General features: G+C 39.5%; 1 protein-coding gene and 1 long non-coding RNA gene across 2 annotated transcripts; one reads left to right on the top strand and one right to left on the bottom strand.

The window, feature by feature from the left end:
* Positions 1-26,167: 26,167 nt before the first annotated feature.
* ADRA2C (adrenoceptor alpha 2C) lies at positions 26,168-28,463 on the bottom strand. The gene has a single exon (XM_057426694.1). The coding sequence runs from the start codon at positions 28,089-28,091 to the stop codon at positions 26,754-26,756; it is 1,338 nt and encodes a 445-aa protein (XP_057282677.1). The 5' UTR covers positions 28,092-28,463; the 3' UTR covers positions 26,168-26,753.
* Positions 28,464-29,914: 1,451 nt separating this feature from the next.
* LOC130608634 (uncharacterized) lies at positions 29,915-44,522 on the top strand. Its single transcript, XR_008974589.1, has 3 exons — positions 29,915-30,102; positions 36,294-36,371; positions 44,440-44,522. It is a non-coding gene; the product is annotated as an uncharacterized LOC130608634 (long non-coding RNA).
* The last annotated feature ends 27,567 nt before the right edge of the window (positions 44,523-72,089 follow it).

Raw genomic sequence — 72,089 nt, 5'->3', positions numbered from 1 at the left:
CTGCTCATGCCCAGGAGCAGCCTCCTTGTAATGCTTGCTGAAATCTTTTCTTGCTTCTTTTTTGAGGCAGAGAAAAGGTGCTTTGCATGCACTGCCCCTTTCTCTCTTTTCACAACGGTGCTACACAATTTTAGAGTGATCCTATTCATACATGATTGCATTCCTCCACCCTTAATAGAAAACATTTAGTGCCATATTGTCACACAGAAGCCACTGTTTATTTATCCGATATACACATCTTTTTTCCTTTGAGCTGTCATCTTGGTGAACAACTGTGAAGGCTTAAGAGAAAGTAAATCTTAGCATCCTTCTGCAGTTGTACATTTGACATAAAAGGTCACAAGAAAGACCTGATAGAAAGCATTTATATTTTTGTTTCCAAAAGCAGTTGACTTTTAACCTTTTTTCTAAGCAATTGACACAAATAATGTTTTACATACACAATTCAGTATGGTCATGTCTTCCTACTCAGAAAGACCAACCATTTCTCTTTGGAAAACTGTAAAAATACTGGGCAAAATTATCCGAAAGCCATAGATATTTCTTAGCTGCCTTTTTATCTATCTATCTATCTATCTATCTATCTATCTATCTATCTATCTATCTATCTATCTATCTATCATCTATCTATCATCTATCTATCTATTTTTATTTCAGTGTATCTACAAGATGTGCTACAGAAAATGAACTCTAGGAATTTTCCTACCAAATAGACAGGACAGAGAAATTCAAATCTGAATTTCATGGACACCCATGGGGTCAACCATTACCAATCTCCACAAAAGACCAAAAGAGAAATTGTTCATGGTATTTTTTCTTTGCCTCCATCTTCTTTATATGCATGTGCCCTTACCTGAGTTTCATTAGTCTCATCATATTTTATATGGATTCAGTGTAATTAGTAATGGAAGCATAATTTCATTTATCAGATATTAGTGAGTTAGAAATAGAATCATAGAATAGAATCATAGAATATCTAGGGTTGGAAAAGACCTTAAGATCACCCATTTCCAACCCCCATGCCATGGGCAGGGACACCTCACACTAAACCATGAGTCCCAAGGCTCTGTCCAACCTGGCCTTGAACACCACCAGGGATGGAGCATTCACAACCTCCCTGGGCAACCCATTCCAGTGCCTCACCACCCTCACAGGAAAGAATTTCCTCCTTATATCCAATCTAAACTTCCCTTGTTTAAGTTTTAACTCATTACCCCTTGTCCTGTCACTACAGTCCCTAATGAAGAGTCCCTCCCCAGCATCCCTATAGGCCCCCTTCAGATACTGGAAGGCTGCTATGAGGTCTCCACGCAGCCTTCTCTTCTCCAGGCTGAACAGCCCCAACTTTCTCAGCCTGTCTTCATATGGGAGGTGCTCCAGTCCCCTGATCATCCTCGTAGCCTCCTCTGGACTTGTTCCAAAAATTCCATGTCCTTTTTATAAATAAAATAAATATATATATAAATATAAATTTTATAAATCAAATAAAAAAGTCTGCTGCAAAAGCCATCTATTTAAAAAAAAAGCAAAACAACTTCTTACATGTTTTGAACATTGCAGTAAGCTGGAATCTGCCTCAGTAAAGCACTTAGTTCAAGTTTTTAGTCAGAGGTTGTTCATAATGATTTTTCCCTTAGGTTGAGGAGTGTAATAGTTCTTAAAGATGCCTTCTTTACCTTACATGACTTAAAAAATTGATCCTCAGATGAATTATAGAGAGTTGCAGCTGAACTGGGATCGAGGAACATTCTGAAGCTTCCCTGAGGACAGCCTCTTTAATATCTGTGCACTCAGCACTGCTGTCTAACCACTGTAACCAGTTTTGACTTTTATATTTTTAACTTCTCTTATTAAATGTTCCAAGACATTTATGAAAGGGAAGTTTTTTGATTGCTTTGTTTCTTCTTAAACCTATAATGTGAAGAACACAATTTCTACTGCTCCCTTGGGAGGTAAGGGAGAAGCAGGGAAAAGTCTCTGCTGCAAAGGCTCTAAAGCAGGAGTTTTTTGCTTATGCCACCCACATCTGCACTTAGCCATGATGAAATCTTATAAGTATAGATTACTATGGACAGTAAAGGCTATTATGATAATCTAGTCTGACTCCACTGCACAACACAGACCAAAGACCTTCACCAATCATTCCTGCATCAAGGCTGTAACATTAAGCTATAATCTGTCTTTTAAAAAAGCACTCTAACTTGATTAGAAGAGCTATCACATCCTATAATAGGTTGTTCCGACAGCTAGTTATCGTCACTTAACATTTGTGTATTCAAGTACATCAAGCTCCAGCCTCTGAAATTTGGATCTGTTTATTCTGCATTGAGGAGTCATAATTCTTTTACACTACTTGATTGTGATCTTAGCCTTTAACCTTCCTTTGAATAGGCTAAATAGAGTGTTATTCATTAGGTTTAACTCACATTAAAGCTCATTTTTCAGTACTCAGATCATTCTGTAACACTTTCCTAGCTCTTTTCTCTTTGTCTTTTCTTTGGACTCCTGACTGTAGACAAGAGGATCATTTTCAAACAATGGTCTCATTTAAAGTCACTATTCCAACAAAACATCAATCACTAACATTCAACTGAGCTAGTAAAAGCACTAATATGTTTCATTACTAAACCATAATGGCATGAATAAACATTTATATTAAATATTTAAAAAAACAATTACCAGAACTCAGGGTAGCTTTTCTTCATTATCACACCCCTATAATAATGTCCAACAACCTATAAATAAGCTTACATTAACCAAAGTAGGTATAGTTTAAGGTTACAAATAACTAATGTGATTAAACCTGTGCATTGCTTCTGGTGACTTTATCCTTCAGACATCAAGTACTCCTGGTACCAAGGAAAAGGAATGATGAGTATGGTGCTCTGTAGTTGTGTATAAGTCATTCTAGAACATGTACTGTATAAATATATCATAGTTTGAACTTTAAACTAGATTTCATACAGTAGAGCCTGGATTGTTACAGTACCATCAACTGACAAAGTATATTATTTAGCTAACCAATGAAGGACCTTTATTTTGAGCTGTGATGCTGTAGTCTCCTGTACTTACAGACAAATATGTAATGCTAATGGTGACCAGGATTCCTTTAGATACCTCATCTGCGATCCATATCCTTGTGTAGGTTGTGATGAAATTAATCACAGAGATCGCATCTGAAGCAAAGTGCTGTATCATATATTTTTCGGCCTTTGGTAGTTTAACTTTAGGTTTTTTACCTGTCTACAAAACTGCATTATATAAAGTTTCTCATTCATTTGATGATTTAAGACATTTTCTTTGATAACAGCCCCAGTTTTTTCTTGTTTCTTCCTTAATTACATCACCCTGAAGATTATATAGAATATAAGAGGTTACATTGCCAGTGTACTATTCCTTTTAATAATGTCAGTTTGAAAGGCATAAGATATATCACATTGTGCTGTGAAGCCCTCATATTCAGATCTGATAGCTGTGTGCCTTGCTTAACAACACGGTGAGAGACAGAAATATATCTGTATCTGATCCTATGTTACAGGGGAAGAAGAGAGATAAGACCATACTAGTGATAACTGCTACTTCATGTCACTTGCACAGATGAACTCCAATGTGCCTCCTTTGCACTTCCTTTCATATTACTCCCTTCTGCTATTCAGATTCTCCAGGTCTTGATCAATTTTCCAGATTACACTTTTATGACAACAACAAAAGTTATCAATTTATGGCACAGCCTCAGTGGAATAAACATTCCGCAAACACACACATGGCCTTGCAGCCCTAATACATATATAATTGGCAGGTCAGATAAAAGATGGGAAAAGGAAATAGCTGTTTTAAAACAAATGCAGGGAATGGAGATATGGTTATCATTAAAAAAGATAATGGTTCCGATGAAGTGCCAAGAAATGAGCACAGACCGCCATTTCCATTAAATCATAAGAAAATATTACTTCCCCTAGAAGTTAGATATGAGATTGGGAAATGAGTATGTCAACAAGGAAGAGTGGATTCAGAAAGGCTGGTGATAGTGCCAAAGCAGGACCACCTGATCTTTTTCAGGACTTGCTTCTGAATGATTTTTATGATGGACAAAATAATATTTTTCCATGACTTCATTTTCAGAAATGACTAAAATACATCAGTTTATATTTTATAAAAATATTTCAGTATACAGGCACTATAGAAATCATTTATTCCAAAAGCTGAAGTTTACAATATCATAAGCAACTGAAACCAGGCAATTTTAATGCAAAACTTTGGGAAAGCTCAAATAAGTGATGTTACCAAGGCCACCTGTAATATGATCAAAGGGAAAATGTCTATTAGATATTAGAAGAGGGGTGTCTACTTTTCAAAGGTAACATGTCTTGAAATTCAGAAGCTGGTTGTAGAAGAGATGGTAAGTGAAAAAAACCTAAACTGCAATAGCATGCACAAATGCTGGTGAACTAATCTTGACAATCAGAAAGGCTCCCTTCTGAACTACCGTGACTCCTGCAGTTCCTTTCAGCTTCAAAAAAAAAACTTACAGATAATCAGGGTGCAAAGACTCTGTGATGGGTTTGAGCCATCAAACCTCCTGGAGCATCTTAAACATGATGCATATGTTCCCTCCTGGCATAAGCATGCTCTATCTGGCTGTGTTCCATCACCTATAGAGCTGGATGCAGAAGCAGCCATCCACACACTGCATGGCATCTGTAGTCTTGGAAGAAAGAGCAGATTTAAGATAGTGGAGTGATTTGCATGAAAACCCAGAGATTCCTCTGTACATCAGATCCTATATGCTTTGATGTATGAGGTTGAATACAGGGAGGGATCTGATAATTTCAGAACCTAGCTACTAAAAAAGCAATACTTAATTGTTTGAAAGGGAAGGTTACATTATGATAATTGCCAAGCAATGCAGGATGCTCTTGTGATTGTTGGAATTTTGTAATCAAATTCTATTTCATTGTGGAATATCCCCGTTTGGCTTTGGGGTTTTGTTTGCTTTGGTGCTTTTTCTTCTAACTTTGAAATCTTACAAAACAGACTAGATTGTAACTCTTGCAGTGTCTCAAAATCAGCCAGCAACAGGCCAGCTTCCATTGAGAAGATAAACAATGAACCAAAGAGATTTCTTGGGTGAGAGTGTGTGTTTATGTGAAATGTTTACCAATACTAGTTGTCTGAACAGCAAGAGACTAGAGATCAATGGGTTTATATGGTTGCTGGGAGGAACAAAGAGAAATCGGTTTAATTTGGAAGACAGATGATTCTGCCTGGATGTAAGGAAAATCTTTGTAACTTATAGGGAGGCAAAAGCTCAGCTCAGGACAATGTGTCATTGAGGGCATTCCAGAAGAGGTTGGGCAAACATCCGTGAGGGATGATGCAGGAGCAGCTACTCTGCAGCAGTCCAGAGTTGTGTCCTAAATCCCTTGCAGTTTTTGTCTTTGGTTTTGTCGTTAGCAAACGATAAATAGCTAAAGTTTAATCTTAATGTACACAGAAAGGCTGGTTTTCCTGGTGTAATTCAACTAAATATTTCAAAGAAAAAGAAATAAATCAAAAAACAACAAAATTAACCCTCCAAAGCAAACCTTGTTCAATGAAAAGACATCACTGACTTCTGGGCACTCATATGTCCTTGATTAGCTATGTGACTTTTGGGCTGAGAAAGGTTATTCTTTACATGGATCTAAAGCAGGAAATGCTCTCCAGTCTGTCAGAGTTAAGGGGCTGCCTGATAGACAGAAGAACTTGTGATGATACCTGGTGCTCTGATACCAAGTTGCAGGTGAAGCTGTGAGTTTCTCTTCTTCCTTTCTCCTCAACAATCTCCCCACTTTTTTAGTCCTTCTTGCCTATCTGTGCCTATCTGTGTGTAGTGATAGGACAAGGGGTAACGGGTTAAAACTTAAACAGGGGAAGTTTAGATTGGATATAAGGAGGAAGTTCTTTACTGTGAGGGTGGTGAGGCACTGGAATGGGTTGCCCAGGGAGGTTGTGAATGTTCCATCCCTGGTGGTGTTCAAGGCCAGGTTGGACAGAGCCTTGGGTCTCATGGTTTATTGTGAGGTTGCATCCCGACTAGAAGGAAGTGCAGCAGGAGGGCCAGGAGACCTCCTTGGATGGATAAGGAGCTGCTGAGGAAAATTCAATTGAAAAAAGAGGCTTATAATAAGTGGAAGCAAGGACAGGCAGCCTGGGAAGAGTACAGGGATGTTGTCCGGGAAGCTAGGGACCAGGTTAGGAAAGCTAAGGCCCAGTCAGAATTAAACTTAGCTAGAGGTATTAAAGATAACAGGAAGGGATTCTACAGGTACATAGCAAATAAAAAACAGACTAGGGAGAATGTAGGCCCCCTCAGGAAGCTCTCGGGAGAACTGGCTACACAGGATTTGGAGAAGGCTGAGGTTCTGAATGACTTCTTTGCCTCGGTCTTCACTGGCAAAGGCTCTGACCAAACCACCCAAGTCTTGGAAGGCAGATGCAGGGACTGTGAGAATGAAGACCTTGCGCCCGCTGTAGGAGAGGATCTGGTTCGAGACCATCTTAAAAATCTGAACGTGCACAAGTCCATGGGTGCTGATGAGATCCATCCGTGGGTCCTGAAGGAGCTGGAGAATGGAGTTGTGAAGCCGCTGGCCATCATATTTGAGAAATCATGGCAGTCAGGTGAAGTTCCCTATGACCGGAAAAAGGGAAATATAACCCCCATTTTCAAGAAGGGGAAAATGGATGACCCAGGGAATTACAGAGCAGTCAGTGTCACCTCTGTGCCTTGGGTGATATGATTTAGTGTAAGGTGTCCCTGCCCACGGCAGGGGGGTTGGAACTAGATGATCTAGTTGATCATCAACTAGATGAACCCTAATGATTCTATGATTCTGTGATTCTGTGATTCTTCTTTATAAGGTGCAAAGGTGAATAAAACCTCGTTTTTGTAACACCTAAGTTCAAATGTTTAACTCTGCTGGTTCTCAAACACAGGCAATAAACCAGACCCTCACTCTGAGAAGCCTAATTTTTCTGGCAGAATTCAGATGATGTATCAGAGGAAGTTGAGTATAAGCATCATGTGTGACTGGATTAGTTTTTTATGTTACTGTATTTTACTTCATGAATTTCAGTTTAGAATAGCAAAGATTAAACCATTTTCCAATATTTGCTTTAGTACGTATGCAGGAGATTTGACTTTCTCCTGAATGCTTACACAGATATGCACACAAGGTAAGGTTTTATTTCTCAAGTATAAATGGTTACAAGAGGAAGAGGAGAGCATAGGGCTCAGAACAATAAGAGTGATAATGAGCAATCTGGATGCTGACCATACTCACTGCTAACTGATTTTATGAGCATTATCAAATCAAAGCAAAAATGTGCTAAGGGGAATAAGGGTGAATCAATGCATGGAGGACTGAGGGCAGCATAACACATACTTTGATCCTATGGCAACTGAATTATTTAGATTAAAGACTGGAAAATGATCTCTCTCCATAATTTCACTAGCAATCTCAAAACAAAGAACATTTCATTTCATTACTTCATTACCTCAGTGAACAGATGGAAACAGTAACAGTAGGACTATAAAGAATGATATTTTTATTATTATTATTTAATAAGGTTTCTTTGAATGTACACTATAATCCTGTTCTGGAGGTGGAGAGAAAAATATAGAGACAGAACTGCTATTAGAGGTTAATATTCCCTGGGATACAGAGGGAACATTTATTAAAGCAGTAGTAAAACAAATCTTTTACACATGGCCTCCTGGATGTGCCATCAGACCCTTTAGTGAATTCTGTGTGTGCATAGTCTGCTTGGACAAACAAGCTTTGCATGTGAAGACTCTGCCATAAGCATTTGCAGATGTCGGGTTTAATCTCCTAAACCTAAAAGACCTGAAAGCAGTGTGAGGCCAAGGCCGCCCAGCAGACATGCCCTTGTGTGATCTCACCCAACAAACAGATGCAGGAATTAATGTATTGTGAGATTTTTCACTTAGCCTGCTTGCAAGATTTTAACATGAAAGTTCTGAGCACTGGTGTTTCAATTTGTGCTCTTCCACAACCTGGGCTGAGCAGCAGGGGCAGTTTGCCGGGACTCGCAGAGTGGCCATTCCTTATTGTCCATTTATGACAAATTGAATCCAGCCAGAACTCAGGCCACAGTCATTGCTCACACAAAACCAGATAGGAATACAGAATCATAGAATGGTTTGCATTGAAAAGACGTTAAGATCATCCAGTTCCAACCCCCCTGCCATGGGCATGGATGCCTCACTGTAGACCATGTCACCCAAGGCTCTGTCCAACCTGGGCTTGAGCACTGCCAGGCATGGAGCATTTACTACTTCTTTGGGCAACCTGTTCCAGCGCCTCACTACCCTCACAGTAAAGAGCTTCTTCCTTATTTCTAACCTGAACTTCTCATGATTTTGAACCCATTCCCTCTTGTCCTGTCATTACAGTCCCTGATGAAGAATCCCTCTCCAGAATCCTCATAGTCCCCCTTCAGATACTGGAAGGCTGCTCTGAGGTCTCCACTCAGTTTCTCTTCTCCAGGCTGAACAGCCCCAACTTGCTATAAGCTCTGAGCCTGCGTGCCTTTTACTTGGTTTTGTCAAAACTTTTCAAATATAATTACATATTTGCTGGGCCACAGAAACTGTGGTTTTCTTCCTGCTTCAGACTGAGCATTAGAGTTCAGGACTGAAGCTCAGGTCTTTCCTTCCTTTCTATGAATGACTTAAATTCCTGGTTTACACTTTACTCTGTATGGAGGAAGAGTTTCCACCTGTGAATGAGAGTGGCTCTCCCCTAAGAAAATGTCTCTTCATCCCACCCATCCCACCATGGTTTTCCCAGCAGCAATGTACTTAGTGTGCATTTTTAGCAGACACTCATTTGTACTCTCCCACTCTCATTAAATGAGCTTTCTGCCCTTATATAATATATAGGGGAGAAAATGGCGTAATTTGAGAGTTTACAAATCACCAGAGTTTGGTACAGGGCACAGATGTGAGCACTTTGGTACCTAAGTCCCTGCAGAGAGCTAGCTGTAAATGAACGTTGCCACCTTGCTATATCAGTGAGCGTTACTACTGCATTGCATAAAGGTTTCCTGTTGTAAAGTTTAAATCTATATGTTAATTTGTCTACAGGATTATTTTGCTTACAGCCTTATATCTAGAGCGTGACTGAAGAATTTACTGAGATGACATGTATGTCAGCATAAAAATAAGTATTACTACAGGACTATTTTTAACACACCAGAAGCATGCCCCTAATTGAATCTTGCCTAGCGGCCTGGGAATACGTCTTGTGTAGGATTGATTAGGCACTCCTGAGCTAGCAGGAAACATGCATGCAAGAGCACATGACATAAATAAAGCTCTGATCCAAAAAGGTTCAGAATAGAGCTCTTAATGGAGATGTTTCCTACAGGCAGCTCTTGGCACTGGCTTTGTTTAGAAAAGTCTCATGATCTCACAGAAAAAGAATTCAGCTTCTATGCATTTGGTGTGCTTAGAAATGCAGATACCTTTGTCTCTGGCATTTCTGGAGGCTTGTCAGATTTAGGTTGCTCTAAGATGCAAAAAAAATACTCAGAGAAATGACCTTCTTTTCCTTTTGTTAACACGACATCCCAAATTCACCCTCCTTTTACTTCCTTTTGAGTCAAGGCTTTCCAGCCAAATGCAACAATATTTCAGGATACAGCTCACCTATTTGCACACTGAAGTGCTCTGAAAGCACAAATGCACACACAGCCCATCTATCCATCAATAGTTCTTTAATAACTAAGGTACACAAAGAAATTTTGTAATCATATTCTACAGGATATGTCTAAATCTGTCTGAACCGTCTTCCAGCCCTCTCGTCCCTCAGAAAGCAAAAGCAGATTTTGATCCATTACTTGGGAGTTTGTCTGTGCTATTAGTCAAATCTTAAGAAATGATCTCCAGAACGCTCTGACTAGGAGAGCAGGATTACAAACTGCCTCTTCTTTCATTGCCACCTGCTACTCAAACAATGTTTTTTACAATAACATAATTGACACCACACCTGTTCCTACCGGCGTAAGTACAGCGTGTACTAACATAAGGAACAATGTCCCCAAAGCACTTCAGCCTGTGAATTATGATTAAGGACATGATTGCCCCATGCTGTGGAACAAGTCATGGAGGTTCCTGAGATGCCACTGACATCCAGTGTTACAGTTCACCATTTTTCTGTGATTTTATCCCTTTTCACAAACCAACTGACCTTGCTGAGCAACAGTTGTGGCTGGTAAACTGAAGGATGCTGCAGGGTCTTTCCTGGTGCTTGCCCTCTTACTGTGCTGAGCAGTGACATAAGGAGGTGCAAAGCATCATGTCCTCAGCAGTCAGGCTGGGGAGCCTGTCTCCTTCAAAAAGCTTGCTTTGCAACCCCCAGCCACAAGCCCCTTTCCAGTAGCTCTCTTCAGTACCAAAGGGGAGAAATGATGGATGACATGGCTTGCTTGGTCGCTGCTGGGGTTTGGTGAGTGTACTGTTGTTGGTTATTTACATGGAGGTTTCACAGGCTATCACAAATAGATAAAGATAAATTTAAGATACTGCAGTGAGAGTGGAATTTACTGGGTGAAATCTGTTGCGATTATACCTCCCTAAAAATGTCCCAGCAGGGAATCTTCCCCCCAGCCTTCTTTAAATACAAGAGTTTTCAGAAGCTTCTGGTAACAAAGATGATTAAAGGGAACAATTAAATAATAGCTGTCCTAAAGCCAACTGGAAATTGCCTGTGGTATCGGAATCCATCTGTGCCAATAAGTGAAGCCTACTGGGGAGAAGATGAAACAAAAATAAAAGTGTCATGACTACTGGTGGATAAGTAGATGAAATTCAATTAGATTAGCTTAGTCAGAAACATGCATTCACCATTGTAAATGAAGTTTAACTTTTCCCTCTCGGTTCCACAATGGAAACTGTTCTACACACCATGCCTGAGAAAAAACTCTGCTTTTTTCATAGAATCATAGAATGGTTTGGGTTGGAAAGAACCTTGAGATCATCCAGTTCCAACCCCCTGCCATGGGCAGGAATGCCTCACCCTAGACCATGTCGCCCAAGGCTCTGTCCAACCTGGCCTTGAACACTGCCAGGGATTGAGCATCTACCACTTCTTTGGGCAACCTGTTCCAGTGTTTCACCACCCTCACAGTAAAGAACTTCTTCCTTTTATCTAACCTGAACTTCCCCTGTTTAAGTGTAAACCAATTATCCCTTGTCCCATCACTACAGTCCCTGATGAAGAGTCTTCTCCAATAACCTTTTCTTTTGGACTTCCCCCCCCAGTCTAATATATCACTTGAAATCTCACTTCTATATACTGAGAAAAAGCTTCCATACCTATCAGGGCAAGATGAAAGTATCTGCATCATGTAGTAAATGCATATACTTACTCTATCTGAGCAATAGTACTCATTATTCACTACACAGAACACAGGCAATCTATAAATGCCAACTCTGTAGAATATTCTAGACCAAATTTCTGAACCTGTGCCCTCCTGAATGTTTTCTCCTCATCATCTAGCTCTGAATTTGGTGCCTTGAAACAATTGCTGTAGTATTATGTAACAGGCATTCCCTCTTGAAGCTAATAAAAATTGCCTCAGTAGCTGTTACTGCCACAAATTCTTTTGAAAAATGACATTCTCTTCTTAATAATGATCTTCACAGCTGCATTTTAGAAGATAAAAATATAAAGCAATCTCTGCTTCAGTAACAATGATCTACTTAGTTTTCATATCTCCTTTTTAGTAAAATACTTTCACCCATGCATATGATTAAAAAATCAGCTCTCTGATCAGTTGGCTGTAGAACTGTCACAAATTTTTCATAATGGAATATGCAGTAGATGAACCTTCACAGAGTTTGCACTGATTGACTGATAGTAAATGTTTATTGATAGAACATATTATGAAAACAAGAAGTGCTGATGGCAGGGACTGAATAATGAAAGGTATTGTTTTTTGACAACAAAAGTTTCCCTGAAATGATTTCAAAAGCTGCTAAGCCATAACAATAAAAATTGGTTATAGTCCAAGCAAAGAGATTTACCAGAATGCTCTTTGCTTGGGATCAGATGCAAGACCCAAGATTTTCCAAACTCATAGTCTAAAGTTATTCTTGTTAGTCCAGACTGAAGATACCTAAATTCCAAGTTTGAGTTTTTGCCATGCTAACAGAGCAGCTTATTCTGAAAACAACCAGTGATCACCATCTGAGCCAGCAGCTGCTAAGGTGTAGCCATGCGTTTGAGTAGTCTTCCCCTCAGAGCACTGTGGTTTGTTTAGTTAACATTGATGAAATCCAGCCTCTGACAAAAGCATCACAAAATATACTCCTAGTAGAGAGTTCGACTAAAGGCATAAATATGCGTATTGGGTATTCACATTAACACCTTGAAGCTCAAATGGAAAATGCTAGTCCAGAAACAATGGTATCTTGTACAAAAATCTCTGACTTATTAGTCATCAGAATTTTTCATTCTTCCTACTATTTCTCTTGTTTGGATTTCAGGAACTTTTTCATGAACAAAATAATCTGAAATTCTTTTTTTTCAGGTATAGATTTTTACTTTTCTACATGCTTCTGTAGTAAAATAGGAAAGATCATACCAGTAGGAAGACAGGTGTAGAGGAATGAAATCACAGAAAAGAGATTTTTATGTCATATGGTTTGGTAGGGTTTTTCCCAACATTGGTGTTTCGCATTGGAAAAAAAAAAGAAAAAGGAAATATTAAAATTCTATGAAAAATGTTGACACAATGGAAAAACAATGTTGAAAACTAGCTCCGATTCTCCTGCTACTCCTGCTAGGTAGCCAGTGGTACAAAAAGGGGGTTAATTTTTGTTAATTAGTGTCAGGTTTTTCTGTTTTTTTTTTTTTGTTTGTTTTTTTTGTTTGTTTTTTTTTTGTTATTTTTTCATTAAAATGCCTTTGAAAACTGAATTTAACCTGTGGGATGGTGTAGAGTGAAATCCCCGTTTGGTAACATTTCAGCAATATGTAAACAAACCATTCTTAGGAGAGTAAACTGATCATAATTTGATGAGATACAGCGTAAGAATCCCTATACAAACAGGAGTGAAAGACTCCCATCCTCAGTGAGTTTTGTGGTAGCTTATTTCTTTCCATTCACTGATCTGATGGTCCATCTACTAACACCACTACCCACCTCTCAAACCTGCTCACAACATCCAGGTGTTTCAGTTGAAGTCTGCCTCCCATCCCAAGGGATTTTCTTGCTTGGTCCTTCCAGACAGTATCAACAGCTGACCTTGCTCAGAGGTGTAGTTTTATTCAAGTGGGCAGTCCACTTGGTTCTGTTCCTGCCCTTTGCAACATCTTTTGGTGTCCTTGAAAACTGCTGGTACCCGCCACAAAAACTTATGCACTCGCTTCCAGCAAACCCCTCTATCAGCTTTGTCATACAATTCTCATGTGAAAGAGGCATCAGCTGTTAAGGCAGCTAAACACAGTAGGTGTGTAAAAAATAAACTCCCTTTTTCAGGTAAGAGCTCCTTTCCTTTCCCATCTCTGAGCCCCAGAACTCAAGTTCAAGTACAATGATGGATCATTTCCAGAGGAATTATAAACAGTTAGCCCATGCAAAATAAGTGCTCTGAGACAACTTAGTTCCATTTCATGAATGAATGATACTTTCTCCTTCACAGTCTCTTCATAGGATTTGTTAATCAATACCAAAAGTCTCACTTCAGCAAAAGAAAGCTGAAGCTATACATCCTTCAGTATTTTTATACCTGTTTTGGAAGAAACAGTAATGTAAGAATTGTATTTTGTGGTCACCTATGCTGAATCTATTTGTTTTTACTGGACAATATATATTGCAATTATCACTTCAGCAAAACAGTAGTTACAGTTTTAATAGCCCATTTAACCTAAGCACTAATTTTCTCATCTATTTTGGGGGTTGAAATGTCACATGCTGGTTTCCAGCACAGAACTGAAGTTTTTCTAAAAACATAGAGGAAAACCCAAGTAATCTGCACTGAAACATTTAATCACAGATGAAATTATGCCTGTTTCCTGGTTCGGCTTCTTCTAGGTCCCATTTGGAAGCTGAGGCTGCTGTACCTAATAGCCATCTGTAGCTGGTGCAGGCTGCAGAATTGGTATCCTCTGTGTTCTTTCTTATGTATTATTCAAATTTATCCCCAGATACACTTACCCAAAGAGAATTATTTTGCAGTATTACAGGTCTCCTGATCCAAAAGATTACAAGAAGGCAGCAGCAACTCCTTCACTTCTGGGAGGAGCAGCTGTGAATTATAGGAGTGAGCCTGCTTGTATTTCTGAGCTCTAACATCAGTTAATTCAATTGCAGTGCAGGAGTTGTCTGTTTGAAATGAATAGGAGTCTGTAAATGCCAGCTTACAGTCATTTTGCTGCTTTATTTTCTTGTACTCACTGCACCTTACAGGGGGTTGTGGAACAGGGAAGAAACATAAGAAGTATGAAGGAAGAAAAGGAGAAAGGGACTTTCATTAAAAAAAGTAAAATGATAATTAATGGGCATTAAAGGGGAGATGTCAGAGGCCTATAAAACCAATATTCCATTATTAAGGAAGGCAATTCAGTTACACAGTCAGTGCACAGACAATTACATTCTTGCAAAAGAACCCTGAGGCTATTCATGGAGATATTTACCTGACTATGCGTGTGTGTGTGATTGCTCCTTAAAAAATAACAAAAATGGAACTGAAAGACAAAACCAAACTTTTAAAAGCACATGACAAATTTAGGTATATATTAAATCAATCTAAGGGGACAATTTACATTTTTAACAATAACACATAAAAACATATTGTTATCCTGAATTTTATTTTATTTTTCCACAATGTAATTATTTAATTGAGTTGAATATTCAGCTAGCGTATAAAGACACACTCATCATTTGTTTTGAGCACTGAAGGTTTAAAAATGGCTTATTTCTGATATTTTAATCTTGGGACACATGTAGTTCTCATTGTAAGATGTGCAATTGCTTGGGAAGTTATTATAAAAATAACTTAAAAGAACAGAAGCAGAGCACACTGGTTTAGAAGCCTCATGAGTGCAGTTTCCTGGATATATGTAGACAAAACTTTGACATTTACCATTCCAGAGTTTTTTCCACATTCAGACAATTTGTCTTTATTTTATCCTGAGCAGGAATCCTGCTTCTAGTCATTGAACTTGCACATAAAAAAAACCAAAACAAGAACAGTCTCAAAAGCATCAAAGTCTCAGTGCAAGTGCTGCTCCCGGAATCGCAGCTCCCAGAGAGTTTAACTCCTTCCCAATGCTGTACGACAGACAGAAAGAGAGAGAGACTTTGCACTGTATATTTGTGTATAATATGAACTCAAGCTAAGCAGGAAAATATAAGGCAAAATTCTTCCTCTAAAAATTGTTCTGGCCTTTAGCTATAATCATAGAATAATTTAGGTTGAAAAAGGCCTTTAAGAACATTTAGTCCAACCACAACCTAACACTGCCAAATCCATCACAAAACCGTGTCCTTAAGTGTCACATCTACACACCTTTTAAATACCTCCAGGGATCGTGACTCCAACACACCCTGGGCAGCCTGTTCCAGTGCTTGATAACCCTTTCAGTGAAGAAAGTTTTCCTAACATCCAGTCTAAACCTCCCCTGGCACAACTTGAGTCTGTTTTGTCTTATCCTACTTGGGAAAAGAGACTGAAACCCACTGGTAAATCATCAGTTCTGTAATATCTTCTGTAGATACATGAAATAGCAAGCTCAAAGTTTTTACAGCTATTTCAGTATACAAGAGTTTGGGAAAGCTACAAAAATTAGACAAACTAAACACTGATGATACATATCACAACTCTCAAATTTTAAGTCATTCAGAGCAAAACAAGACAGCAGATGAACTCCTTCCCAAGTAGAACCTCGGTGACTATTCTCAAGTTTCCATTATATGTTTTTTTTTCCCCTAAAAATAATGATCTAGGACTGCTGTAGCTCTTTCTTTGTTCATAACTTTCAAAAATATTTATGACTGAAATAATATTGTGCATATCTTGTAATGAAACAAAGAGGTAAAAGATTGAAATGACAGGTTCAATGCACATTGCACACTGGGCTAGAGGCCAGCAATGGAACGAGATATGAACCCTTGTCCAGGCCTCAATAGTGTTTGCTGTTAACTCTAAAATAGAATTTGAAAAGTTTTGGGCCCAGAACCAGCACTTTTACTCCATACAAATAGTATCAAAAGCTAAATAAAACTTCTGGCATTTAAAAGCATTCTTGGAGTCCCCATCATGACAGAAGAAGCTCCCAAAGAGTTTTCTAAACTTTATGAAGCTGGGTGGGAGCATGAATGGTACCAAGCACCTCTTGAGCTTCATAAAAGACAGTGGAAGTGGGCAGCAAGAAAGGATTTGGTTTGATAATTAAACAGAGAAACATATTCACCATCAGCAGCAAAGGGACCTGTACTCTCCTGACCCCATGAACAAGTATAGTGAGGAAGGAATGTAGCCTGTGGCTTCATGATGGTGTTGATTTATCACTCCCTCACCCAGGTGGGCTTTCAGCTGCCTCAGCAGAGTCTGCAGACCAGAGACTACAGCAAGCAGTTACAGAGCAGCTCTGATCATACCTTGCTGCGGATTTGGCCCCAGGAATCTTGTTTTTCTCTTGAGTAGACACAGGGAGGATACAGATACTTTATGTTGTACTTCTGCAAGCTACATCAAGGATTACTGTATGTTAAGAGCATTTTTCAGACCTGTGATATACTTAGTAGCAACCAAATAACAAACCTTATAACATACATGTTATATAGAACTGTATTGCCATGCCCTACAATAGCATCTACCTTGTAGCTGCAGAGAATCATTACTGATATTCTGAAAGGAAGAAAAATGACTTGCAATTCCAGATGTGACAACATATTCATGAACTCATGAGCTAGCACCTGATCCTCTGAAATGCCACTTCTACGGAAGGGTCAGGCCCCTTCCATGCAAAAATGAATGAGGAATGAAGCCACATGTATCATGGTCAGGGACTTCTCATTGCTCAGCCTTTAACTAAAGTCTTCAGCTGTGTATGGAAACACACTCATTTCCATGGTTTTGTCTTGCTCGTGACAGCTATGGTATACATCATGGCTAGGTGCTTTATGATTTATATACTTCACTGCTTCAGAGTCAGTAGACCATTGAAGACACATTTGACTTCCTGGACATAAGATGGTTTGTTTTATTTGGGAAAAAAAGAAAAACAACAACCCAAAAGCAATACTTTGGCTGGAGTTCTAAAGAAAATGCCTGTAAAATATCTGTATGTGACTCTACTGTCTTAAGTACTGGGCCGGGGTGGGGAGATTGGCAGGACAAGGGAACATGATGTAGGGGTCTCCAGCTACTAGGTTAATTCTAAACAAAGAAAAGGTTTGTATCCTGGACCCAGCCAAATATATGTTAGAATTTGCACACAGGAGATAGAAAAATTTTAGATATCTAGATCCAAATAGCCTAAGGAAGAGATGAACAAACTTTGTTCTCCTGTAACAATATATGTGCATCATTCTATAGACTATTATTTTAATGCTATCCAATTATTACGACTTTCCTTTTGTTTATTCTTAGGAGGAAACAGTTCTTAAGTCATTGGCTAATTCAGGTTGGAAGGGACCTCAGGATGTTTCTAGTCCAGCTTCCTGCTCTAAGAAGGGTCAGCTATGAGGCCAACCCAGGTTACCCAGTGCATTACTCAATCAGGTCCTGAAAACTTCTAAGGACAGAGCACAGACTTTCTGGGCAACCGAGAAATTTTATTACATGACATTACTTATCCTCATGGATAAGTAAGCGCACTGAGTTAATCTAGTTGTGCTTGATTAATCAGAGAATGAAATGGTTAATTTGCATCCAAAAGTTGAAATGACTTTTTAACATGTTTATTCCTAATGTTTATTTTTGCATTACCAAAATAGAAAAGGAACAGCTATTCTTGTAGTCCTGCAAAACATCTTTTCTGTTGGTTTGTTTCTCTTCTGAAAGAAAAGGGAGGGGTGAGGCAGGAGGGAGGAGTAATTTCTGTCATTAATTAGTAGTAACTGTTACCACAACAAAAACCTAGTTAACGCACAAAAAGGTTATAACACCTTTTGAAAACATTGTAACCTGAGGGCAGCCTCAACCCATGTGACTATCAGTTATCCCATGCTGCGGATTGCAGAATTAGGCAAAATTGGACTGCTGCTGAACTCCTTCTCCAGGAACAGACAGGTTCCTTCTCCATCCACATTTACTATGCATGACTACTTAAAAAAAATTACTTCTACCTACTTTTTTCCTTTAATAACATGTTCGGGGACAATCCTTTCCCTTAGTTATGAAAAGTGTGAGTTTGACAGACATTGACTGGCATTTCTGAAGGTGGTAAATACTGTCAGGAAGCCTTCTCTGTACAAAACGTTCACCCGGCATTCAAGTTCCCTCTATAGTCACCACTTTGACTGAAAAACATGCACAGAATTGCTCAATGCCCCAAGATGTTTGCTCTCAACAGCTGTATTGCCAGTTAGAGAGTCCATCATGCCTAATGTTAGAATCATGTATGTTATTTCTTTACATTATTTTTTCATTCGGTTTACAGGTAATTTCTGGATTATTGAAGACACAGGTTCAGTAATCTCAAGGGAGTGACCCTCAAAGTATGAGAAAATAATGATCTGCATTGTGTCCTGAGACACTTGGCAGGCACTAAAATGGGAGATATGAAAGATCCCTGGCTTCATCTCTTTTTCTGTCTGAATTTGAGCCTTTACCCATAAATAAGGTTGTCCATTTCAGTGACTAGTTTTGGGGGATCTTGGGTCAACTTATTTGTTTTTCAGTAATACATCTGATTTCTGTATTTGGCAGGAATACAGAAGTTCCCCCCTTTGGGGTGTAAACCACAGGTCAGTTGTGCCCTGAGGATACTTGCTCAATACATGGTAAAAACAGGCACCTAGAAATGGGAGTGCAAATCCAATGCTGATGACTAAAAACACAAAAATAGTCAAAAAAAAAAAAAAAAAGCTAACAAGCTAACAATGTCAGTGCCTTCTCACAAACTGGAGGTAATGACTTCCTTTTTTCTTACTCTGTAAAACCCAAACTGCATGGCCTGCTACTGGGTGGAGACAAGCAAAGGAGAGAAACATTTAGTTTATGTATCCTGATAGGATTCATGTGCAAGTTTGGCGGACAAGCAGAACTTTAAAGCACAGCAGAACTTTATATATTGGAGCTTAGCAGGGTTCCGAGAATCAATAGTGAATTTGCAACTGGGAAGATCAACATAAATTAGAAGCTTGTTAAGACTGACCTACCTAAATGCCATTAATCTTTTGGTTTCTCATCAGCAAAAGGGCAAGGTAGTCCTTCCTTAATGCAAAAAGACATTGACAGACTAAGTATAACAAAGGTTATGAAGCATTTAGATACTATGATAATAGAGCTCAGAGCTGAGTGCCCATAAACCCAGGGGCCTGAACTGCCCAGGATCCAGGAGCCTGGAAGTCTCGGCTTTCTGGCACCTTATCCAGGAGCCAGCCAGACAAGCCAGTAAGCAGTCAGGCCAGCAGAAGCTGATTAATGATCTCCTGATTTCCATTGTACATGGGGCAAAAAAGACACATTCTTTAAGAAAAGATCAGATTTCACCAAAGTGGCATTTTTCCGACAGAAGAACATGCCATCCAGGAATCTTTAATCACTTCTATAGCCAATTGTGTTGTTAAAATGATGCATCACATTCCTCTGATGTACCATGTAGCAGATCAAAAGTAGTGGTCTGATCGACTGACTAGAAGTCTCCCTTTAATCACCAACAGAAACTGCTGCTGATGTAAACAAATTAGTGCCAGCCTTAGGGAATGAACATTTGTAGGCACTGCACATAAGCATTTATTGGTGATAAAACAGTATGGCTTGGGATGAGTCAAGAACTTTTAGCATCACTCGTGTTACTCTGAGGTACTTACATATAGCAGAACTGCATTAAAGCATCTCACAATAAGTCTTCTGGGCAATCCTCCCAAGGATTCCTAGGAGGAGGGAAAGTACTGTCTACCCTTTGTAGATCAGACACTAAGGCGTACAAGGTAAAGGCACAGCAAGCATGTGCTGTGAACTGTTTTCAGATTGCAGGTAGAGACTGATTTAAAGAGGGGAAAGGGAAACAGAAAGACAAAGTGAGAGAGTCTGCTATAACGTGATTCAATAGACACTTATTTTCATACTCTAGTCTTTGCTGGGCATTTGAAATTGCTCCTGTCAGTACAGATGCAAGAGCCCTGGCTGAATACCTCTCCACACTGCACCAAAATGGGATGAGAGACACATTTAAGTAGGTGATCTCAGAGATCACCACAGACAAGATTAAGCCTTTTCCTTAGTTCAGCTGTGGCTTTTTCTTTTAAAATTTAGCTGGAGTGGCTATTTTTTTTTTTTCAGGATTTCTCATATTCTTCCCAGTATTTGACATGTGTTTGCTTTCCAGATAGAGAATGTCCTTGTGGAATGAGAATGTTAATCTACTGAGAGATAGAAAGCTAGATCAAATAAAACATTTATGTGCCTGAAGGAAAGGCATTTTAGATGCGTCACCTTTATAGTCTGTTGGTGAAAGCACTCAGTGAGGAAGTGGGAGACCTCAGTATTAATTTCTTACTCCAGCAGACCGGGCTGAAAGAGATGCTGTGCTCAGTGTTCCACTACAGAGGAAATAATGTGAAATGTTGGGTCAAAGGCACAGAGAAGGCAAATGAGAAGCATGCCCCTGCAGCCTAGGGTTAGCCTATTGAGTGTGCTGTACACCTCTGAACTAGACATCACACCAAAAAACCTACTCCAAGTGGCCTGCTTTTTAATTCATCAGAGAAGACTTAACAGAGTTAATAGAGGGACATAGGAATCCTCATTTTTTTCCTGCTGTCAACAGGATGTACAGCTTTCTCTGTCAGCAGAAAGCTATCAGCAAAGAGTATCACATAAAATGAATGACTGCTGTTCACAAAAATGCTGAAACACAACTAATTGATTTTGATGAAGCAGGCAGCTATATTTGTGTACTTTACATTCAGGACTGTTAATAAAGCATTTTTGTTATGAGAATTACATATAGACAAACCGAATTAAATGCTATTTTGCTTTTCATTAGATTTCTCAGAGAAGAAAATTGCTTTACAGCAGAAGGCTATTGACATAAAAGCTCCTTTTTTAGTGTAAATCTATTAAAAATAAGCTTCTGCAATTTCTGTTTTCCAAAAGAAAAAGGAGAGGGTGGGAAGAGGAAGACTGGTATTGTGGTAAGATGTTAGACTAGGACTAAGACACTGGATTTCAATTCCTAGTATTTTCTGTGCCTCTCTTTTTTCCTGTAAGATACTGGCAATCTTTCTCTACCTTATCAACTGTTGTGCAGTTGAATTAAAAAATGTTTGGTATGCTGTAGTAAAGGACACGTGCCAGAAGATATAAACTACTTAAAATGTCTTCTGTCGTACTCTAAGGGCTGCCACTTCAAAGAAAGGCAATGTACCAACTGTAGGTATCACTTAAATTCAGACCAAGCATGATAGTCATTGAGAATTGAGAATACCCCAGCCTTTCAGCTCAAAACCAGTAATCGAGTCAGCCACCTGCTGGAGGACTGGGCATCTGGAATAACCATCTGAACACTGACTCTTTGAGCAATTTGCCAATTTTTGCTTGCTTGAGAAGCAGTATTTCTACTATTTCCATGTCACATAGCTCTCTAAGAAGTTCAAAGCGATTAGGAAGCCACAAAATTAAAGCCAGCTCAGTTATCGGAGTGGGATCCAGGGAAACTTCACAGTACACCCTAGAAAATGCTGACTATTCCTTTCCAACATGCCTTAATTGTCAGACTCCCTTTTCTGGTCTGAAACAGAGATGTGCAGGGTGTATAATATGAAGTGATGCTTTTTGCAAAAACTAGACAACATTCAGCGTAGCACTATTGATGCTACATGGCCATTTGGGTCCAAGTGCCAAAACCGTATTTTGGGCTTAATTTCAAGGACAAAGGACAAACTAATCTTGGTGTTTAACACTGAAGTGAGCAATCCCTAATCCCTACTTTCTCCCGTGCCATTTTCTGTATGACCTAGTTGACCCACAGATGTGAAAGGCAAATTAACATTTGCTATTGTGCAATGAAAGAAGGCAAATTCCTTCACTGTACTTGTCTAGAGTGCAAAGAAGGTAAATAAATATCAATTCCTCTGGTATCATGGGTAGTCACTTCCTCACGCACCACTCCTCCTCCAACTCAGAGCGTTTTTTCTGAAGCATCTAGTTGCCTTCCACTACCAATAAGGTCACAACCATCAAAACAAACTCCCAAATAGCATCTGGCCTTCATTTTTGCACAGCTTGGAGGTATTCTCTCTGCTTCTTGACTGGAGTCATAGTTTAAGGTTAGAACATTCACCTGAAATGCATGTTACTGACATTTCCTATGAAATCCTTATGCTTCTCAGATGCAGTTCTAACCAATACCAACTTCCACAGAACAAGAAGGAGACCAACAGTTTTCTTCTCTGAAAAACAACTGCAATCAGAAAGTGCTCTTCACACACCTTATACTGAAAATATACAGTAGGGTTTGTTGCTCTGGTTATATTGTCAAAAACCTCTTGACCCACACCTTCTACGGATTTGAACAGCAGTCAAAGTTAAGCAGAGAAGACTGCTTTCTTTTTGCTCCTGTATATTTGTGCACAAATGTTTGCTTACATTCCTCAGGCACATTTACTGAAAAAGAGGCAATGTCTAAGGAAGCCCCTAACATCCTTGCTCACACCGAGTAGTTTCCTCATTCACAAGTAAACTCCACCGAAGTTTTCTGTGCTTACTCGCAAAGTGTGATACAGCTCAATGTTGGCAAAGCTGCTTGCATGTAACTTTCAGGTCTACTTCTCAAAAACTGCCAGTGCTCCTGGAAAGTGACTTTTCTGAACAGAGAGCACATAGAACAAGGGACTGATTTCTATTTTAGGCAATGATTTAAAGCTGTGATCCAGTCGAATCTCCTACATATAAGGCCTCTTCCATCTGCACCAAGCCTTGAAGAGGCTAATTCTGCAGTCTCACTCATGCAAAACTCACACAGAAAAGAGCTAAGGGCAGCAGCACTGATTTCCCATCCTAGATAAGTTACAGTGTTCAATATTTAAATAACCAACCAATAGAGTTACTATTCAGAAAACTGGTTTTGAAAATGAAACTAACTTCTCACTTTAGACTGACAGAAAATTTGCTTCAGGGTGAAATAAGCAAATGAAGAGTTAAAGATCATGTGCTTGCTGTTAAAAACAGTATGACTTCATAGCAACATTTCCTTCTTACACAACAGTAAAAAGTGAATGTTTCAACCAGCTCATCAGATGTGATCAAAGACACAAGTGGACACATTTGAAACATAAAATATCTTCTCCTTTTTTTTCTTAAGCAAAAGCTGCATTGACCTTTTCCCTGTATAAGTTATTAGCCAACTTATAGTGAAAGCAAAGCCACAGCTTGAGTAGCAAAGCTGATAACTTTTCATAAAAAGTTACCACCACCCAATATGTTACAAACAAATTCCAGTCTTCAGCTACTGCAAGGAACAGAACACTATAATTAAAAAAATAAATCAGCCCCATTTTACTTCCTTGCTGCATATTCAGTTATTACATTAAAAACAATTTTTGCAGAAATCCTCTATATTCACTGATTTATAGAGGGAAATGCATTTTAAAGGCGTGTAAACTGCACGTCTTTATTGATAATGTTACTTTTTAGTCTAGCTCAGAAGGAATTTAATCGGGTGAGTAACTGTGATGATAAATAAAATAAAACCACAGAAAATGCCCTGTTTTTACGAATGCTGCTGCAGCTGGATATACAGTGTCTGCATCAATCTCTTTTAGACATTTGGAAATGCAAAATAGAAACATTATTTCCTTTACGTTTATAATGACCACAGAATAATTTTATAGAGAAGAAATTACTTTTAAGGCACATCAGTCATTCCATATGTAGTTCATGTTGACTAAAATCTGTTAATTAAATTTCATTTCCATAGACTCTTTGAATTCTACAAGGTAAAACAAAAGGGAAGGATTATTTACACAGGCAACAAATCTCATTGTCTACGCACTGAGAAACCACTCTAAACGAGCATTAAGTGACAAAAGCAGACCTTCATCTTGGTGGGAATAAGTATCTCTAATGAAGCTGTCCAGTAGCTCAGAGGTAGCAGCTATATACCGTGTGTTGCTTTGGTTGCTCTGGCAATTACATAGTTTCTTCAGATTAAACAAACCTGAACTTTTTAGCTACATTGTTACCTACAAATAATACGAGCTTGCTTCAGCTCTTCCTGATGTAACTTAAAAAAGAATTCTCCATTTTGTAAGAGAGAAATGGCTTTTAATTTCCTCCTCCTTGCTATTTTTTTTTCCTCTTATTTATCTGTCTCAGGTACATATTTGTACCAAACCATTTGCTATTTACAAAGGGATGCTCCTGAAAATAAGTCTTAACATCCTTTGTTTAGGTGCAGATGTGCAAACAAAGCTCAAATCTTTTCGCAACTCCAAGCCTTATATCAAGTAAGGATCCAATAAGTTACGGATTCAAGACTTGGAAAATGTCTCATTTGTTTCTTTAGTGAAATCAAGCAAAATTTGGTGCAATCTTCTAATCCTCATGCCTGCAGAACTCCCACTTGAGCTGGCCCTGAGGTTAAATTGTCTGTTGAATTAACAGCAGACTCTTAGCTACTGACAACCTTCTTTTCTAGGGTTAAGTGAACTTAATGCTTACTATGAAAAACTGATGAAACAAAGTGACTGCTCTATCATTTCTCCTTATGTCATAGATATTTCAAGATAAGAGAGACTACAGACACGTGTCAGACAGAACAGAGGGAGTAAAGAAGGGGATATCTAAAGATTCTCAGGTGTAGATTCAATTCAGCTGTTTCAAGAAGCCTGCCATATGAGATTAGAATTTGCTCTATCTTTCAAAGAGCTGTTTACTACGGAAAGGTTCATTTCAGGCAGATGCCAAATCCTGCTGCCTATGGAAGGAGAGATACACCTAAAATGGAGCAGTATTTACCCACAAACAGAATACACACCTTGCAGCAGCACAGCTGGAAAGGGATGTAAATGCTCAGCTGAGTCTTACACTTGGTATGCATTCCATGGTGAATGTACAGTCACCAGACCTTGTCTCTCCTCCTCTTCTTTACAGTTCATGACATTTTACAAACTCATGGGAAATACAGTTTGCTTTAATAACTATTCAATAACTCTATCTTCTCCCCTCTTCCCTCCCTTCCTCCCAACAAAATCCTCTGAAATCATAAACTAGAAATCCAAACAGCAAAAGGGAAAGAAAGCAACATTAATATTAAAGGTTTGGAACAGCTGCACCTTCTTTTGAAATCTCATACACCACTGACAATCTGCAATGTATGCTTCTCATTAAAAAAATAAATACAAAGGATTTAGTTGTTCTAGACTGTAAATAAGAAGGATTTAAAAACCTTAGTGGTGTGGTGATTGCTCCTCCTCTTCAAATCTACATAGCAGACTGCCTCCAACTGCCTGTCTGAGGATGAGAGCAGCACCCACCCAGCCCCTGAGATAAGCCTTTTGAGGGGAACCTAAAAAGAGAGGGCAGGGGGGGAAGTTCCCCAAGACACATGCAAGTTGAGCTGGTTGGAAATCTGAATTTTTTTATTTTAACTCAGAAAATACTAGGTGAGTTCACAACAATGATTTTTGTTTTCCCCCACTACCTGCTTCAGGACACCAAGGTGCTTAGGACACTGATTTGAGATGGATCTTACTGCCTGGCAATCCAAGCGGGAGAAGTAAGGTCATAGGGTGCATGTGCTCCTTTTCATATTTCATGAAGACATGCAAAACTCACAGGTTTGTCCCACTGACCAATCAAAAACTATGGGAAGATAGAAAGTTTCCCATCCAGCTCTACATGCAAAGACCCCTCCAAAGAAAAGAAACCCCCAAGCTTTCTGTTTGACTTAAGCCCTGTGTAAAATCATCATTCAGAAGGTTTTAACAGTACAAAGGTTTATTTAGAAAAGAGTTTGGATTGTTCTTTAGGACTTTTTTTTTTTTTTGGCAAACATTTAAATCCTTTTGTAACTCAAAAAACTGCCAGTGCCTGGTACTTTGCACTTTCTTTGCCCACATAAGCAGTAAAAGCTAATTTCTTACTGGGACGAGACAGGACCCAGCTGCTCTATTTATAAATACTCAAATCTTCATCACCACTGCCACTTAATCCTTTCCTCCTGATGTCTCTGCTTGTTTTCCCACAAAATCCAGATCCTGTAAAAGCTCACTGCCTCCCAAAATCAGTGTCAGCCTATTTTCCTCTGTGGACTCCCCATGACCTCCATCAAGGTTCAAAGACAACCACTCCCGTTCCCTTTTACCCATTCACACGCCAGCACCATTCTGTACCATTGTGAATGCCCTCAGCCTCCCTGGCTCTATCTCTATACCCCACAGCACCACTCTGCTCCACCAAGGGGGCGAGCCCAAATCCCATGTTCTCTTCCCTCCCTTCTTTGTCAGCACAGAGCCTTCTCCTCTTTTAACTATACTCCTGCTCAAGGCAAATCCATCCCTCCAGCTCAATGCCAGAAGTTCTTCTTCTTCTTCTTAAAAAGGATGTGTTTAAAGGATCTGCGAAAGTCCTGGTTGAAGATGGTGTAGATGACTGGGTTCAGGGAGCTATTGCAATACCCAATCCAGAAGAAGAACTTGAAGAGAGTCTCAGGGACCTCACACGCCTCCCGGCAAATACCATAGAGGCTGTAGCTGAAGAAAAAAGGGAACCAGCAAACTACAAAGACCCCCATGACCACGGCCAACACAAAAGTGAAGCGTTTCTCCCGGGCTTGGGTGACTTTCTTACGGCAGATGCTGCTACGCTTCCGGCGACGGCGATATGAGAATAACTGCATGGAGCGATTGCTAGCGCGGGACAGACGGCTACTAGAGTGCTTGGAGGAGTATGAGTAGGAGAAGGACTGGCTCTTGCTGCTTTTGCGGGGATGCTCCTCCCGGCTCCGCCTCCGTCTACTCTCTGAGGTGCTGCTCTCCTCCAGCTCAATGTCCTCCAGTTCAGAGGCTTTGCGCCAGTGGGGCACTGAATAATGTCCATTCTCTCCCAGCTTCATCCTCACGGATGTGCAACCACCAGCAACGCGGCTCAAGCCATTCTCAGTCTGGGAGGACCCCTCTGGCATTGTACGCTTCTCAGAGAGGGTCCTGGTCCGTAGCTTGGCCACGCGGTAGATGCGGATGTAGACCAACACCATGATGAGGCAGGGGGCAAAGAAAGAGCCAATGCAAGAAGAAAGGATGTACCATGTCTCATCGTTCAGCTTGCACTGGGGAAAACTGTCTCCCTCGGGGTCCCGGTACATGGAGATCAATGGAGGGAAGGAGATGACAGCCGAAATGAGCCAGACAGTGAGGATGATGGCCTTGATCCGCCGGGGGGTCCTTTTGAGGTTGTACTCCACCGCCTGTGTGACCGACCAATACCTGTCGAGGCTGATGGCACACAGGTGGACGATGGAGGAGGTGCAGAAGAGCACATCCAGCGCCAGGTAAATGTTACACCAAGTCTTGCCGAAGTACCAATAATTCATAAGCTCGTTGGCTAAGGAGAAAGGCATGACCAGGGTAGCCACCAGGATGTCCGCGCTGGCCAGGGACACCAAGAAGAGGTTCTGGGGTGCTCTCAGTGCCCGGCTGGTGAGCACAGCTATCACCACCAGCACGTTGCCCACGATGGTGAAGACAATGAGGAAGCCCACCACCGCCGCCAGGCTGGCCACGGCCGCCGGGGAGTACGGGGAAGGCGGCTGCAGGAGATCGGAAGAGGACGGCGAGGAAGGCGGCAGCGCCAGGGACTCGTTGGGGGAGCCCAGGCTCGTGTTCACCACCAGCAGCAGATCCATGGTGGGTGTGCGGGGCGCCGGAGTCCTAGAGAGCCCGGCGGAGCCCCCGCCCCGCCCCGCCGCCCCGCCGCCGCCGCCCCGCTGCCCTCATCGTCCCCCGCCAACGGTCCAACAGCCGCCTCGCAGAGCGGCTCCAGCGGCAGAGCCGCCCGCTTCTGCCCCGCCGGACGCTCAGGGCAGGGCCGGGCAGCGCCGCCCCGGCGCGGCAGGGAGCCCGGCAGCGCTACCTCCGCCCGGTCCCCGACGAGGGGGCAGCGAGGTACGGCTTGCCCCCGTCACCCGCCCGGTCATGCCCGGCTCAAGGCAGCCTGCAGCTCCGGGAAAGAATCCCCCAGCCAACGGGAGTCGGGGGCGGGAGCTGGATCCTCGCAGGGAGCAGGGTCCGAGGCGGCGGCGGCAGCAGCAGCAGCAGCGGCATCTAATCCCATGGAGAGCGGCCCCCGGCGGCCCCTCTCCGGCGGCGCGACGGCGCCAAGTCGCTGCTGCCCAGCGGCTCCGTCCTAGACTCGCATCGCGCTCCCAATCGGCGGTGTGCCCCACCGCCGCGCGCATGCTCAGTGCCGACAGGTGAAGCCGCCGCACCCGCCCGCCTCCGTGGAGCACCCCGGCGGGCGGAAAAACGCCCCGGCTGCTGCCGCCGCCCCACCGCTACCGCCGCCCCTTCTGCCGCCCCGGCACCCAGCCCGGACGCCTTCTCCTCCCCGCTGCGGCGCTGTCCCACGGCGGTCTCAGGGAGGAGCGGCGGCGCGGTGCTCCCCGCCACTCAGCGCAGCTCCTTACCCCTCTTGGTGGCCGGGCAGGTGCTTGTTCTCTCCGCTGCGCCAGCTGTGAGGGGAAGCGGCCCTGGCGGAGCCCGCCCCGGCGGGTGGAAGCTGCCGGTGCTGTGGGAAGCGGCGGCGGGCTCACCTCCCGGGCGTGCGGCGAGGGTGCTCGCTGTGCGGTGCCGGCCTGGCGCGCTAGGGGGCGGCCTTGTCCACCCGCGTGAGGTGCAGCCGTTACCTGAGGGGCCGCGCCGCCCTGAGGGGACCGCGGGCAGCAGGGACCCGGCTGCTCCTGGCGGGGCTGTAGAGCCGTGTTTAAGCACAGATGTAGGGTAGCTGCTGGCCAGGGTAAAGCCCGCTCCCCCCCCCCCCCCCCCCCCCCCCCCCGGTTCTCCCGTGCAAGCCCGCACCGGCAGGGTGCTGGCCTGGGTGGGAAGCAGCGGGGAAAATCTTTGGGGCGTTTGGCTGTAGTCATGAGAGCAGAGAAACCTCGATAATATGGGAAGCACTGAGCGAACTTAGAGTAGTATTTCCACTGTTTGGGTTTCCGGACTTTCTCTGGAGGTACAGGAGAGCTTGATCTATCAGTAGCCAGAGATAATCAGAGCAGGATATGGCTAGCTCACTGCCCCTTTCCACAGAGGAAAGCAGAAGGGGAGTGGGGCATGCGCTTGCTGCATCCCCATCCATCTTACGTGCCTGCTGTGAGGAGCACATCTTCAGATCTCCTTCACTGATGGCCCTGTGACTTATGTTACCTTCCTTTGGATGCAAAATTTGAGAAGTGACAATAAAAATAAAGCCACGGCCACTTTCATGCCTCTTTCTTCAGCTGAACCTGCCTACTGGAGGGTAGAAGGCATTTCAGTGTAGTCCTGGTCTGTGGTGGTATGTGATCCTGAGAAAAGCCACTGCCCTGCGCTGGAGAATATGTTGTCTCTTGTTAAGCCCCTTCTTCCACCTGCTCTCTCTACTGCTGCCAGTCCCCGGGTCTTCCTCTGGATATTGCCTGTGGTACACTTAGGTGAGGGTTACAGGAATGTAAAGAGAACAGCCATATACACAGCGTGCCTCTTCTGGGAGCACATCTTACTGCCTGGATCACAAGGTCTTCAAAGCAAGGACTGTCCCACTGGTCTCTTTGCTGCTGCGCTTGCTTTTCTTGTGCCACACTGCAAAAAGCCTGTGCTTATATAATCCTAACAACAGTAGCATAACCCTAACCACTGGATTAGCTGTGTTCATTTCAGGTGAGCCAGAATATGAATTCATCCACAGCCAATTAATTCACTTTTCATCCAGAATAATGAATTCCTTTTATGCTGTGTGGCAGTGTTACTGGCTTTCAGGGGATGAGTGTTTTTCCCCATTGTGACAGTGTAAAAGATACGGTAAAGTGGTAGATATCTACAGCAGAACTTGCAGCACGCAGCGGCACTGAAAACCACAGGCTGACTGGATTCCATGGCTAGTACTTAGTTTTGGAGATGCCTAAACTCCTTGATCCTCACCCTGCTGACTTCTAGAGGAACCTGATGTTTTGCCTGTGGGCATTCACAGTCTGAGCATTTGGTTTATGCCTCCCTCCTGCGCCCCATCTGGACCCAGAAATGCAGTATCCCTAGGTCTTGGGAGAGTCACAGTCTGGTACATGTTCTGCTTCTTACTGCCAGGTTTATATTTATAACACAAAATTTGGAGTAGTGAAGGCAAATGCACTCCAGAGCACTTCTCTTTCTCTGTGTAACATTTAAAATAATAAAATACTTGATATTTTAATGGTGCACAAGTTGAAATACAACAGCCTGAGGCTTTGGGGGATGATAAGGGATACTCTGATTCCAGATATCTTTTTAGTGCAACCAGCACTGGCTCCTCTGTTCTCTGTGTAGGTACATGGACTGGAGTATGAAGGGTGAATATGCTTAGCTGTGATAGGCATGAAAATTCCTCCAGAGATTATGATCTAATTAATGTGTTTTGTAAGCAATTTAGTCTGAAGGTTGGTTTTTTTTTTTTTTGTTTGTTTGTTTTTACATTTGAAGACTAATTAACCAGATGATCAGAGAACTGGAGCCCCTCTCCTATGAAGACAGGCTGGGAGAGTTGGAGTTCTTCAGACGGGAGAAGGCTCTGGGGAGACCTTATAGGAGCCTTCCATTACCTAAAGGGGCCTACAGGAAAGGTGGGGAGGAACTTTTTACATGGGCATGTAGTTATAGGACAAGGAGTGATGGCTTTAAACTGAAAGATGGGAGATTTAGATTAAATATTAGGAAAAAAATTCTTCCCTGTGAGGGTGTTGGGGCACTGACACAGGGTGCCCAGAGAAGCTGTGGCTGCTCCATGCCTGGCAGTGTTCAAGGCCAGGTTGGAGGAAGCTTGGAGCAACGTGGTCTAGTGGAAGGTGCCTATGGCACATGAGGTTGGATCTAGACAATTTTTAAGGTCTCTTCCAACTCAAACCATTCTATGATTCTGTGAATAAACACATTGTACCTGCACCTGGAAGACAAAGGCGATAATGTTGGAACTAAACTGTGTCAGCTCTGATAAGAGTGAAATGCAGAGGCAGTAATCACCTGAACAACCAAAGTGTAACATATATAACAAAAGGAAATAGAAATCTGATGCCCCCTCAAGTCCTCCTAAATATACAATTAATCTGATAAAGAGGCCTCTTCAAAAAAGCTTAGAAAACCACAAGATGACTAAATGAATAGATGTTGAGGTTAGTAAAGTTCAAACAGGAAGTAAATGGCACATTTCTAGTATGAAACCTGAATAGCCACTGAAGCAGCTTCTTAAATATTTGTGGTCAATTCTTCACATTTGAAAATTTCATAATGGTATCTATAAAATGAGTAGACAAGTGTAACCTTTTGTATGACTGGCATTAAGGAGAAAGCAGGAATGTATGATCTAACTGGTTTCATCTGGGATTAAAATACAATACAAACTCAAAAATCACATGAACATTTGGGATTCAGGAACTAACAGTCAAAAAGGGGTATATAAGACCCACAATATTTAATTCCCTTACGAGGGTAATTATGAGGTCAGACTGACCAAGTATGTCTTAAAGTTGTGTGAACTTGAAGTTGAAATAAACTTTCAGCTAATGATTTCGGGCTTCAGGTTAAAAGAGCTGAAGCTTTTGAAGACTTATCTTTGCTCAAAGTAAGTCAATGCAAAAGTTTCATAACAAAAAGAATGAGACAAGCAAAATGTCTGAGCTATTACTTGGCATTTCTAATAAGGAAATGCCAATTGGGATTTAAAAAAGAATTAAAAAAGAAATTTGGAGCAAAATATCCATATTTTTTGTTGTTTTTTTTAGCACTGAAGTTGTACTCTGAAGCTGAAACAATTTGGTATTCAACTCCACTGAAGCCAGGGAAGTAACTTTTAAGTTTTTATGTATGTAACTGAGATTCAGTTTGCTTAAATAGCCATATGTCACCCCAGATCATGTATATGGAGCATGGGCACAGATACAAAAAATCTACCCTCATAAAAATCTGCTTAGTCTACTGACAAAGGTAGGAGCAGGGTAAATGACAGCAGATAAATTAAATGTGCTCATTTGAGCTCATGCTTGGTAGGTGCTAACAGGATCTCATTAAAAAAAAATAAAGCAGTTTAGAGGCTGTATGAGGCTCTTCTAGGCAGTAAGATGGTCCTGGCTTAAAATGACCCAAGACCACACTTCCTGAAGTAATCCAGTAGATACGGTGTTATACCAATCTACCTGTATGCTGTCACTGCTGCTTCGGTTCCCTCTTCCAGCATCCCAATACAAACCTGCCATCGCAGCAGGCTGAGAAGATCCTGAAGGAGCACAACTGTTTCTGACTGATTGTTGTCTCTAATTCCTGTTGGTTTTTACTTGGATTCTCAAACTGGACTGACCTTTAGTTCAGTTTGGGCTACCAGAAGACACTATTGGGCAGAGACCCATGACCTTCACCTGGTTTTATATCTTGGGAAATCCAAAAGCTGTCACTGGGAGACTGGCCAGTTGTGGCTTCAAGAAGTCACGTCCAAACTCAGGGACAATTACCAAAGGTGATCTCAACCCAACCACTGAAGTTGGTGGAAAGTTTCCTGCTGACATCCAGATCTTTAGGCTTCTGCTAGGTTGTATAAGAACATCTGAACATCTGCTTTGAATAGTGTTGTCATGCCATGCTTGCACAAACACAGATTTAGCAGTAAAAAGTGTTCTAGGTGCTTTGCACTTCCATGTTTTGTCTCTTCTGTTCAAGATCTGAAGAACTTGTGTGCTTGAAAGCTTGTCTATTTTTAACTCCTAAACATATCAGATGAGTTAGTGGAAAATACTATGTCCCCATACAAACCTGTCATCTTATACTTTATATCTTTAAGTCATCACAATTGTAACTATGCTATTAAATGCTCTTCACTGCATTTTATTTTTAATAATCCCTCCCTCCACAGAAGAGCAACATTATGATTTATGGAGGGAATATGTCAGCTTTCTTAATAAAGGGAATGGTATTCGATTTTCAGTGGGACCTGGGGTCCTTACTTCCCCTATTGTGACTTTGAAAATATGTCTTGGATAAACAAAAAGATTTATAGGCCAGCTGGATTTATTAAACATTTGGAAGTTCTTTTTAATCTCTCAAACTAAGCTTTACGTCAATAGGCAAAATTATGCAGTCTTATCAAATGTACTAGAAACTGTCTGCTGACGAAACATTTTGTACATCTATATACTTTCTGAGACACAATTTGCATTATAAATCTGCTCAGAATGCCATGATCAAATAGAACAGGTCAGCTGAAATCTCTGTAAGTAGTTAAATAGATAAGCTGCAGTACAAACCCTGTGATAGCAAAATAGGATAGTGAAGTGGCCTGTTCCGGATCTTGAAAGAAAGAGACTAAATATAAGGAAACAGTTACTTTGGAGGAGAGTTCAGGTCTTTAAAGAAGTAAATACTGTTATCAAGGGAACTATTGTGAAATTCTATAGCACTAAACGGACATTAACCTGTAAAGAAATACTGAAAGAAATGAGGGTAAACTTTTAGTTTGCAGAAAAGGAACCAAATTCTCAAAAAACGTAAGTGTCAACCTGCTTCCATTGTAGTTTTCATGACAGCACCTGATCATTTTTCCTTTGACACAGGATAATTGGACTCTTTTGTACATCTAGGCATCAGCTGACCTTTTCTTTGAAAATGTGATTTGGACCAGTTGAGTTCTTGCTTTGTTGACTAACCACCAAAAAATTAATCACAGCGTCATTTTAAATCCTAAAAAAATTATTTAAAGCTTTCCACAAAATGGGAAAGAATGTTTGGGGAAATAATACCACAAGAATTTATATTTATTTGTGAATATTTGAAATATTTCATCAGAAATATGGAAATTAAATGGCTTTCAAAACCACTTTTTCAAAGCAACTTTTGGACTTTGACATCTTTTTTAGCTATTATTTTTTTATTACACTATCCAGTGAAGGAGAAAATTTTGATTGAAATGAGACTGTTTCAAACTCATTCTTCTGTGTGAAAGAATATTTCATTGACAATTAAGATATCAAGACCAAACCAAAGCCAGTTTATTCATTATTTTTTCCTCGATGCAGAACCAAAACTTAATCATGGAGTTGAAGTTAGCATTATGCTTGAGCTAAAATTGAATGAAGAAAGTTATTGGTTCAGCTCCCTAATGCAATTTTCTTCTCTGATATATTTGTAACCCTTTTTCAAGCTTTTACTAAACGGTGTCATTGTTGTTGGTAAGACCATGAAACAGAAGTCAAATAATCTTAGTCAGCCATATCCTGTCTGGCTCATTTCTGGAAGTCTTTTTTGCTTTTGTAATAGAATCACATCAACCATAACTGTGTTGCAGAGCACCATTAATTCAGCCCTTTTGAACCAAACCTACCACAGAAGTATTTGTTTGATTCTCCCTGTTACTGGAGAGTCATGAAAAATAGATCTGTCCCCTCTCTTCTTTTTCCCTATTTGTACTGTTTCCATTATCTGTATTCATTTTAAGGCTTCTTCATTTCTTATTTATTAAGTTGGTACTTTAAATAGCCTTTACAGACACCTGTACTGATAGCTATGCCATTTGCACAGGATGAGTGCATTATTTTTCTAGGACTCTGCACTGCATTTGAGGACTCTTCCCCTTGATTTCAGTGTGTTTTTTAATCATGCAAGACTTCTGCACAGTAATGTGTATGGGAAGTAGTTTATTGTTCTGAACTTATGTTAAGCATGCATTTATTTGCATTCTGATTTAGGTTTTGCAAGTTTGTATGAGCTTCAGCTTCTAAATAGAGAAAATTCTGTGTAGATAATTTATCATCTGTGACATTGCCTACCTCTAATTTATTAGCTGTGGGGCCTGCTTGGCATAAGTGTAAGAAGCTTTCTTATGACAGATTTTCAACTGATTTAGTTAGGACAGATTTTGGCTGGAAATCCTTACATCTCTGCCCTCTTCATTTATATTGAAATACCCATTTCCACAGTAATAATCAAGTAACAGAAGCCATTGCAATGAAGGGTGGGGGAGTAGATGATGCAGTCTTTGGTACCATGGTTCATCACCTCCCAGCTGTATCTACTTCATGGCATACATCTTAATTTTTTGAATCACTATCCAAGGAATTTCAAAGGCTGGTATTAACTGCCATGATAATCAATCATCAAACCTCATGCAGTCTGGGAGAAGAGGCATCTACCATCTTGTACACTGTTCTGTGGTGCTTTGTAAGAGGAAGACTGTGTCTGCACAAGATGAATGAGAGCAAATGTTGTCATGTTTCCCAAGTCTGCTATGAGTGACAACTTCAAAGCAGTATAGTTGACTGCACCAAAGACTTTCTATGGGAACAAGAACAGATTCATAGAATCATAGAATCGTTAGGGTTGGAAAGGACCTTAAGATCATCTAGTTCCAACCCCCCTGTCATGGGCAGGGACACCTCACACTAAACCATATCACCCAAGGCCTCATCCAACCTGGTCTTGAACACTGCCAGGGATGGAGCATTCACAACATTCCTGAACAACCCATTCCAGTGCCTCACCACCCTAACAGGAAAGAATTTCCTCCTTACATCCAATCTAAACTTCCCCTGTTTAAGTTTTAACCCATTACCCCTTGTCCTATCACTACAGTCCCTAATCAAGAGTCCCTCCCCAGCATCCCTATAGGCCTCCTTCAGACACTGGAAGGCTGCTATGAGGTCTCCACGCAGCCTTCTCTTCTCCAGGCTGAACAGCCCCAACTTCCTCAGCCTGTCTTCATATGGGAGGTGCTCCAATTTCTGCTTCACATGAAACCTTAGGGACATGTCCAAACATCATGTTGTCCTTTTTATTTCCTCGTATGTATACTATAGTGATTTGAATTGTATTTGTTAATTTAGCATTCTTCTGTCTTTCAGAGGGTGCTTCAAGCTCATGAAGATTTGATTCTTTCAAGACAGGCATCGAGTTCTGCCATATTTCACTAGGAAAATAAGGTGTTTTTTCTTGCAATTTTGCCTGGGAGGTGTTGCCTTTCTGTTCTTTTGTACCCCTAGAATAAGTTGACATTCATGATTTCCAGTCACTACTCCTTACTGCACTTTCCTTGCTGTGGCTTAAAATCTCCAGTAAGACTTCAAACAGTTTGATAAAATTTTTTCATGTGTCGCTTCAGTGCTGCCGTTCTGCTTTCAGTTCCTGTCTATCAAGAGAGCCTCTTTAATTTTTTTTTTTTTGGCTAATCTTTTTACTGTTTTATCTTTATTCCTATATTCCGTTTTTCTTTGTTTGTTTTTCTGGCCTTAATGTATTGAGTAGATTTAACTTATCCTGCCTTTTTTCTGTAATAGCATCCCATGTGGCATTGCTAATCCACTCTTTCCTAGTTTTAATAAAGAACAATCTCTGCTATATTAATATAAAATTTACAAATGGCTTTCCATTCTTTTTGTATAATGTCAAATACAGCTTTTGCTACAGCTGAAAGCCTATTTGAATGTTACAATTGAAAATCATCCCTTTTATATTCATCCTTCTTTTATATATATTAATCTCTCTTGTAATATTTTCCTGATATATTTTTAATTTTCGTGGTGGTTATGTATCATTGATGTTTATATGTCCCCAGTGTCTATGAATTTCATCATATACTGAAAAGAGCTACCTGACTTAGAATCATAGAATCATAGAATAGTTAGGGTTGGAGACTAGACTTCTAGTAATGGTGTCAGAGAAGATCCAGAATTTCTTCATGTATTTAATTTGAAGGAATAGTGTCCCTCCACCAAAAAGGGCAATACAACCAAGAAGCCTTTTCACTACTATCAAGTGAGCCTTGACTGTACATACACTATTTGTATCTGTCAAGTCAACACATTGTTGATGTCATGTTGGACCTTGCTAGTAAGGACCAGTAAAAGCCCTGTAAAGAACATTATTGTTTTTCTTATCATATTCATTTGTCCCAGCTTGATATTAGATATTAGTAATTTTCACACATGCACTTAGATTATTGCCAAGAATTCTGATACTCTGTATGCATTGTAATATTTCACTTCTTTGATGACTTGAGACTATTTACATCCTGTATTATATTCCAGAAAGGAGCCCACCATTGAGAATGAGTTGGGAGCAGTGACTTCTAGCAGGCATTACTTCCCTGCTATAGCAGTATCTCTCAGTACACTTTATGCAGTCCACTGGAGAATCACCTGCAGGTCAAAGAGATGCATTTGACATTTTACTGTCTGGTTTGGTTTTCAACTCAAACATGTAATTAAACTTATGCATGTCCTTCTGTGTTTTGATGAATGGAGCCTTATATTTAGAAATGGTAAATCAGTAAATATCAATAAATCACTAAGTGTCAGCAAAGTTTTGAAGTGAAAATGGCTCATTAGAAGCATCTTTCAAAGCAGAAAAAATGTGTCATAAAATTAATTCTTAATTCATTTTACTCATTCTTACTCATGTTTGCCAGTAAGAAAGATGAAGCAAGGAAGAGGTGGAGAGAGGAAACAAGGGAGGAAGAGAGGAAGCAAGGGAGGAAGGGATGAAGATGCTACTTCCATCTGCTCTTCACAAAACATCTGAGGAATATGGACTCATATGCTGTGTTTTTTTTTCTGATCGTATCCATTTTTTCAACACCTGCAGTGTCCGGTAGGTTATACTCCACATTTGTATTGAGGCTAATGTTGATTTCCAAGAATATTAGGTAAAACATGTCAAAATTGCAGTGTTCCTTTAGTAACAACTTATCTACTGAATGTGGTGAACGTAGGCTTTTCCAAATAAGAAGCGTTTAACTCAAAAAAGATGCATAGCAGGAGTAAGAGCACGTACTGTAGCCCGCTATATATCTGTCATGCAAAGGCAATGCTGATTTTAAGTTTACAGAACATTCAGGAGATCAGAAAGCGGTAACCCACTGAAATAATCAATTAGCAATAGGAAGACCATAATCAATCAGAAACCTATAGTATCTGTTACCAGTCTTTGATCATTTAAGTTACAGCAAGTATTGGAAATGGAAGCTGGTTTAGCACAATATTTAACATTCCCTTATTTGTATTCTACTTGCTTGTCATAGCTGTAGATTCAGCTAACTTTAACAATCTTTCAGTCTTGAAAATAAAAACACAGAAGCCATACAAATTAACTATAAGCTGTATAAAGAAAACATTCATACTGAAGAAATTTTATTTATACTATGCAGAAATGAAATTTAACTCAAACTCTTGAATTGACATCAGTACTTATGGATCACAAATGCTTTGTTCAGAGCTCAGTGCTGTAAAGACCTCTAGGTAGGTGTGGATGTTTACTGGAAGTGTACCAGCATAAACATTAAATACCAACACAAGAAACAGACTAAATACCTGTGGCATTTGTCAACTGCACCTCCTCTGAAACAGATTCACATTCCTGTTCAACCACAGTTTGGTGTCCACTGCAGAGGGACATCTGAGACATATATTTCTCTTAACATTGCCCTCCTAGAGCTAGCATCCCCATCGAAGCACGCCTGAGCTCTCTGGGGAGTACTGTTGTTTAATGATGTTGCCGTGAACCAGAGTCAAGTGTAAGGTCTGGGAGTGTCAGCACGGATCAGATAGATACACATGCTTATTGCTGCTATTCAAGATCAATTCTTCTTCTAATGGTTAAATTATGTGCATAGCTAATATTTTGGATACCAAAGTAGGGAAACATGCTGAGACAGTGCAGAGAATATCCTGTGAGGAAATACCAGTGCAGCATAGATTTTTTCTTTCTTTTTATTCTCTCTCTTGATCTTTAAACATGATCACCCCAGTCAGATGTTCTGGTTCATGCTGTTTATATTAAGCAATTCCAGCAGGTGCAAATCTTGGCTTTTATCCACCACAATTAAGGTTAGGTTATAAGTAAAGAGTTTACAAGTAAGGGTTTCCTGAAACACCTGTGAAAACACATTTAATCATTTATATAGCATTTGTTACTTACCATTTCACACTTAACTATTTAACTGTATTATCATTCTCTATCAGTTAAGTCATAGAATCATAGAATAGTTAGGGTTGGAAAGGACCTTAAGATCATCTAGTTCCAACCCCCCTGCCATGGGCAGGGACTGACAAGTTAGAAGTCTTGTTCCTTCTGGTACTTTGATCAGTTTGTTTTGACACCTTTGACTGGGCAGGAGCAATTGGGTGAGATATATAACAGCCATTTTACTAATATTAACTTTCTTTGAAACATGTATTAAGAGAGTGACTAAAGGGTTCAGAGCTCCCCTATCAGTGAAGGTCCCATTACCTGGCATCAAAGGAACATCTAGTGAATGACAGGCTGGGACAGGAGATGTTTCCTCCTTTCTAGAACAGTAACTTGTTTTTGAAGGTGGCCTTAACGTTAGCCACTCTAACTTAATGAGTAAAATAAATAAATTCAAACATATCTAACAAAGGGCTGAATTTCTAAAAGACTAAAAAGGGCAATTTCTCTTGTGCATAGTCATGCAAAATTACTCTGTAAATCTGTGATAAAGGAAGTTTCTTTATTGATGGACTCATTTAAAATTTAAAGTATTCCTGCTTTTGAGTGTCTACTTTCTGCTTTCAGTTGTTAGCCAGCTTCTCATAGGAAGGTATTTACAGCAAACTCAGCAGTCTGACAGAGCAGCCTCTAAGTAAACAATCACTCACATAATCTGACAGTTTGGATTTCATTTAAATCAAAATTTAAATCAAATGGTTTTAGGCAGAAGGCCTGGGCTGCCTGCTCTCCAGCCTGCTGAGGACTCTGCTGTTTGCTCAAGAGATAGCGTCTGTAACAGGACCACACCAATACTCTCTACTAAACTCATAGCTTATGCAGCTCCACACAGAAAGCAAGCCTGTAATTAAATTGTTCAAAATTTGAAGATCAGTGTGTTTGGCCATCCCTTCAGACTTAATTATTTGCCAAAACACTGTTCACAGGCTGGGAATTAATATTAATTAGGAATCTTCTTGAACTGCAGATTGCAGCCATTATAGACAGAGGAAATGATTATGAAATTTATGCAACTTACATCTTTAAAAAAAACCCAACAAAACAATTACAACAACAAAGCCCTGTCTCTCCGTATACATAAAGAGGCTAGATATAGATGTTTGTTCCAGGTTAATACCAGCCTAAATTGACTATGCTCCACAGGATTCATCCTGGTTTATACTACAGCAAGTGACAGGAGAGAAAAGCCCTTTGTATGCTTCCATGGGGTAATGTTGCCTGTGGTGATTTTCTGCTGAAAACATCCTGGGCCTTTCTGGTGTGCTGTCTGATGTGCCTCTGCTGTCACCCAGTTCCTGCTCCTCAAGGCATGTATACACATGTTCCTTCTGAGGCAGGAGGCATAGCAGGGCCATGGCACCCTGCTTTGTGCCAGATGAGCTGGAGAATATGTTTAGGGCAGTTTCCTGGTCCCTAAGCTGCAGCAAAGCTGTCGGTATACTGCTGCATGGTCAGGAGCTCAGCCTGGGACCTGAGGTCCAGAGAAGGAAATGCCTCTTTTTCTTGTTTGGATGGTGAAGGTCCAAGCTTTTGTTTCATAGCAGAAAGCATTACTGAGCAACAAAGCAGCAAACATTTCTCCTTAGTGTAGTGCTAAAGGTTAGTAAACTGGAAAGTATTTGTAAGCCCTAAATACCACCCAATTTACTATTGACTAAATGAGAAGAAAACTTCCAGAGACACTTGACCAGTGGAAACACGAGGATCAGGAAATATATCTTAATTTTGGTAGAATGTGAGACAGATTTATTTTAAGGACAAAAGGAGAGAACTGAAGAGACGTAACAGTGGATAGGTCAGCCAGCTGTACTCGTATAATTCCCAGAAAAGAACAGTACAATCAGGTTTGCACTGATTTGTCCACTGTTGGAAACTGTCCCTTAATGATCCAGGTTGCAACAGAGGACATTTTTAATTCAGGCTTTCCAATCAGCATCAGTGACTGCCATACGTATTTGATCAGCCATATGTATATGAAGAAGAAGTAGCCTCTGCTGTGACTGTATGATTAAAAAAGTCTTGTGAATAATCAGGTACTGATAAAATATATACTGGATTGTTACCTTCTTTTATAGCTTTGAGACTTATGGAGCCATTTTGAGAGCAGACCAAAATATCAGCTTGTGTGACTCGGCATGCACTTATATGAAAAATATTTTGGAGACCTATATAAATAGTATTGCAGTCCTAATTTACTTTGAAAGCAAGTACAAAATAAATATAAGATATATTGAACTGGAATATGAAAAGCATCATTCACTGCACTTGAGGTTCTCAGCTCTTGGAAAAGAGGCTATGTTTGTTTGCAAATGCTAGTGATGCATGTCTCTATATTTATGAATTGATTGCTACTGAAATGAAAAATGCTTACCCATGTTTTACATTCACTGATAAAAGCAGAAATCACATTGCCCTTTTTGATGCCATGTCTCTTTTTATTTCTAATATATATGTTTTACTGTAGGTAGTGCTGCTTTATTCCTGGCATACTATATTACTGTATTTCAAATGCTTCTCACTGTTGACGCATATATAAAGATCTATATGCTCCATTTAAAGGAATAGGAAGAAATATTTTAGAATAGCCATGATAAGCCAGTTAAGTGTATTAGTAGGCATGGTTCAAGAATCTGGCAGTGAATTTCAGTTGAATATGTCCCACTCTGTCTTTTGAAAGTCACAAGGAGGGTATTGAATGAACAAAACGCTAAAAATGCCAGTGGGCTGCACTTCACTATTTCAATACCTTGAAGAAAATGGAATGATAATCTAATAACTTCAGTATTTGATCCTGATAACAAAAGGTGAAGAAAACATTTGTTTTAGGAGTTTGCAGTACTGCTGGATTTCAAAACTCTATGATTGTGGAATTCATCAAGTAATAAAATCTGAAGTTTCAGGAGAATGGATATTGACTAACAAACAAAGCAATGCATTTCTAATGTGAATAAATCTAATCAATGTGGTAGAGGAATCCTATATTCATCAATTTCTTTTACACCAAGCTTTGTTTTCACAATATAAAGCATCTCAAAATTGGCAATCAGAATAAATAAGCACAAATAAGCTGTTCCTGGAACTCCAGTATTTCTTGGGGTAAAAGAAAATAATCCTTTTTATGCATCTCCTGCATTCATTTTAAAAATGGATGATCAAAAGAACTCCCCTGAAGTTATTGGAAGTTCATTTCAAAATACTTTGAAGATAAAAAGCAGGTATAAGCCATTTTAATTCAAAATTCTTATTCCTGCAGTGTTTAATTATTGACATTTTAATGTCCCCTGCAATCTGCAGAAAATCCCTTGATGGTTGCATTTACTGGAAAAGATGTTTTAAATGTGGAGTCATTAAGAGGAAAGATTTCTTTAAAAGTAATCAGGGCAGTTTACTTCTTCAAGAGAAAGAAAAAACATCACAGCCAAGACAAATAAATCTAGATGTAACCATGTAATGTCTTTATAGTATTTTTGATAGTAAGAGAGATTTTCCTTCTATAAGCGTATGTATTTAGTCTGGTCCTGACTGTCCAAGTGTCTTATTCAAAGAGTATGATTATGGTTAATCTCTAATCTTGTAATGGACTGGGTCTCAGCTGACTGTATTAAAAAAGTCACCTCACTAATGGAAAGCACTTATTTTCCACAGATGAGTTAATATTTTGAATGTTGATCCTAAAGGGTATTTTGAGATTTTTCAATTGTTTGTTTCATCTTTGTTCTGGGTTCAGCAGTAGCAGTCATTTTTCTCCTTAGTAGCTAGTGCAGTGCTGCGTTTTTGACTTTCAGCCTGGGAACAAAGCTGATAACACCGATGTTTTTAAGTGTTGCTTAGTAATGTTTAGTCTGACCAAGGACTTTCTGAGTCTCATGCTCTGCCAGGGAGGAGGGGAAGCCGGCAGGAAGCAGAGACAGGACACCTGACCCAAACTAACCAAAGAGGTATTCCAGTCCACAGCACATCATGCCCACTGTATAAACTGGGGGCAGCTACCCGGAAGGGCTAGATCACTGCTGGGGTCAGGCTGAGTATCGGTCGGAAGGGTGGTGAGCGGTTGTATTCTCTTCCCTTGTTATTTCCGTTATCATTATTATTATTGGTGGTAGCAGTAGTGGTTTTGTGTTATACCTTGGTTACTGGACTGTTCTTATCTCAGCCGATGGGTGTTACATTCTTTCGATTCGCCTCCCCATCCCTCCAGGAGCAGGGGGAGGAAGAAAGCTGGGGGAGTGATTGAGCGGCTGCATGGTTTTGGGTTGCCAGCTGGGCTTAAACCACGACAATCTTAAAGTATGATAAGACAAAAAGGCTTGGTTCAGTTGCCTAAATCTAGATATCTAGTACCAATGGAGATGCATGGCAAACCCTACTTAACCTTCAAGTGCATCAGTATTGTTTAGGCCTATGTTATTAAAATTTAGGCAAATGAATCAGGCCTCAAGCCCACAATTTGCGTATCTTCTTTGACATATTCAAATGTATTTGGTTTAGTATTATAAAGATGTTTTATTTTCATGATTTCCTTCAGGAAAAACAGTATGGAAATCAATATTTTCCTGAAAAAAACAATAGCATTGTTTAATTTCTATGAGAACATTTGTCTAACTCTGCTTGCCTATAAATGATGGTGGGCTATAGCCCCTTGTTAGAATCAAAGACTGGTCTGTCAATTTATTTCTAGCTGTGCTTTGAAGTTTTAAGATATATGGTCGATTCTCTGGTGGAGGCTTTTTTTTTGTCTTATGTAAATTCTTTTATGTCAGACTAATAATAATTTTGTTTCATGCATCATAAGGTACTATTTTGAGTTCTGTTGTTTGCCTCAGTCTTTTTTATGTTTTGTTTTTTTTTTTTAATGCAGTGATCATTAATGTAAGATGTGGTATCAGGACTTCTTCTACCTTGGCTTTCCCAGATGTTACTTAGAAAGATTTGCTTACTTGCCTTTAGTCGTCTGGCTGAGCTACTTTTTGACAGAAGACTGTCAGCAAGGGAACTGAAAATTCCCTTCCTTCCACTTGCTCACAGGTTTTGGCAGGTAGCAGTCTGGAGGGAGGAAAGGTGGTCTGGAATACCCCACAGGCATAGGAGGAAATGGGTTTTACTGGCACTGAATTCCCAGCCTCCTTTCCTTTCCGCATTGAGGAAAAAAGCCACACTGAAACCCCAAAATTTAGACTGTGTGCAATTTGATGTGAATATGTGAATTCACATGCGATCACAGGAAGAAGGTGGAATGATATTATTAGAGAGGGAATATGTAGAAATAAAATGCAACAGTTTTCTGATTCTGATTCAATTTGAAAGTGTCTGCAAGACTGAAGTGTGTTTTCCTTCATGTTGTTCACCAAAATCTATCAAAAAGGCTTTTCAAAAACATTTTAGTAGTTAAAATGAGTTAAAACTTTAAAATGAGATCACACATATTAATAATCTCTGAAATCATGGCTATTTTAGTAGGTATTACACTGGAAAATATGATTATTTTTGTCTTGGCATCTAAAATGGAGGGTTGTTCACTAAATCTGGATCTTAAATATGATGATTTTTTGTCTTTGCACCTAAAATTGAGGGTTGTTCAGTAAATCCAGGTCTAAAATATGGCAACTTCTAGGTAAATATTTGATTTTTTAAGAATGATACCCTAGCAATGCATAGTTAAGTCAACCTTTTAATATGCAGAAACCATTGAAAAAAAAATGCTACTCCCTCAGTATATATTCACTGTAACATCTTGTATAAAAACTCATTTTTACTATACATAGGATAAATTGAAAGAACTATGTGTTTGCACTACTTCTGTTCACTATCAGCTCGAAGTAGAAACAATGTTGATATAGGTGTCCTGATTACCTCTTTCTTGTATTACTGACATACAGATTATGCCCTGACTTTTATTTAAACATGTGGAAAGCATAAAAATAAATAAATATATCAGGCAAATTTTGTTTAATATTTTAATATGTCTGTGTTGATTTTCACAGCAACATTTCTCTGAAATGTGTGCTAACATTATTTAGTGAGGTGAGATGTATGAAATTATTTATCCTCCTATATATTGGGTTTTTCTGCCTAAAAGAGCACTAGAGCTTTTACTGTTCCTCAGTCTGTAAAGATTTATTAAGTAATTTTTAAAGCACAAAGATGGGAAAAATCTTCATCAGCTTCATTGAGGAAGGTAGTGAGAAGCAGTGAACTTGTTCTTTTCGTCTTTCTCACTGGTCAGGCATTAAATATACAATTAAAAAGTATAATTCTATCAAAGAGCTCCAGTAAAAGCAAAGGTTGATAGGTTTGATCTATTGAGGTACTAAAACAGTCGAGATCAGAATATATTGCATCTGGCTTGATGATGAAGGGAGCAGCCAATCCCTCCCCATTAAGGAACTGTTCTTTATTCCTCCCACACTCTTTCACTCTGTCTCTGAACCACTGTACAGTTTAACTGCAATGCTTTACTGGCAAACTTTGCTTCAATTCCTGCTGGGGATCAGCCTCATACCTGCAGCTCCAGTGTAGAACGATGACAGCTATGGCAGCCATAGTGTAGGTGTAAGTGTAGGTGTAGGTGCATTTGTTCTGTTGGGACATGCGCAGCCGTGACTCTGTCTTTTCCCATGGGGATGCAGGGATGGTCTCTGTTCCTAGAAGATCTGACTAGCATTTTTCTGAGAGGAAAAGCAATATGCTGTTTGACAAAAACTTTTAGGTCACCTCCATGGGGCCATGTTGCTGTAAGCATGGCTATTGAAGTCAGTGAGAAACCTTTCCATTTCAGGACTACTGGATCAGGCCTTTGCAGTCTTGCACTCATGACAAACCCCAGAAACCCCAGCTTTCTTTTGGTCTAAAATGTTTTTGTGTGAGCTTGAAAGAAATGATTATAAAGAGACTCAAGTACATCCATTAATTTTAGGAAAGAAAAATCTCTACATGGTATACACTATCCTAGGTGAAAACCAGAAATATATAACACAAGCCATCATGCTAAACAACTACAATTATCCACTCTCTTTGTCAGGCATCATCCTTTACACATATATATAAATGGAATATGAATTGTCAGGGCAGAGATGAACAGCTAAGAGATTGAGAGAAATCTCACTTTTCACTTGTGAATAAACCTTATATTAAATGTTGTAAATGATAATCTCAGGAGCAACATCGAAGGATGTTGCTAGTTTCATGAGAAAGTCAGTTAAAAATGTAGACAGGTTATCTGCCAGCCTGTAGTCAATAGTACCTCATGTTTCAATTAATGAAACAAACCTTGAAATGTTACAGTAAGTTGTTTTAGAAAGCAGGAACTAAATTAAAAAGACTTCATGAACATAGGCCAGATGATTAAACACACCAAATGGAGTGGAAGGCTCTGCTATAAGGGGCCATAGCGCTCCATCACTTGCATACTGACATGGCGCTAAATCACAGTATTCGTAGGATAGTTACTTCATCAATGGATTAGAAAAGAGAAATCAAGGTGGCAATGAAATAACTGTATAATAACCCAAAGATGAAAAATATCACCCTTCTCCTGCAATGTGGAAGTTGATTGAGAAAGATCAGCAGTTGTTTTGCCAGCATTAAAGACCTTCCAGTCATGATGAGTATGAGATTTACTTGGTAATTATCACATTTCTCTGATATCAGCTGTAACTGACAAAACTATGGGATTCAACATTCATACAGACATTTTCATTCCCCTTCAATCTGTCTCTTTTCAATTCTGTTTCTTATTTGTTTACTAAAATTATTTAGTTAAGATGTCAATTGGGAGTCAGACAGAATGTTTTCCGGATGGTGCAGTTTTCAGTTCATTCAATTTGGCCATTTAAAATGTTATTTCTTTTCAGCTTTAGATCTTAGAACTGCTAAAATGAAGATTTGCATTTTCTGTAGCATCATAAAACATCTTTTCTTTTCCTTAATCATTTTACCAGTCAGGCCCAGGAAGTTCTTAACAAATGTTAATCTCTGGGTTAGCATTTGGCATCAATAAATGATTTCAGATGCAACAAAGAAGCCTAAGCAAACAAATCTTTCTGCAATGTCTAAGGTATTAGTAATATGCTGTTGTACATCCAGTACATGCAGCCCACAGGGCAGACAGGAATTGCAATGAGGTATGTAAACAACAGAATAGGTCTTCCAAAAAGTTAAAATAACTTTTTCAGGTTATAGTATTTCCTGTGAACCCATCATCTGAAGGACAGAGCAGTGTAAGAAGAATGGTTTGCTTTTTAGCTGTGAACTGAAGGTAGTGCGGTAGACTGGGAAACTGGAAAGAACCCTAGTAAAAAAAGTTGAGATGAGGAGAAATGGATGATAAAGCTAAAACAATGGTCTGAAGTGAAGGAATTACACCTGAAAATGGATTTATCTGTAACTCCATTATAAACGAGCACCCACACATCACACACCCAACAAAGTGAAAGGTTGAAGTCGAATAACTTTAATATAGAAGCTGTGGGATGGAATAGGAAAAAACAGCAGCAGGCACTGCACAGTTGCTTCTCAGAGCAGAGTCCTGCTGACCCTTTCATTCCCTCTGCATTCCTTGGGCTTTGCTTTGAGAGCAAACACTTAATTCTGCTCCAAATAGATGTGCTGGGCAATACTGAAATGCAAGAAGGAGACAAGCACAGCAAGCATCTGCATAGCTCAAACCACATGGGCTGGGCTACTGCAGCACCCAGCATCCTCACTCCTCTCAAGCAGTAAATAAAGAGGAAGGTTCTTTAATTTAAGAAAGCAGCTGTATTTTAATGCCCATGAAGAACTTGCTGGTTAAATCTCTGTTGCATAATTTGCAGCTATGCCTCATGAAAAGCTCACCGAAATCAATGGAATCCTTTTTATTAATTTCACTGTATTTCTGATGTGTTTTAAGTGCTGCTATTCCTGACCTGTTCACTGATTCGTGTGAGTAATGTGTTTATGTAGGTGTGGCTGGATGTGCTTGGGCTTTTCTGAAAATGCACATCATTCTTATTTGTCCTCTGTCTCTTCAATATTTGTGTCTGCCATGGATATGACCATTCTCTAATGACATTCTTGAATGTGTCATTAGTGTAGAATTTGCCATGGGTTGAAATAATGTGCAGACACATGAAGGGAATGAGATTCTAGACCTAACTGATACACAAACCAAAGCTCATAAATCTTGATGAATAATACGATATTTTCAAAATAAGACTGATGAAGGTGCACAGTTTTGTTTTAAAGTAGCTGCAAGGAGTTTAGTTTTCTGATCACAACATATGATAGAGACATCTTCAGATTTTATCTCGATTCCAAAGATTGCTTGTGCTCTAATAATCTTAGGTTTCCTGCTGAGTATGGCGGCTGAAAGTATGCAGTACCCAAATAAAAACAAATGCATGAAAGTATTTTCCATCTTTGTGACTATGACAAATGATGCATTAACTATACTGATGCTATATTAGTCTGGTCATTTAGCAAAAGCACTATGGTGCTTATTCATGCTCAGTGGTCCAGAATAAGGCCTCAGGAAATGTTTGCTCAAACTAAGTGTGCGGTGAATGAAAAAATATGTTGGGTAGGTCTTTTTCTTCAAGTTAAGAAGGGTATCAGTAATGTTTCCTATTAAACATGTTAAGTCATGGGAATCAGTCATGTTTCTCCTGTTAAGCCTATGACTTTATAAATATAATTAAAACAGTTATAATCAGATACATTTTTAAAAGTCCTGTCAGCTAAAACAGGTCCCTCTCATCATCCATCATGTTTGTACAGAGAAACCAGGGAGGGAATTGACATGCAAAACCCCAAACATCCAGCACAGATCATTAGGTCTAGGCAGCTGAGGACATGTCACATCTACATGGTGTGATGGAGATAGTCATACCAGTTGTGCCTGGTCTCTTGAGTGTTTCGCACTGTTCAAAGCCATTTAGATAAACCTATGGTTGATGGTTCCCAACCAGTAAGTCTCAGTAGACTGGCGCTGGTTCATGCCTTCTAGATCAGAGTTCGTACATCACACCACATGGGATTCAACATCTCGTTCTGTATATGATACAGACTGCTAGAGGTGCATCAGAAAAAGGCCATTACAGAAGGCCTAAAAATTGCTAATATCCTCAGCAGATGGCATCCCCTTAGTAAATCCTACTGCAGTTTATGGACATAATTTTAAAACTGATTCTCTTTGGCAGCTCATATTTTCAGATATAAATGTTTCTGTAGCTTCAATCACCTACACAGACTGTCAGGAGGCATATTTCATCAAATAAATTCTAGGCCAAATTGATTTACACTACAAGAAGTTGTGAGCCAAGATCTGTAAATTTCTGACATTCGATTTCTATATTTTTTTTTCACATGAGGCATTTGGAGTTTGAGCTGAGTGAAATCTTCACTTTGCAAGGTTCTGAATTGGGTTGGCAAAATTGGACTGAATTTCAGTCTGTTTAACCTAAATTAAATCAAAGCCACTGTAGCAATTAATCGTGGTTAACAAAAATTCATCCACTGATCCCCCCAGTTCGGCTCCTGTCCTTGCTGGAGAGGTAATATTTGGTTTTCTTTCTATGAACTAAGAATACCAAATAATGACTCTTACTGATGCTGAGCAGGCAAAGAGGTTCAGTAGGAGCAATATGAATGCTACAGAACATCCTGAGCACTAGGATGTGTCTGTATATAACTTAATTTTTAAAAAAACTTCTTCTTCTGAGCCTTTTTATATGCTTGAAGATTTCTATGGAATTTAGTGTAAAAACTGTTTTGCATAAAGTTAATCTCATGTGTATTTGCACGATCAGGGCCATAGAGAATAACCCACATCAGTGCATCATTTTTAATTACACTCTACTATATAAATAAGCCCTCACTTGTCATCATTAATTTTAGATGAAGCAAAACATTATTTAAAGTAAAAGATCTCAACTACGCTTATTGCACTGGAGTTGTTTTTCAATTAAGGAAATATTTGAACCATTAAAGTGAATGCTAAATATGATATGGATATATTATAAACACACAGTATTAAACTCCAAAATGCTTGCAGAAAGTGAAAGCTCCCTTTCAACTCCAGTGGTGTAAAAGATCTTTTATTTTCAGCTTAGAAAACGCCTACTTGAAATTGACTATAAATTTCCTTCAAATGTAACTTAAGTTTGGTTTTTTTCTTCTGTTTTGGAAATTCAAATAGGTGTTGAAGTTGAAGATAGCATATGTACTCGTTGTAGAAATAAAACCCCAAACTCCTATTAAACTCTTTGTCCAACCACCACCCCAAACACACATGCATGTTATACAGCCATAAATACATCACTGCCTTCTGTACCCAAACCTGTTCTAGTCTGAGACATTAGACATATGACAGAGATACCTCTTCAAGCCATGATTCTGCATATTCTATTATATTTGTGCATGTTCTGTGTATTCTTTGAACTGAATGTATCTACTTCCCTGCATTTCTCTATTCATCTCCTCTTTTGAAGGCAAAACTGCTAGAAAACTGCATCCAGTTGGAAATCTATTCTCCATCTGGGAAGCCCAAGGTTGTTAAAAGGAATCTCATAACATCCTTGGCAACTCAACTCATGTTGCTTCATATTTCCTATTAGCTTTTTGAGAATCTGCCTTTTATAACTGATCAGTTTTGAACTGAATTTGAATTTTGAATACCAGAACTGATTTATTTGATCAGATCCCTCATTACAAAGACTTAAAAACGGCAAATTTCAAACCTACCAGGTTTAAGCCTTGTATAGTCAGGGATTGATATAGAGTGGAAGGAGCTTCTGGATACCAATTATTTTAACTTCCTGCTCAAAAGCAAAGATATGTTCAAAGAAGTATAAGCTTGGCCAGCTAAGTTTTGTAATTCTCCAGCATGGAGATTTCTCATAGCAGTCAAGGTCTATAATACAAAGAGCACAAGGTTTTAAAGAGAAATAATCTGTCATTAGACCAGCAGATATAGCTGGAATAAACAGAATATCTTTCAAACATATAAGCCTCTTCTGAACTATTTGGATAAATTGGCATTTTGAGTCAATCCAGCTCTGATAATTACATCAAAACCATCACTAGCAGCAGCATCATCTTTAAACCAACTGTTGCCTTGAAATGAAAATTATCATTTCAAGGATTAAAGCGAGGTGCTTTATCATGCTCAGACCCCGAGAAGCTTGACATTCCAAGAGAAAGAAGGTCATTAAAGGCTTTGGAGACCAAAAGACTTTCAGTAGTTACATGACACAGAAGGCTAACATTTCAGTACTGAGGGACTGCTATCTCTTGTTCCCCAGCAGTTTCCCTCTAAGGACTGTAAGTCTCCAGTACCCCTCCTAGGTGCTTTCTCATGTCAAGTAGACTCCTCTTAGTAGCCATTGCATGAAAATCCAAAGAGAACCTCTTTTTAAAAATAATTGGAGGACAGTCTATTGCATATGACATCCCTGTGCACGTACAGACAAGGTCTACGTTTGCTGCAGCACTCTGAATGGTCTTCATCAATAGCATTCTTGCAATCATAAAATTCTAGAATGGTTTGGGTTGGAAGGGACCTTAAAGTTTATCTAGTTCCAGCTTCTCTGCCTCAGGCAGGGACACCTCACACTAGACCAGCTTGCAAGTGGTTATCCCTTAATTTTACCACTTTAATGCACTATTCTGCAGTATTACTATGATACTATAACGAGGCATGCTAAGAACGTGCAGAATTTAAACTGTAGTGCAGAGCCCTGTAGCAAGGGAGCAGGCTTTCTGAACTCCACTGAAGTCTATTGTCAGGCTGTCATGCTAACTTATTTCTCACTGGGATTGCTAAAATGCTAAACTGTAATTATATGCATGTATATATATGTAATACTGTGATTTCTAAATTGGTTGTTTACTTCTCTGGAAAGGGAAGGTGCTGTTTTACAGAATAGGGATTTTGAATAATTAGTCACTCAAAATTAAGACTACTCCAAAGTACATATTAATATACATCCAAGGCAGTTTAATCAAGAATGAAACAATTAGAAGATGTTCCTTAGTAGAATGTGAATTCTGGCAAACTGACTTGGTTAGGGAGTCAGACTGTTATAAGGTGGGACTCTCATTCTGGCTTAAGAGGTCAGATGCTCTGCAGAGGCAGTGGGATGGCTGGTATGTAATGCTCTGACTGCCTAAGCTTGCAGAGTGAGTTGTAATGTGAGATCCCATGCTAAAAAGAACATGATCAACCAAGTATTAACATGTTTAACATCTTTTGGAGATGTAGAAAGGCTAATAATATTGTCTTTTTACCATGTTTTAACTTTTTGATTTATCTAGCAACTGTGTGTGTACAGGAGCCAGCTGGATCAGGGCTCCAAGCTGTAAACTCCTGAGGGCTTGATTTCATTATGTATTTCCATGCGCACAGATAAGAGCTTAGTCTCAGCCATTGCCTTTAAAAGTTGGCTTCATCTGATTAAGTGTAGAAATCTGTGGACTTTCAAGCAGTTCTGGGCTCTTCTTTCAGTCATTGGGCAGAATCAGTTGCTCTTTGGATATTATTTATCTCATCCTAAAATGTCCACCTACGTTTGGTCAGATAGATTTCCTTCCATCAGCCAGAAATGAGATATTGGGCTGACACAGACATAGATGTCTATGCCATAGATGTTGTAAGTTAAGAGAACTGAATCCCCTTGAGTGTTTATGTTCTTATACACATATTAATGCAAATGATACTCATTTTGGATCAAGATTTAACAGCCTGCATCAGGGCCAGAAGTCAGTGGTATTGTCTCAGTGTAGAATAATTATGAGGTCAAATTCAGGCTGACAATGTCTACCTGAGCTAAGATATTAAAGAAAGCATGAAAAGAATAAAACTTCTAATAAAAGTCAAGGTTAAATCTGCTATTTGTAAAATAATAATAAAAAAAGACAAATGGATACATGCTTTTTAAAATATATTTTAGGATGTATTTCAGGTAGAAAAAAATGACTTTGATGCTGTTCCAGTGCATGAAGCAGTGAAGATCGAACAGAATGGATTATTTGCTCCACATTTAATAATTTTGGTTCAAGCTATCAGTGTTAAAAATTATCATATAACACTGTTTTCTGTCAGAAACATAAAGTTTCTCAGAAGGAATTCAGATTAAACACCTGCCTCTGCAACTTCCAGGTGAGTCCCCAGATCCTGGGGCTCTGCTTGTTAGGTGACAAACTTCTCATCTGATCAGAAGTTATAAAACCTGTCATATTTCTTCCTTTGGGAAAACAATTAAAAAGTTTTGATACCTGACTATTTCTCTTAAAACAATGTATATTTCCTAGCTAGCTCCAGTTTAAATTTCTTCTATCTATTATTGTTATCATTTATTCATAACCCAACCTCAAAGACTGATGTCACTGATCGCTGCCATTCTGTCATGTTCATCCTAGAATCACGCAGAATTATTTAGGCCAAGGTATTAGTTCAAAACAGAGGATGACTTCCAGATAATAACTTTTCTCAGATCCTGCATGGTGATAGAAATTTCTAATGTATTTAAATGATATTGGTCAGGCACCATTCTTATAGCACTTGTAACAGTAAACACCACTTTGATCTTTCCTTTCTACCCTCTTTCCAATTCTATTCTCATGGCTTTTTTACCTGCCTTCTCTACATGCTATCAGTCCCCTGGGCAAACGATATCGGTAACGATTATGAGCCAGCATATTTCATACTCTCCTAGGAGTTTATTAATTGAGGAGTGGTTTCCCAAGGAACCTCCCCTCAAATGATTTCGTTTTACAGTTTACGTTTGCACACTCTGAAGACTGTTTCTAACCCCTATGAAAGTCTGTTTGCCACACTGATCTCAGGAGAGGGCAGTGGTCATTGGATTGCTTATTTGCCTATCTACGCTTTGCACCAGCACGAAACATTGGCTCAGGGGGTGCACCTGAGCTGTAATAATGATGATGATCAATACAGTAACTGTATATGCTATAATAACTGGAATTAATGTAGCGTTAGTTAGTCAACTGCACTGGGCAGTATACTAAAGGGAAAAAAAGGGCAGATCATGCCCGAAAGGGTTGATAAGCTTAGGATAAATCAAAAGATTGCAAATAGATATAGACAGGTAGGAAAAATAATGGAAAAATTTTACCCAGTGTGCAAGGCAATGGCTTCAGTACATCAGCAGCATAGCTGTTCCCAAAGTATCAGCGTCTGGTTTTCATTAAGAAATTTGGGTAAGCATACAAATCATAGATAATAAAGGTGAAATATCAGCCGGTAGAGTTCATCTAGTCTATTCCCTGCCACAGGCAGACACCCTCATATCTGTGCCATTCTTACTTATACCCAGGCATGTACTCTATGTTACATAATACTGTAGCTGAGCAACCTGTCACAGAGTTTTACTAACTTTACTACTGGGCACCTTTTACTGATGTTTAATTTGAACTTTTCTTGCCAGAATTCATTACAGAGCTGAAGAACATATTCTTCATTGTTCTTGGCAGGAGCTTTTTACAAATCACAAAATCATCAACTTGTCTCCCTTCAATCTTCTCTAGGTGGTACAAACCTCTGAAATCTCCCATAGCTGGCATATTTTAGGACTCCAGTTATTCCTGCAGCTCTCCTGTGAGCTCTACAATAGCTCGACATACTGACAGACTGAGTTGGGCTTGTTCAGCCTGGAGAAGAGAAGGCTCGAAGGAGATCTTAGAGCAGACTTCCAGTAGCTAAAAGGGGCCTATGAGAAATCTGGAGAGGGACATTTTACAATGGTATATAGTGATAGGATAATGGGGAATGGCTTTAAACTGAAAGAAGGCAGACTTAGATTAGACATTACAAAGACATTTTTACTGTGAAGGCTGTAAGGACAGGAACAAGTTGCCCAGAGAAATTGTGGATGCCCCACCCTTGGCAGCATTCGAGGCCAGGTTGGGTGGGGCTTGGAGCAACCCAGTCTAGTAGAAGGTGTCACTGCCTGTGGCAGGGGATTGAACTAGATGATTGTTAAGGTCCCTTCCAAGTGTCAAAGCCTATGTTAGACCAAGACCAAGACATTACAAAATCCCACTTGGTATGTCTATTACTCCTGAGAATGTGTCTTTTGTAACTGTTCCTTAAGAACGCGTACATAACCATCATCATATCCACCCTAGGTGACGTGGGTGACCTAGCCCATGTCTCCCTACTTTTCATGTGAGAATATTGTGTGAGATGGTTCCAGGAATGAGTCAAGACATGTGATTCAGTACTACTAGTACTGTCTCATGATGCCAATCAAGCTATTACAAGAGAAAATTATAGCAGTTTGACATGATTTACTCACCTCCTTATTATCCTATGGCTTCATAAAGATAATTTTATTTCTGTTCCAGAGTTTTTTTTTAAATCTTGAGCTATATTTTGTCTTACAGCATCTTACACCCCTCCCAAAAGTTCTCAGAAATGGTCCCTATTGCTTTTGAGATTGCTTCAGTCATTTCTTTAACTAACTTGAATGTATCCCATCAGGGCCAGCAGTTATGAAAAGATTCAACTTGTCAAAGAGCAACTTGTTACTTGATCTTTTCCCTGTGCTGATGTTCTATTTCTCAGTGATATTGAACATTCTAACCGTTTGTCCTTTTTAGCAAAAGCTGAGGTGGAAAAGTATTAAATATCTTTGCCTTTTGGTGCCATCTGTCAATAAGGTTGTATTTCACATTCAGAAAAGAAAAATTTAAAATAAGCACAACTTTAATGATGATACATTTTATAAACCATTAGTATTTCTGCTAAGAAAATGAAAGGAGAAGTGCTTTGTATGTACAATAGCTTGTAGACTGAGTGCAGTAAGATTATGTGAACAGAATTTTGACTCAGTTGTTCAGCTGTAATAATAGAAATTACAATAGTGATTTTTTTAAAACTAGGAATGTTACACTTTATTCTGAAATTGCTCGGGTAGCTGCCTTATGAGTCAGGGGAAGTGCTTGCATGGGCTACTGATCAAGACAATGAAAACATGCTTAGAATGTCTAATTGATTTACTCTGTACCTTGAAAAAAACCCCATAATGTTAGTTTGTGCATTTACATTCATTAATACTTAAAAATTAACTAAAAATGCATGCAAAAGTCTATTTAGCACACAGCTGATAGTTCTGTCTATAAAGTTATTTCTTTAGCACATTGAGGATATTCATATTGTTGGGAGTATTAGAATTAAAATGTATTCATTCACAATAATCAAAGAAATTGAAAAAGAAAAATAAAAAGAGAAATGCACATTTATTGTTTAAATACCTCAACAAAATTAAAGTGTGGCTTTTCACTTTTTTACATTTTTTTCCATACAGCTGTTCCAAAGAAGACTGAAATTGCAGAACTCTATTGGGAAGCAACTGATTTCATTCTGCAAGCAGAATACATTAATTTGAAGAAGCACAAGTTTGTTTAAGACAGTGTGTTATACCAGTCCAGAAATCTGTTGCATGACATTGTCTTCAATTTTTCTTTTTCAGCAGGTTTTAAACAAGGTTTCTGTCCTAAAATAATGAGCTTTGCCTCTTGTCTATCTAAGCAAGACTATGTAGATGCATCTTCAAGGTACATATTTAACTTCATGGAACACCTAAGAAAATAAGAGAAGTTCATACTAGCCTGTAGTATTACGCATTCCAGGAGCCTCCTGTGTAGCTTTCTTTGTACCTAGCAGCTCCCACGGAGTCAATTTGAATATTGAGCCTGTTCAGTCTACGAGGCATGTGGGTAATTTCTATTAATGCTAATGTGAGCTATTCATGCATCAGAAAAACACATCTTCATGTTCTTAACTTTATATTTGCTTTCAATCTCCAGGAAGGGTTTGGAAGGATTCTGCCTGTGTGGAAAATTTAACACTGACCAAGGATGCTTTTTTTTTCTTTAGAAATATTTGGATTTTATTATTTATTTCTTTTTTTTTTCCCCATTGAGAGGTTGTGTCAGACTGGTTCCTTGTATTCTTCCCTCCTTTTCTATGATTACTTGGAATTGGATTAGGCTGCTGCCTGACCCAGGCTCTGTTACATCAGCTTATTGAGAAAGTGGATGACTGGGGAGTTCTCCCTACCTCCCATCTGGTGTACTCTCCACTGGACCATTGTCATACCACTCCTTGTCTGTTCACCATCTAAACGTACATGTTTGCTGTCTAATGGCTCAGCCTCAGGAGGAGCAGGTTTGGAGCTCTCCAGACTTGTGCTCAAGGTGGGGTCAGTCCCCTCAGACCTTCTCTCCTATTTTGTTGATCAGTGCCAAAACACTAATATGGGAAATCCAGGAGGCACCATCACAGCCTGGTCAATCACAAAAGATGACAACAGAGACATTTAGAAAAACTTGAATTTTGCAATGCATGTGCAGAAACATTAGGCCTTGGTTCATCTTTCTATTCTCCTATGGCCACTAGTTATTTTGTTGAGAACACTCCTCTGCTGTCATGGGTTTCCAGCCGTGTGTTCCTGTTTAGAAAAATAAGCTGAACATAAAAACTTATTCTGAAATGACACTAGGAAAAACCAAGATGAAATTCTCTGAAGGTAAGGCATCAAATTCAGGAATGCACCTAAAGACCTCTCAACATCTATCTTCCACTTTGATTTCTATAAAAATCAAAATCTAAGTCCAAAGCATTGAATTAGCATTAGAAATTCCTGGGGAAATCACAGTGTGTGAATTTCATGTTTATGTATTCAGTGGAGTGTTATCTGTAAAGCAGATTTGATTTAAACATTCCTGAGGATCAAGAACATACCTCAGCAACAGGTAGGTGCAATAGCTTTAATGCATCTTTTTTGTCTCATCTGATTTGCCTAACCTTGCCTTCCAGCCAAAGCATCTTATTATGTCTCAGCCTGTTTTCCTGAAGGACACTCTATTATGAGATTTCTTTCTCATGTCAGTACTTACAAGCCTACACGAAGTCATCCCCTTAATCTTCTCTGCATAAATCTAAGCTAGCAGAGTCTTTGATTATATCAGTATAAAGAATGATATTTAATCTTTTCATCCTTCCCATGAGCCTTCTCTGTACAGTCTGCAGTTTAGCAAAATTCTTCTTGAAAGAACTTTCTTGTTTTCACATTCATGGTGTCCCACTAGTGCAATTCTCAGTGGGAAATTCACCCTTAGCTGTAACCATATCAGGACTTTGTCAATTAGAGGAAATATTTGGAAACACCATAAAACAGTAACAGTATGAACTCATCTTCATGTCCCTATCTGCTGTGACTCCTAAGTCCTCTTCAGCCATGGTGAACACACCCAGAGTTCCACTTCCTGGGGTCTTAGCACCAGACTTGATGAGGGGTATGTTATCTTCATGGCTTATGACCCTCACACTTCTAGATCATCTGTCAATACTTCTAGTAGCTTGTTAGTAAAAATGCTAAGTAGTATAATGCTCATTGGCTGCCTGTATTTAGACATCCACACATTAAGTTTTCAGTGGTTTGAAAAGTACTCAATGTGATTTTTTTTTTATTTTTAAGACTTTCATTTCTAATGAAAATATGGTCTGAGACCATTGAAGGCTCTGTGTTTGCATCCGCACTACTACTTTTTCAACCAAATTTATGACATCAAGGGAATATATCAAGTTAACTATCATGACCTGTTGTCAATGAATCCTTGGCAATGAGAAAAAAATCTTATTACCCATCGTTGCTTTTGCAATTCTTTAGAGCTGAAAGGCCCAATAGACCCACCAGATTGCACACTTTACCTTTTTCAGATTTTCTTACAGCGTTGGCTTCCTTTCAATTTTCTGAAACTAGCTTACTGTTCCCAGTTTTGTTGAAAATCAGTGTTAAGGATCCACAGAGCTTCTCAAACAGCATTTTTAAAATCTCCGATGCAAGCTATCCAGACTTGCTTATATAAAAAGATCTAACTTCAGTAGCTGCCTTCTAACAATTCTTTGAGTCACGGTCAGAATAGGAAATACATCATCATTGTCATCATCATCACTACAACATGCACTGCTATCACAGCACATCGACTGTTTTCAAAGCCTGAAAGAGAAACATGTAGAGAAGCTTGTCTTTTCTGCTGTATTGTAGGCAATTCCTTAGAAATAGAATAATAGAATCACAGAATGGTGATTTGGTTTGTAAGGGACCTTAATGACCATCCAGTTCCAAGCCCCCTGCTGTGGGCAGGGTCATATTCTACTAGAGCCTTAGATTCTCAAAGCCCTGTCCAACCCCTCACTTCTTTACATATTCTTTTGTTCCAAATTTGCTTTAACAATCTCTTTTTTATCCTGAACTTTGCTGACCACATAGTTTTCCTTGTGGTTTTACCAGTTCCTGCACTTTTATGTCCTAATTTATATTCTTTAATATCCACTTTTTTTCTTTCTTTTATGTGTAATAAATGTGATACATACTATTATTATTACTACCATTATCTCATTTTACTGCCTAGGTCTCACAAGCTAAAAGCTGGAGTGATTTCATTTCCAGCTGCAGGGTTCTGATTTGTTAAAAAATTATTTTTAAATTTATGCTTTTCTATTTGGATTTTTTACCCCCAATTGATATGGCCAAAGCTGTCCTCAGCTCTGTGACACAGTGAAAATGTGTATGTAAAGCACAGAGATCACAGATGCAGATCACACATGATCAAGTCACAATTACTTGAAGTTATATCTACATAGAGCTATGCAGCATCACTTAGTTACCTGAGCTTACTCTTAACAGTCTAGTAACATAAGGCTGCTTGTGTGATGATTTGGAGCAGTGATAACATTTTAATGTTGAATACTATCTTTTTTTAGGCAACAGCTATGTTCTGAAGAGCAACAGCTGCAAGACTTCAACAGTCACTGTCAAATATTCTGGCAAGGTGCAAAACAAGGTGGTTCAGGTGCAGTTGGTTTGCAAAGAGGCAAATACTGATGACTGAGGGGGTGACACTGAAGTTACCTTTATTCTAGCATCGTTTACCAGCTGCAGATGCTCAAGAGCAAGATCAGACATACAGTTTGTGAGTACACAGCCACCTTATTTATTGTTTATATGCATTGTAATGGGCTGGAACTAGCCATTATTAGCCTGACCATTAACATGCTCACACCCCAACCCTGGGCGCCTAATGAGTCTATGCAGACTGCCTGGATATCAATATACTGCTCTTTGAAAACGGATGATCCTTGATCTTGCTGTGTTGCTATTTTCCTGCTCTTTCAGTTTGGGTTTGTTTTTTTCCCCCTTCTATTAGCATTTTTATAACTTGTCATGGAATTACCTTTTTTTCCCTGAATATTAAATGATTCCTGTGCTTTGCTTTGAACCATTACTAATGAGTATCAACCCCACAGTCTCACCTTCCTATGTTTTGACTCTGTCATTTTGCATGGTTCAGTAACCCACATGCTTTCTTGCTCATAGTGAGCTGAAAGCTCATCATTAGCTTCTTTCAGTGGAGCTGGGCTTGGGATCAGAAGACACTGTGCTGCTTATCTGTGCCTACAAGAGCTGAGACAATCTTCCTCAGTGCATAGAGAATCCAGTGCATTCCCACACTTTCCCACTTGAGAAACTCACTGAGTCTCTAGGAACCCTGCTTCAATGAACAAAAGATACCCCTGATCTGCAGATCAGCAGCACCTGACCTTGGTGGAACACCAAGATCATAGCTTCATAATGAACTCCATGGCAAGCAAACTAACGTGACTCAGTGGTATCTCCCTGGAAAGAGGAGCTGGGAGTTGTATGTCTAAGAAAGCACAGTCCTTCCACATCTGCTTGCACACCAAGTACTGCAGGCAGCTGCCTTAAATGCAGCCCAACCACACTGAGAAGTATGTTGTATCAGCCCAATGGACTGTGATGTTCGCTTCTGAGCTGGCAGTAATTCAGACAGACAATATAATTTTTGAACATAGAATAACACTTCACCTTCCTTTTAGTCCACACAACCTTTCCTAAACAGGTAATAAGAGGAGACTTTAGCATTCAAGTCATGCAGATCTCACCAGGCTTCATCCTTCCCTTCAATGTTGAATTTATACTCATAAATACATTCCAATTCTTGATATTACATGGGTCAGTAGCATTGGTGTATGGGAAATCAATGTTTCTCTCCTCTTATCTGTGGGTGCCTTAATTAATTTTGTTCTTGACATTATGATTTTATGCTAAATGAGTTCTTATTTATCCTCTCCACATTTGTTAATTGAACCTTCCTAATTATCCCCTCTGTCTGCCCCATTAAGCAGTGAGCCACAGGTTACCCCAAAAGTTCACTTACCTCTAAAGTACTCTTCATAAAATCTGTCTTCCACAAAAATCCTCTATTTACCTCACTTTTTTTCCCCCCCAGCAGTTCATTTCCACAGCCTTACACACTGCTTCTTGCAGAGAACAGCAAAAGCTGGTCCTCCGATATGGTCCTTACATATTCAGCATCCCTCCAGGTTCTTTGTAAGTCATCTGCAGTCTGTGCATCCTCGATGCAGTCTTAGTTCTTAAAGGTTGCATCAAACAGCAGTCAACTATGGGGTACTCGTCTGCTTTCTGTTGGGATAACTTCTGTAGTTTCTTCAAGTACCTGGTAATGCCTGGGTGCTCTGGAGAATTCCTCATGTACTCTGCACTTTGGTAGTCCCAGAACAGCCATGTTCATATTGTTCCTCATCTCCCTTCTGACTTCAGGAAGAAACAAAACATGACCCATACATTCACAGTTACTGAGCCATCTCTGGCTACAACACATCGGATGTAGAATGCTATCTCAAAGGAAAATATCTGACTATGCTTCCCAAGTTCTCCTGTGAAATGTTTGGAGCCTTGTTCTTTTTTCTTGTCCCACAAAGTTGACTGCACAGAGTTGACTGAAGATTTGGAGGTTACATTCTGACAATATCAATATGCCTCAATGGGTTCTTTCTACTAAGTCAAGGCTCACTGCTCCATCCCACAACCCAGAGAGCCAACGCACAGAAATAAGAGTAGCCAAACCTCATCACTCAGCAGTTGTCTCTTCCAAGCACTGATTGCTGTGCCTACACAAACACCTTTGTCTACTCCAGCTGCTTACAAGCAACTTATAATATCCCCCTTTGTGAGATAAGTCACACAAATCACTGCAACCAGGTCTTGAGATGACAGGAAGAAATGGAAAAATAATTCATTTAACACAGATGTCTATACTTTCAGATTCTTTCCATCTCCTGATCGGTACAAACTCTACATCTGTACCTATCCAAAGGAGCAGATCCACTTTGCTGTGCTGTCCTTATCCCTGGGTATGCACTGCAGCTCTTTCCTGACCGTCTATCATAATCTGAGTAGACTCCATTCTGCTGTGCTGTTCTATGTGCTGGGAGGAACCCAAAGCACATGGACAGTAAGGGCACCCTCCTTGCTGGGCAAGTGCTGCACCCTGACATAAACACTGCTTAATTACACCATGTTTGTCACGTTCATGTTTGCTACTGCTGTCTTTGGTACCCATTCTCTTCTGATCCCCCAACATGCTTTTGTCCAAAATCAAGTCAAATGTATATCACAGGGCTTACACATTTGACACACTCCTAACATTTCCCAGTAGATATTTGTGTCAATGCACTTTTTGGAATTCCTGCTTTGGATTAACCCAATGAAAAAAAAAACACAAACAACCCAAACAAACACCACCCCCCCCCCCCCCCCCCAAACAACATCTCAACAACTACAACAGAGGAAAAAGAAAAAGAAGAAAAAAAAACCCAAAGGGGATTCATTGACGTTTGTAGAGATGCATGTTAAGTTTCCTTGGAAACCACCACTGCTCTTCTTGGATTCAATTTTCATTAAAAACCTTTCTCTTTCTGAAAATAAATTACCCCTAATTGACATTACAGGATTTTATTTCCTCTCATGTTTTTTTGTCCAAAACTCCTCAACCTAGAGAAAGGCTATAGAGATGCTGAAGGAGCTGCCTGTCAGGGTTTTCTTTTTAATATTTTTTACATTCCAGATGCAATTAATGAAGATTTTCTATCTCTAGGTATAAAAATAGAGTGATGAAGACTCTGCTTATAAAAAAAGACATGTGCCAAAGAACCTTACAATGCTGTGGACTATCTGAATCAAAGATGTCACTTTATAACCAGTCAACCTCCTGGATTCTTACCTTGTTCATAAAATGTCTAGCCAGGCACTTCAGCATTGCAGGAAGGTTATCTGTAGCCTTTCAGTTGAGTTATTGTACATGGTCAACACAGAAGGTTTAAAGTCGTAGTACACTTTTATTTTATATATAGGTATCGAGGGAGGAGCTATTTCTTCATTCCCCCATTGCAATCAGCAGTAGTTATTTGTTAGGTGCAAGTAGAGATGAGAAGGTTTTGAAAGTAGTTTTGTTCTCTTGGGTAGGAAAAGCTTGCTCAATTTTCATAGAAAATTACTTAGCTGGGACCAGCATCTTCCCTTTGGTATGCACAGCAAGCACAGAAGGTCTGAGCCCAGGTGTGTGAGCATTACTAGCTGTATACCACAAAAGAGTAGTGGCTGGCTGTGGTGGAGACAAGGATTAAAATAGAGATTACCCTCTGTAGCAGCTGGAGACCATAAAACAGCTAACCTTCTGGAGAGAGGTTAAGAAGCTGATCTTAAGAGCAACCCTCTCCATGTGAAGAATACCATCAGTCACTGCTAAGGTATACACACTCAGGGTTGTTGACTGCAAAATAAACCTCTTTAAAACGTCTTAATAATACCCTCCTAAAGATCTTATAAGTCTTGGCGTGGTGGAATGAAATTGAATAGCTCTGTGCTAACAATTCGAAGAGTTCAGAAGCTCCATCTTTGGACATCTGCACCCTTGTTTAGAATTCCTAAAAGCATTCACCCAGGAAGAGAGAATAACCGGAGTTGTGAGAGACCTGTCATTCTGCTAGAAGAATAATGATCTTTCACACCTTCATTTAAGTGGCTTTTATATTTTTAGGAGTCACTTAATCATAGGAGATTAAATATATGCCGTATGTATACGTAGTGCTCTTCCAGGGATTCAGTGGGAGCAGTCTGATTAAATCTTATCAAGGACAGAGTTGTCATCAGCGTGGTGTCTTGAGATAATGAACTTCACACTGAAGTGGCATCCGTCACTCCCCTGTTGGATTCTTAGGCTGCTTAGGGGTTGCTACAGAAATTAACAAGAGCCAACCCACCCCCCCCGCATCTACAGCAGACATATGACATGAATCTAGAATAATTTCTTCTTCTGGATCTTAACCATCAAGCATCAAACTATAAGAAGAATATTCTGTTGTTCAAGTACTTACCACTGTGAACCATTTTCCAGACAGAGTACAGCACTACTGTTGTTTCTTTAAAAGCATGGACAAAATGCAAGATACATACTGTCTTTCAAAAAAACATGGAAAGCAAAAACACTACTTCTTCCTCTTTTCTTAGATTTGAACATCATCAGTTTGAAGAACCCAATTCACTGCTCTTGTCTGCTTGATATAATGAAAAATCTCATCTCTCACCTGCCTGGAGAATGATACAACCTTTAGGTTATAGTTTCAGATGTTGAGTAATTATGAATTACTTTCTGTTGCTCTGTTTTTAAAAGGTGTTACTAATAGTGCTCTTTGTTTTGCTTTTTAAACACCTTCAGGAAAAAAACAACACCTGAATGCTGCTTAACCTGTCATGTTGCAAGCACCTTTAATCGTGAATAAAACTTCACGAGTTCTCAATTTCAGGCATCATATGAGTGACAAGTGTATTCTGAATCGTATCAGCTGTATACAGCAGAAATTTGTCATATGCACTATTTCTGACCACGACCAATAGCCATCCATGTCAACTAATAGATATGATGAAACGCACTTGCTTTGCATTGCTGCTTTCACTCCAAATATCATGTGAGGCTTTCACCAGCTTTCCTGGGCGCTGTGATGCCAGTTTTAGCACCTTACAGGGTTTTACTTAAAACAGCTTTCCGTTCATATGCTGTACCTTGTTGGCCAACACATTTCACTCCTTGTCTTCCTTTGAATTTTCAATGCCTCTTGGTCCTGCTCATGTGTAGCATTCTACTGGTATATTTTTCTGTAAACATTTCTCAGAGAAGTAATATTTTAATCCCCATAGCAAACTGCTCTCTACTGACAGCTTCAATTTCCAGAAATATTGAAGCTACATTTCTTTTCGGCTAGCTGATGAGATCATTCTTAAAAGGAATAATGCATTAGTCTGTTCAAAGTGTGCCTTGTTTCTAAAGCTATTTCCCAGCCTGCATTAAGGAGGTCATCTAGGGGAATTAAGCTCTTTTTGTATATGTTTCTCTGGGGAGCTGGAACAATGAGGATAGTCTGTCTGTGGAACAATGTTTTTCTGATGCTACATAACAAAAGTTGTGTCGGTGAATCAAAGCCGATCTCTGCAGGCTGACCGCATGCTGTGGCCTACATGGACCCAGGATGTTTATCCAGCCTCTGATTAGATCAATATATTTTTTTCCTTCCAGGTTGTAACTCATGAAATTTAGGAGTACACACAGTTATACCCAATGAGCTTTTATCTGATTGGGCCTCCTTACTCTCATTTTCAGTTTTCATTACTGCTTTGAAGTTAATTCTACAAGTTATTAAATGCCCATCATTATAAGCCAGTGGAGTGGAAACCTGCATTCCCAGAAGAAAAGTACTCCATCCTGCTGCTATGAGTTACTCTGCTGAAATGTGAGCCAGTATCCTGAAACTACTCATTCCTTTTGCATTACCTCTGAGATTCTAAGTTTCTTTTAGGTCCAGTATACTGAATCATTTTATTACATTGGCAAACAACCTGACTGACCCTGACAAATTTGGAACGAACCTTTCAAATGTGAACAGAAAACACTGAATGTCTACAATATTTGGCAGCTGTGAGGCATCCCAAAAACTTTATCTTTCATTTTCTTGAGCATACATCTTTTGCATCTGGGCAATGCCTCATGTAAATAACTAGATTTTCAAAAGTCATCACACTTTGTTAGCTTTAAATTCATCACACAACACACATCACAGTCCCCTCTGGGCTTTACACATGTTCCTGTGAGTGCCTCCAGAGCTAACCTCTCATCCAGGCATGAGGTAACTATTTGCTCTCTTCCTGCTCTCGCTGACCCTTTGTTCTTCCAAACACAGCAGATACAGTGACTCCTCTATCGGGCCTAAAGTACCTATAAAAGTGGTTTGAGATTTTGTTTTTACTTTATACATTACAAAAGAATAGCAGTGCTCACAGACAGGTTTGGGTTTGTTTTTGTCTTTCATCTGAGGGGAGACAACTGCTGCTGTATAAATCATGTCTGTTTTCTGCAGCTGACTCCATCCTCATTTTTTTGATATGAAGCTCTTTGACTTTATATCGGCTAATCAAACATTCATTTAACCAGAGAGAGGAAGTAAACACAAGGGTAACAGAGCAGCATGACTGCCATTGCACTGCCTCCCTTCCAGTTTCTTGTCACAGTCAAGTAACTTTTTGATGTAAAATAAAATAACCAAGGACTGCAATGCAGGTTGCTTTGCTCCTTGGGGAATGCCACAGCCTCATCTCTGGAGAGTCATAGGCTCAACGAACACTGTAAACTGAGCCTGACGTGAGCTGAATTCACTCAGCCTCTCCTTCAACAGGTAGAGTCCCAAAACATTTGTAGCTTAGTGATTCGGAGACTCGCATAGGAAATGTAGATTTGATTACCTTCAGACAGAAGAGAGGATGGGACTAAAGACGCTCCAATCAGTGAAAAATGCTAGATGCTGAACAACTCTAGCTGCTCATCCATAAGAGCAGCAAGTGATAAGCAACATATAGAGCCTTATTCAAAGCTTGAGGCAATTTCTGAAGACACCTAATACATCAAGGTGCAGAAGCAATATATGTGAATTGCACCTTTTTCCTGTAGAGAGTTTAGATGTAAGTTACGTCCCAGCTAGTATCCATGGTGAAGCAGTTTGAGGTGTGTAAGAAATGCTGGCATTGAAAACGTGGCTCTCAATGCACTGAGGTGCTTCCGAAGACTCAAAAGAACTGAGTATGGGCTCTGAGTATTCACATTTTGAAATTAAACATGTAAACCAGGCACCAGCTCTAGCTTACCGCCTAACCCTTTCAGGGATCAATCCTGATCCTATAGGAAGATATGGTCTATTTTTGTTGCTGGGCATGGAACAAATCTTTCAAAAAATGCAATTTCATTGAAATTTATATATATACACTTTTTGATTTTGATGAAATTTTATGTGACACTTCTGATTCTTCAGTTCTATATGATACCAATGTATTATTTTATTAATAGTATTTACAATCAATTAGATGATCTTTAAAACTAGAGGAATTTTAAGGTCCCCTCCAACCAAAATCATTCTGATTCTATGATTCTATTTAACTGTTTCAGTATTAACGAAAGGAACTCTTTCAAGATCATCACAATAAACTGAATATTTTCAAACTGGCATTTTGTGGAATTAAAGCTCAGAATGTTCGAAATTCTCATGGGAAAAGAATTTTGTTTGTTTTCTGACACATGTAATTGCTTTCTGACAGATGTAATTGAAGTCTCTCTAGTGAGATCAACTCCTTTCAGCACTGAATCCTTGTCTTTAGGAATTAGAGTTCATAAAATGTGATTCCTATGGTAATGTGTTGCCAGTATTTTGAGGAGCACTATGTTTCACTAGAAGAGAAAAGAAAATACAAGAAGGAAAATTACTTAATTTGAAATATTTTATTGTATTCCTTAAGAATAAAAAAGCAGACTTATCTACTTGTCCATTCCTCTTACTATGTGTGATTTAAAACGAATGTGTGAAGACAATGATTTCAGCACAAGGGAAAATAATTATGACCTTTTCAAGTGTTCCAAGACCAATTGAAGAAAATCTTTTACAGATTATCTAATTCTGAAACTTTTGTGTTTAATAGAAAAAGAAGTACTGGATTTTATCTGAGAATGCAAAAGTGTTAGAGGTTGTCAGCTTGAGTCTTCCATGTCTGATCTATATGCAGGCAGTCAGAACCTATAAATTTACTATGCAGTGTCAGAATGGGGTATTTCTGTGTATACACAAGGATAACTATGCAGCATTTCAAGTACTACTTGCAAGTGCCAATGCATTACAGGAATTTCATATGTAATTAATTTTGCTTTTACAAGTGGGCAAGGGTTGGACTCTGTCTCTATGAGTAAGTTCATGTAGGAAAAGAAGAACAGAATGTCAAAATGCTGCTAATGAGAGAAGGAGATTTCAGAAGTGTGTTTGTCACGTAATATTTATTTATTTTTGTATATTTATTTTGATTCACTTATAAGGACAATTTTCATAATTTAGCTGTGGAAAACACACTTTCTACCTATACCATATATACAGTGACTATATTTTGCAGACGCATCAGGAAGAAATAATTCTTCTTGCCTTTTCAATGTCCCTTGTTCATTTTTTCTCTCTGGGTGCTCTGTTTTAGGGTACCAAAAGGGTAACCAGAGGAACAGCAAGTGGTGCTCAATCAGTTCTGCTGCCCTCCCCCAGTCTGTCCTTGAAGGTTTGGTGTTGGCAGAGGAGAGAAAAGGAATTCTGTGGCTTTGTCTTTTCTTCAGGCCCTGGATGTGATGAAGAACCTCTCTAGCTGCAGAGGGTGCAAGAGGAACCAACAGGGGATGTGCCTTTGGGTAGGAAAATAATGGGACAGACACAAACTGATTCTGTTCTTCCCCATCTGGAAAACACAGACATTACGTATTTTAAGACAGAATCTAGTTCAGCTGATTCTATTTGTTCTTAATCCAATGGGGCACTGAAGCATCCTTGTAAAGTTATTCAAATGCAGTTGAATATTCAGCTGTCAGTGGTTGAAAGCAGTGGACCCTGGTGACATTATTGATGGATGTACCCCACATCACCCAGAGGATGTGCATGCCCTGGTAAGAAAGAATCAAGACCACAGAGTTCTCCCTGGGTGGGAATCAAACCACTCGCCTTGCCATTCTCTTTGGGAAGCTTTCGCTGCCTGATTTCAAATGCAAAATAATACACCATGAAGCCACAGGGAATCATTTAAACTCATTTTGACCTATCTATTAAAAACACCATGATCTCAACAGAGTGAGGCTTGGGTTTATAAATAAAGGAAATGTTCTCTCTCCTATCATTTTTTGGATCTGTGTCAAGAATAACTTGCAAGCAATTCTCCTGTATTTCTTCAGTTTGTTAGTAATAACATAATTTGTTATTCTCTTTTTGTTGGGAGCAATCTTATTAAGTTAGAGATCTGTTTCCCTATGGGAAAGGAGTGAAATTATCTTCAAGACTCTGTACGCATTTCCTCTGCAAGGTCCCACAACAAATTCTTTTGGTTAAATAATTTCAGTTGATCTATGGGGTCCTACAGTGTCATGAGGTTTGTCATCCCACTTCTTGTCTTTGTCTTTCAATTTAGATGTATTTTTTATCAAATAGTCATGCTGTTTACCTCTTGAAAAGGCTTCATTAATTCAAGAAGAATCAAACCAAGCAGAAATAGCACTTCAGTTTTGACTATCCAGAGCATTAGGAAATAACAGAATGAATTCCATCTCTAACAGCAAGATTGAATTTTGGAGAGAGGAAGGAGAAGGAAGAGAAAAGAATGTGGCTTCTGAAACCATTGAAGGAACTAAATGCATAGCTTGAAGGGAATGGGTCTTATGTGTTTATTTTAATCTTTCACTTTAGGGGGAAAACACTGAAGTGAATGTATTGCTTATGGTAAGACTGGATTGACCAAACTGGAAACCTGAATTCTCTATTTAATTACAGGCAAGACATAACATGTATAGCAGCCAGGCAGTAATTTTATGCCCTTTTAATAGTGAATTTTAGCTCTGAGCAAACTGTGTTCTGCCCTCTGAACTGGTATTGTACCTGGAGGCTGATTCAGTCTAAGGTAGTGGAATATGGTGCAGCCATCAAGACGGGGCAAAATCACAGTGACTGACTTATGAACCATAGCGACACAGAGATGGAGGTATGAGTATGGAGTTACTATTTCAATCATGTTTCTGTGCTATTATCCTTCTGGAACCATTAGAAACTACACAGTGATGGTCCTTTAATATTGTTCATCTGGTAGAGGTTAAACCTTATCCTGCTGAGCCCTTCTCCCATGTAACAAGTGATAGGACAAGAGGTAATAGCCTCAAGCTGCACCAGGGGAGGTTTAGACTAGACATTAAGAAAAATTCTTCACTGAAAGCGTGCTCAGGCATTGGAACAGGCTGCCCAAGGCAGTGGGGGAATCACCATCCCTGGAAGGCCCTCAGTGATATGGTTTAGTGGTGGTTTTGGCAGTCCTGATTGGACTTGATGATCTTAAAGGTCTTTTCCAACCTAGCTGATTCTCTGTTTCTATGATTGATGTAAGTACTACAGAGAGTCTCTTCTCTGGAATGATTCTTACTAGTGGTTGATAAACACACAGTGGCTGAATAAATAGAGAAACAGGAGAGCTCTACCAACATGGCCGTGGAAATAGAAGCAAAACAGGTATTTTGTAGAGATTGTAGCCTTCAGCCAACCAGTAGTAAATGTAAGCCTGATGGCAGGCAAGAAATAGGGGTTCCAGTCACATCTTTTACACTCCTTTACCTGTTTGTTAAAATTGCAAAAGCTGATCAAATTTGGATTTCAGTTAGGTCAATAATATCTTCTTGAGTTCTGGACTGTAGTGTATATCAGTGATCCTCAGATTGGACTCAGTCATTGCTGGGCTGTAGTTGCTAATTTAAAGATATGAGTATGAAAGATCATTTCTGTCATATAGGTAACTATAGCTATTTTTGGCCTTTCCTTAAAGCTAAGACATCTGATATACTCAGGAACCTATTCATGTTTGACTAATACAAAAATATTAGCTCATATCCAACAGGTTCTTACTTCTTACAAATAATTACATTTTGTTGGTTGAACTAATAGTGGGACTTATATTGGCTTCCACATGATGACAAGACTAGCTGGTAACCCGGATTTAGGAGCCATTTTATGAAGCCTGGTAGCTGCCTTGCTGTTGACATATCTGCTGTCTGAGGCATAGTAACAGAACATCTGTGGTATCAGGAAATGTGAAACTGTAGTTCCAAGCCATTCTATTTATGAGAAAGCTTTCATGGTTGCTAGTCAAAGCATAGAGTTATACAACTTTGTCTTTTCAAATTTAGCCTTTGGTAATTTCTGACATAAATACTATGATAGTGGGTCATTAATCTATGCTAAGACAGCAATAAAAGCAAATCTTTTGTTTCAAAAATGTTGAATTAAAATAAACAAACCCTGCAGTGATAAATAAGATGGACATGGTGACTTGTGGTTTGGGAGGTTTGTTTGTTGTAAATGATGCAAACAAATCAAGGGCAATTTGCAGTTACTGTGTTTCACAAATTAAGACCTGGCAGTGAAATCACAAGACATTACCACTGCTGATGCCCACAGCAGGAGGGTTGAACTAGACCATCTTAAGGTCCTTTGCAACACAAACCATTCTATGATTCTGGTGTTTTCAACATAAAAAGGACATGGAACTGTTGGAACAAGTCCAGAGGAGGCCACGAGGATGATCAGGGGACTGGAGCACCTCCTGTAAGAAGACAGGCTGAGAAAGTTGGGGCTGTTCAGCCTGGAGAAGAGAAGGCTGCGTGGAGACCTCATAGCAGCCTTCCAGTATCTG

This window comes from Pezoporus wallicus, unplaced genomic scaffold (assembly GCF_028554395.1).
Source record: "Pezoporus wallicus isolate ANWC-B61680 ecotype Strahan unplaced genomic scaffold, APGP_CSIRO_Pwel_v1 scaffold_13239, whole genome shotgun sequence".
Lineage (NCBI taxonomy): Eukaryota > Metazoa > Chordata > Aves > Psittaciformes > Psittacidae > Pezoporus > Pezoporus wallicus.
The sequence above is the reverse complement of the archived record's forward strand: the minus strand, read 5'-3'. Positions and strand labels throughout refer to the sequence as shown.

What these genes read in the sequence shown, in the direction of transcription:
- ADRA2C (XM_057426694.1), bottom strand. Translation starts at nt 28,091, where the DNA reads ATGGATCTGCTGCTGGTGGTGAACACGAGCCTGGGCTCCCCCAACGAG.